Source organism: Zosterops lateralis (assembly GCF_965231275.1).
Source record: "Zosterops lateralis genome assembly, chromosome: 6".
NCBI lineage: Eukaryota > Metazoa > Chordata > Aves > Passeriformes > Zosteropidae > Zosterops > Zosterops lateralis.
This window is the reverse complement of record NC_139761.1, coordinates 12233393-12304341: the sequence shown is the minus strand read 5'-3', so window position 1 is coordinate 12304341 and position 70949 is coordinate 12233393. Positions and strand designations below refer to the sequence as shown.

The 70949-nt window shown below is 45.3% G+C and overlaps 3 protein-coding genes across 3 annotated transcripts in view; all 3 read left to right on the top strand.

The window, feature by feature from the left end:
* Positions 1 to 8340, top strand: part of HHIPL1 (HHIP like 1) — a gene marked incomplete at its 5' end in the record, with an annotated part of 20578 nt that extends 12238 nt beyond the window's left edge. The window contains 3 exon segments of the mRNA XM_083864000.1: positions 2724 to 2805; positions 4673 to 4755; positions 7400 to 8340. Coding sequence (XP_083720126.1) covers positions 2724 to 2805; positions 4673 to 4755; positions 7400 to 7917 — 683 coding nt within the window. The 3' untranslated portion in view covers positions 7918 to 8340.
* Positions 8341 to 15812: 7472 nt separating this feature from the next.
* CYP46A1 (cytochrome P450 family 46 subfamily A member 1) lies at positions 15813 to 29321 on the top strand. Its single transcript, XM_083863491.1, has 15 exons — positions 15813 to 15965; positions 17789 to 17866; positions 18362 to 18443; positions 18964 to 19037; positions 19700 to 19786; positions 20372 to 20510; positions 21100 to 21210; positions 21980 to 22136; positions 22459 to 22521; positions 23745 to 23817; positions 24262 to 24346; positions 26170 to 26280; positions 26535 to 26623; positions 27181 to 27247; positions 28069 to 29321. The coding sequence occupies exons 1-15, from the start codon at positions 15838 to 15840 to the stop codon at positions 28228 to 28230; spliced, it is 1506 nt and encodes a 501-aa protein (XP_083719617.1). The 5' UTR covers positions 15813 to 15837; the 3' UTR covers positions 28231 to 29321.
* A 5044-nt stretch (positions 29322 to 34365) lies between these two features.
* LOC310911020 (extracellular tyrosine-protein kinase PKDCC-like) lies at positions 34366 to 42877 on the top strand (the record flags this gene model as incomplete). The annotated part of the gene is made up of 7 exons (XM_083864190.1): positions 34366 to 34911; positions 35087 to 35209; positions 37330 to 37601; positions 38685 to 38764; positions 38859 to 38963; positions 40513 to 40689; positions 42058 to 42877. The coding sequence occupies 7 exons, from the start codon at positions 34366 to 34368 to the stop codon at positions 42159 to 42161; spliced, it is 1407 nt and encodes a 468-aa protein (XP_083720316.1). The 3' UTR covers positions 42162 to 42877.
* Between the last annotated feature and the right edge of the window lie 28072 nt (positions 42878 to 70949).

Here is a 70949-nt window from a genome sequence, read left to right as displayed (position 1 = left end):
CCTCGCAAATATCAAACCAAAGTTACGATGCTAATTTTGAGGTCTGTGTGCCATGCAGTGCCCGCAGTGGGAGTTGGAGAGTCAGCTGCCTTGGGACTGAGTCTGGTGTGCTGGACGTGCTGCTGCCTGCACACCTTCCCTCAGGAGAACAGGGAGCAGAGGGGGGCAGGCAGAATAAAACAAAGCTTAGGAAAAAACCCCTCATTCTTCACAGTGCTATGCCATGGGGAATGCAGGCCCTAGGAGCCTGAGAAACTGATACCCAAGGGAGAGCAAGTCTATCTTCATATCTAGTCAAGAAGGCTGCAAGCATTAATGGATACAGGGAAACAGATGTCATGAACAGCAATTATATATCTGCTCTGCCCTGGGTTGGGGTATTTGTACCTCTCAAGGTGAAGCAGAACAAAAGCCTATGTTATGTCTTGAGTGAGGCATCAGCAAAAGAGTCTTTAAGTCCATATTTTATTAATGCCAGTTGGGACTTTGCCTTCCGTAGGACTGAAGGATACAGTCTCAGTGGAGCTTTGCTGTGTTTTCGTTCATTACTGGAGACATTTTGCTTTCTAGAAGGGAGCTGCTGTGATTTGAAGAGGAGGAAATAAAGAGGCCTGGGGTGAAAGCTGGTGGTGTCTCCCGTTGTTTGTACAAGGATGTTGCAGAATATGCAGCTCCTGGTTGGGGGTGGGCAGAGGATGAGCCCCACAATGTGCACTTCTTGTGCGACCCAGCAATGCAGGAGTTGTGTTCTGCCCTTCCAGGGAGGTCTTGGCTCATGATCACAAGCACCTGCTTCCAGAATGCCCCAGCTTTTAAACATCTGGTTTTTTCCTGCAGATTATGTTGAATTTGGATGTTGCTCAAATCATATAAATGCAAATTTTATCATGTGAATGAAAATCCTCCAAGTTAAGTATTAGCTTGAAAGTTCAACTCTTTTTTTTAGAGTTCAATTCCATTTTCTTTAATGGTTAATATTCATGGAATTTAGAGCTATTTCACAGTGCTGTAGTGAGAAGGATATCTTACCCTAAAATCAAATAACTTTGTTCAAATCAGCTTTATGCCAAGTGCAATATGAAGCTGTTGATTGCAGCCCTTGCTCCTGCACATGAGGATGATCTCCCTCATCCTGTGCTTGTCAACAGAATCTGGACCAAGCAGGGGTGGAACGCTGCCACCTTTTTGCCCTACGCTATGCTTTGCTAAAGTGTGATAGAGCTGAGTGGAGATTTGGGCTGGAGTCTCTTTTCAGAGGTAGTAAATTGCCTTGTGTTTGCTTTAGAGTAATGGAAGGAAATCTGTTGATAGCACTGTAGTGAGGTTGCTTTATCTGCTGTGAACAGTTTTCTCTTGCATCTTTTTTGTGTGCTGGGAATCTCATTTTTTACAAGTTTGCTGCATAGTTTATTTTAACAGGATCTTCACAGAAGCATTTATGTTTTGGGGTTGTTGTTCTGATGAATCTTAATCTATCTGGTGCGGTGGATGTGTATATGTGGTGGGGAGATCTCTATTTTTGGCTCATTGCACAGACATTATAAAGCCACCAGCCCCATCTCTGGCCAGCAGAATGTGTCAGAGACACCCCAGGCACTGTGTCCGTGGGTCAGATGTGTGTAGCCTGTGTGCTTCATGGCCTGAGCATCCATACTTCTGCCTGATAACTTCCAGGAAAGAGGGGCAGGATGTAAAGCACACACCACAAAACTGAGTGCCAGCTGATTCCCGTTCCCATTTGGACCAAGGCTGCATCTGGCCTGTCATTAATGAAGCTCACCAGAAAAATGAAAAAATCAGCCAGGGGCAGCCAGTGGTTTCTGCCCTGGAATTATCCAGAGGGGCCCAGCCCAGGGCAGCACAGGAGAGCAGGTAGAAGGAAGGAGGCTCAGCCCCAGCTTCTACCAATTGCCCACACATTCCTTTGTTCACACTGACCTCTCTGTTCCTTCCCCTCTTCCCCCTTGTTTACCCAGAGAACACCCAAAAAAATCTGCCTTATTCACTAAGCAAATCTATATAGCCTCTTTTTCTATTTCCTCTCTCTTTTTAAAAATATTGTAAATGTATTTTTTCTCTCTGATCCTTTTTGTTGCACTGCTCAGACACTTGAGCTCTTGAAAGAGTGCCAGAAGGACTGCTTATCCCACTCTCCCCTACACAACAGGAGAAGAAGGATAGAAATGCAGTTAAGAGAAAATAAGTCAAATAAATAGTGATGGACATTGTTTGTTTGAAGGTCTAGCCTTGCTCATGTGACCTGACAGAGCTGTGATGAATCAATGCCTTTTGTGTGAGATATATCTCACTCTGTGAGTGTGCTAGAGAAAGCAAAAGCAAAATCTTGTTCTCCTGTAATTCACCCCAAAGGAGTGCTTCATCCAAATGAGCAGAAGACAGTGAACTTGGTTAATTTCCTTTCGTTTCATTTCAACAAAAGTAATTCAGGGTTTGACTGTTTTACAATAGAGAAGTCAAAGGACACAGATCATAACGAGATGACCAGGTACGTCCGGGTAGGTGAACCTACAGTGGAAATTTGTCCAAATAGTAATTTATGACAATTTGTAAAAGCTGCCACTCACTAAGAGTATTTTATGCCAATGGACTGCAGATGAGCTCTCAGACCCATGATGCAGAGTTAATGCCTTTGTGCTGTACAAGACAGAAACTCCATGGAGAATTTTCATGGGTATGTCTGTTTTGTTTTGTTTTTTTACCAGGGGAATTGTATTTTCTCTCTACTGGTGTACCAAGTGCCACAGCTCCCAATGGAGTGGTGTACAAAGTGGTGGACACCTCCAGGTATGAGATGTTCTTCTTGGCCTGGTGATGGTGCAGTGAGTCCTGGTGGGGATGGTGTGGATGTGATGGTGTGGGTGGGATGTGTGATGGTGTGGATGTGAAGAGTGATGTTGGCTGACTAATTAACTCTTCTTCCATGCTGGGCCCTTCTGGAGAGGTCAATCAAGGAATATCTGGAGCCTCCTATTGTGGGTCTGCTTTGCCCCTGCAGTCATTGGGGTCTACACTGCCTAGTGTCAAATTTTTATGGGGCCTGTTGGTGTTAGGTGTGTTTGGAGATTTCCTAAATCCTAAAGGAGTGTTTTATGAGTGGCTTGTCTTTCTTGGGCAAAGTTTCTCTAGATTCCTGCCCAAAAGGAGGAAGTTTTTCTCAAGGTGTTTATTCTGAGTTCCTCTCCATCCCTTTTTTCATCTCCCACAAGAGCCCTGTGGCCCCAAGCCACTTCAGCCAGAGCTGGAACAGTATGACCTGCAGTGCTTTCTTGGGCAAACCAGACATGAATATCAAAAAGTACATTCTTCTTAGTGTTTCAAAGAGCAATATGGTTTGGACAATAAAACAGGACCATCATTACACCTCCTGGATTCCGCATGCCTCTATCTCAGACTGGGCAAGGCGCGGAATAGCCATGTTTTATGGGAAGACTTACAGCTGTTTTTTCCATCTTCCTGTTTTTAAAGTGTTACTATTATTGGCTAAACACCAAGCTGCTTTCAGCCAGAAACAGAGGGTGAGATTTTTGTAGGGTTTTTTTTTGTTTGTTTTTTTTTTACAGATTAGATTTACAGCTTTAGCTATCTGAGGATTTTCAACCAAACCACTTGTCTAGTTTTGTGTTGAAGCCAGTCCCCAAAGTTAGAACCCCCAGATCTGTCATGTGTTTCCCCCAACTCTCCTCTGCCAGAAGCATTTTCCATTATCTAATGCAACGGAAGAGTTCCTGTAAACTATGTATTAAGAAGCTGGTGTTATGCAACTTTTGCAAAAATAAGGAAAGCAGAAGTCAGACACAAGCTGTAAGTTTAAGTTTAAAAAGAAGTTTCATTCATGTTCAGAGTACCAAAAAAAGTAATTGGAAAATTCATAAAAGCAGGGAACATCCTTGTGTCGACAGTTGAGAGAGCAGCTCTCTGCCTTCCACAGAAATGCAAAGGCAAACAATCCTAATTGCACAGGAGTTATCCCTCCAAATGCAAACATCATGCATTTTTTAATCAATTTGAAAACCTCTGAAGAAGTCTGAGGGTTACCAAGATGGCTGTCATAGGAAAAAGTGGTGATGAACTGGATGTGACTTCCCAGAAGTGAGATACATCTCTATGGTTGTGTCAAAATTGTGTCAAAATAAAGCACCATAATAAGACAAAGATTCTGGAGGAGACACTTAGAGTTCTTTTCTGAAACTAATGCATTTTTGGCAAGACATTTGTTTGGGCTTTCTGTATGAATAATAGTGTGTTATTTTGCTTCCATGAAAACAGTCTGAAACCTTGCATACACATGACCTTTGTGCCAGATGTTCAACATATACTGTCTAGTTTCATAATTTTTATTTTTAGTTTGATTCATCTCTTTCTGTAGTGTATAAACCTGCCAATGTTTTGTTTCCTTAATGGCTTCAATAGTGGCAACTGAAAACACAGACAGAAGACTCCACTGCCTTGTGAATATTTGGACTTTCATCAATGGTGATCTGTGATTCTTTAGTCACGTTTTCTACTGTAAGAGATTCGTTGCATCATTTAAACAGACTTTTTTTTTTTTTTCAATAAGAATTACGTTCTTAGAAAAACAATGGGAGGCAAAGTGTTGTGATGCCAGAGGAAAGGAACTAATTGTGCAGTGCATGTGTTCCTTTTTTTCAAGGACAGCACCACCAGGAAAATGCCAAGTTGAGCCATCGCCAGTGAAAGTCAAAAGCAAGCGCATCCCGTTTGTGCCAAAGGAGAGTGAGTGTAACTCTTGCTGTTTATTATTGGTTCATGTTAGCTGGCAGTAGATACAAACTCCAGACTTGCACTATCTCTCCACATGTGTGGAGACTAACCAGAACTTCCCTCTTCAGGGTATCCTCAAAATTAAATCTTCCCAGATGTTTTGGATCTGGAAAGTTTGTTCAAATCAGACATACAGTATTTCCCCTTTCCGGGCCATGTAAAATTTGCTTTGTAGTTTCTGACCCTGTTCATTTTCCCTTTTTCATGCTACATTGTACACATTTAATTACCACCAACTTGTTTTCCCTGTAGCTCTTCCTGTCCAGAGACCCTGTGCTCAATGGTGCTTTTTAGTGACAAGTGATTTTTTGCAGTAGCTTAAGGTAGTGGGGAGGATGTGATGGGTGAAGGGTTGGGAAGTAGCTCATTGAGCAAGATGAGAGCTGAGTCATTGTTAGTTGAAAGTCAGAAAATATGGGATGAGAAAATGCTCCCAAAAGAATCAGTGATCACGTAGTGAGGTGAACATTTGCCTTACCCAAACCCTCCAGGGCCTTTTGATTGCTTCATGCTGCATGAAGTATTGTACTGCTGAAGCTGGAGTAGTCAGGGGTGGAGCTGAATCTTCAGCAAGCCAAGTACTGTTTCTGTGAGGTGCAAAAACCTAAACACAATATTAGGATCTCAAAAGCAGACTAGGCAGTATCCTAGTTCTTTCCCCCTGTGCATTTAATTTACACATGTAAGTACCTAGGCAGCACCCTAACAGCTTCCCTTCCAACTCAGCATAGTCCATGAACTTTGTCAGAAAGCTAATGGTACTGCAGGAACTCCAAAGTCAGGATACTTTTATTTAATTTTTAATTACATTAATCACATTACATTGCATTTGAGTCACTAACAGTTCCTACAGCTTTGGCTTCAGGGCATAATGAGGGCACTCAGCACCTTGCAACACTGAGTCTTTGAAGTGGAACAAATTCTAAGGCTAATTATTGACTGCTGACATGCCTGAGTATCTCAGTATCTTCAGAGATGTTCTCCTTTTCTAGCTGTGCAGGCAGCTTCCAAATATTAGTAACTTGGCTTGTGATCAGTCATTTTTGTCTGTTTCTGCTTATGCATTATTCTCTATGTGAGTCAAACGTTCAGATTTTTAAACTATACATATAACTAATCTTTTGGGCTTGTTTACAAGGTAGTTTTTGTCATAAATTAAAACTTGGAAATGGTGGGAGAGATTCTACCAAGTGTCTCAAGAACTACACTCTCTTTTTGGTGAAAAATAAGCACAACCATTTTGGTTCAGAACCATGCAAGCAAGGATATGTAGCTGTAAATATTTATTGTTTTGGTTAGTATTTAGTCTGAATGTAACAGAATCGCCAGGGTATGTGCCTTGTTTTAGCTATGAGTGCATTTTTTTAAGTGTATTTAATAAATACTTTAATAAAGAGTATTATATAATGAAAACTTGATCCAATGAGGTGAAAAGCACTCCCAGGTGACCATTAGCTTTCATACAGTCTTACACAGTATTCAGTCAGTCACAGGGTTTTCTAGTGCTTGGCCAGACCAGTAAATGAGCTGTGCACAGGTAAAGCCTTCAAATATGTTTCTTGCCTTGAGAACCACAGCTTTCAAAAGAAGGAAATATTTTCATGTCATGAGCACAGTTCCTTTTTAAAGAGCATTATTTGGAAAAACATGGACCAGTGCAAGGGTTTGTCTTTTGGGGACAATAGATACTAAGTACAAATAAGACAGTGATATTTTTCCTCCTCTCTACTACAAAGCAAATGATGAATGAGAATGCATAAATCTGAGATATAATTCAAAGTCACGATGTCTTTGCAAATGTCTGTGACACTGTCCCAGCTCTGTTGAATGTTATTCTGTGAAATTCTGAATTGCTTCCTTCTGGCAAACTAAAACTTATTTTTAAGCTAAAAATAAAGCACATGTGAATAAGCAAGTCCAGTAACACCTGGAAATTGTGATGGCAAAGAATTTTCATCTCTTCAGAGTTCAAGGCTCTTTTATTTTCTTTTTCTTTTTTTTTTTCATAAAGAGGAACAAACCCAACCCCAAATCCTGTTTTACGTGTTGTCCTGGCAACTCCGTTCCTCTTGCACATTCCAGTTGCCAGAGAGAATTGATTCTGAATGTTCCCAATTTCAGCTCCTCTGAATAAAGCATCTGGCCCAGTGGGGAGGCCACGCTCTCCTCTGGTAGTGATCCAATCCTTAGTAATGAAGAGAAGAGAAGAGCAGAATACTGCCTGTCTGCAAAATGCTTTCGGCAGCTCTTCACCAGGATATAGTAAAGAGCTCCTCTCCTCACTGTGCAATTCCAGCACCTACCCTTTAAGGGCCAGGCTGACACTTGCCAATAAAACACTTGGAGCTTCCTTTTTGGGCGAGGCTCCGTGTTGGCGTTCATCCCTGAACTCCTCTCTGCTAACTAACAGCAGCCGACATTTCTCACTGAGGAAATACCGGCCCGCTAAGGGTGTTGTTGCTTCTCAACAGTATCAAGCAGGCAAATTCCAAGAAATCAGTTATATAAGTCAAAAATCAGAAGTTGTTTTGTATAGTTGCCTTCAAGCATTGCCCGGAGAGCGACGGACTCATGGTTTTGGTTTTTCCCCCAACAGAGTTTATCATGAGAACACCAACACCGCAGCCCCGGCTGAGGACCACCACCGAGGCCCCGAGGGGAGGCGTCCCGGGCCCGCAGAGCCCCCGCACGCCGGCAGGGGACCGAACCGGGCCGGGGACGGGCGCAGAGGAGCGCGGCCAGCGCAGGAAGAAGAAGAAGCCCCCCGGCAATGGGGCCGTGCGGCTGATGCGGCAGGGCCGGCGGGGCCGCGGCCGGGGCAGGGTGGAGATTTTCATCGACGGCGAGTGGGGCACGGTGTGCGACGACGGCTGGAGCCGGCCCGCCGCCGCCGTGGTGTGCCGCCAGCTCGGCTTCCCCTACGTGGTGCGGGCCACCAAGAAGGCAGAGTTCGGGGAAGGGACGTCCCTCCGCATCCTCCTGGACGATGTGCAGTGCTCCGGGCAGGAGGGGACGCTGCTGGAGTGCTCCCACGCCGGTGTCGGCACGCACAACTGCTCGCACGAGGAGGATGCTGGTGTGGTGTGCAGCCGGGAGGAGGTGACGGGCGGCTGACTGAGGAGCCGGGGAAGGCAGCTGGGGGACTTGGAGCGCGTCCCTTTCTTGCCCAACCCTCTAAACCAGCTGCGGTATTGAAGAGAGTGTGCCCTGCCTTGAAGATGCTGCATTTGTTCAAAGTAATCTTACGTTTTCTTCATGATTGTCCCCATGCATCTGCCTCAGAGGGTAAAAAAAAATGTAAAATGAAGCACTGAATTGAGTATTTTGTGGGCAGAGGATGCATTTCTATGGGTTTTTTTGTAGGAAGAAACCCCCAAGCATCAGCCTTTATAGATCAGAGAGGAGATGCATCCTGTTGTCTTTTCCCATTTCAAAATACAGCATTCTTCAGCTGTGCTACACAATGTTTTGCCAAGAAATAAATTCCCAAATGACCATGTTTCACTCTTGTGGAAGCATTTGCGTTGTTAGCCTTGTTTTGCCACCTGCAGCTCTGAGCTGAGGTTTCTAAGGACGTGCCTTTCTAAGTCTGTGCCTTTCTTTGCAAATTACAAAAGTGTATATATATATATATATATATATTTGTATTTTTTAAAAAAACTTTCCACTCACTAGTTTAAAGGACAATTATTTGTCTGTAATGCCTTTTATTGGTATGAACCTCTTGGCCATCAAGGATAAGCAAAATCAGATGATTTAGAAGAAATCATAGTGTACTGCATGGAAAGTATTTCTGCAGTTTACATTAGCCTAAGTGAAAAGAAAATCTGACCCCTTTTACATGAACAGGATTGAAAATCTGTCGCTTTTTAGATGAACAGGATCATTATCCAGTTTAGCTCTGAATATACTATTTACGTGTTTCTCGACTTTCCCAAACTTTATGAAGGCACATGTTTTTTCATTCAGTTTTTCACAGGTGTGAATGACTAGACAAAAGGTAATGCACTGGGGCAATAATCCTGTAATATTTACCCCCTTTTTGGAGGATATTAAAAAAAAAAAGCAAACAAAAGTAACCCTATTTTGTCTGAAATGTGTTTTTCACCTGAGTGGTGATGGGGGACACATGTTGTCTTATGAAAGCATTTGGCTGGGTATTTGTTTTCCCTGGTGTAATCAGGATAGGTTTTGTCTTGATGTTCACACAAAAACATGAGAAAGACAAAAACAAAAACCAAGCCAAAACAAAAAAAAAAACCCCAAACTAAAAAACCTTAAATTCTAAATGACCAGTGTGTCCAGAAAAGTTTACAAGCAAAACCTTTTATCTAAAGCTCTTACTGTGGATGTTTATTTTAACCCAATTTCAAATTGACAGTATCTTCTTAAGCCTAAAACATGTATAGAGTAAATTAATCTGTTTTAAATATTTTTCCTGAACTTTCTGATAAATACTCGTTAAATTGTTTTTGATATTAAATAACACCTCCAATACACAAAACCAGATGATCCAAAAAAAGTATTTTCCCCTACTTCTTATGAAGTATAAAAGGGGAACAGATGTATAAAGTCTCTTTTGAGAAGTACTACTCTCATTTTGTTTGAAAACTTACACATGCACGCACCAGACTGTTATCAGGCTTTTCCCATTGCAATGAAGTTGCAAACTCATTTGTTTCAAGTGCAGAAATTCATTTCAGGCACATCAAAACATTTAGGGAACAGGAGAGTCATTTGTAAATTCTTCTGTTAAAAGAGTTGGAACCTTTTGAGCTGGTGGGACTAGAGGGCTGGAAGAAAATGGAAGGTGGAGATACAATCTTTCTTTTTCCAAATTCCTCTTCCACTTCTTTTGGCTCCTTGTCCAAATTTCAGCTCCCTCTCTCTAGGAGATTTTAAGAAGAATCTTGGTCATAATTATACTTCAAAACTTCCGGGTAGAAAAAAAGACCTGCTCAATAAAAGTTACCCTAAAGGAATTGAGGTGATCCCAGGATGTCTGCCACAGACAAATTAGGCAGGAATTTCACCATCTTTTTCTAGCTAATAAGTATTCATTTCCTAATTTAACTATTAGTTATCTTGCACCTGCTTTAGTCCACTTGAATGTCCTGAGAACAAGCAGAGGCCATGTACATCTTGGATATTGCTGGTGGTGACTGCCAGCACCCCTGGCTGGCAGGCAGGGTGACAACAGGCTCTGGAGGCAGCAGAGGCACAGGGGAACCAGCCCCAGGGAGCAGCTGTGGGTGAGCAGGAGCTGTGCCTGCCTGTGCTGGCACAGAGCTCTGCACACCCCGTGTTTGCTGGTGAGGTGTTTGCTGATGCTGCTATGTGGGTGCTGCCAGCTCCACAGGGAAATATTTATCAGCAGAGAAAGAGACAAGACTTGTAAGTACAGTTTTGTTTTTTTTTTTTTCTTCTTATCCTTTTTCCCAGTTTACACTGAGTGGGGAAGGTGTTCAGATGGGAACAAGCCAGCTCAACACATATGGCTGCGTGTGCACGTCTGTGCCTGCCAGCTCAGTACACTGCTGTGATGCTGGGAAGGTATTTCTGACCATCATGGTCCCTTCCAAGCTTAAAATGTATCTGTTCTAAATCCTGGTATCCATCAGTCTAGTTCACTGGTATTTAAATTATGTACTATTGTACTATTTAAAGCACACAAGTACATGTGCATTTTAATACCTGCTATCTCACCTGTTGTTTAATAGGATTCTTATTGATATCATTTTTATATAGCAGGATGTCACACCAATTAAGCATTAGGCCCCATAAACTAATAGGCCCTGCTACTACATTTGAACATGACAGTACACTTCCTGGATTCCAATTCAGGATAAATCTTAAAACAGCCCACAGTGCAACCAGACTTCCATGTATTTCCATGTACTATGTGGCAGTCCCAAACTTTTGTCTAGTAGCAATATGTCACATTAATAAGTGCAGAGGTCTGTAATCAAATTGTACCTGAAGACATGACTCAAGGTCAGAAAGCTCAGTGATGGCACAGGGGGTGACATTGGCACAGGGTACAAAGATGAGCCAGGGGCCCCAGTTTCACATGCTGCCATTGTGTTTGTCTTGCCTTTATCTTCAGCCTCTCAGCAGTTAGACCTTTGTGTTGGGTTTTATGATGGCCAAGGGAGAGCAGCAGCTCTTGAACACCAGTCCTGCCCCAGGGCCCAAACCCAGCAAAACACTGCCAGGGCTGTGCCCAGCTCAGCCTGCCTCTTTCTTTCACCAGTTAGCACTGATAGCTGAGGGGGGGACAGTCCCCAGCACAAATCCATCCCTCTGTAGGAGAGCTCAGCCTGCTGCTGTTTGGGTGGGGTCAACACAGAAATTCAGAAGCAGAGAGGAGAAAAACAGTCACAACCTATCAATATCCAAGTCTGCTTTCCTCTCGGAAACATGCCACTAGTCCTCTCTAAAGGTCAGCTTGGCATGTGAGATGCATTGGCCCCCTTAGATACTTTCAGACATAAACACACATTTTTCTATATGAAAAGAGATGTAAGCATCTTTTGATAACTACTAACTGTATTCCAAATTTAAGCTTTAAGAAAGCATTGGGTTTTTTTCATTTCTAAACAACAAAATATGGAATCCATTTGATGTGTGTTCATACCTTGCTGCCTTGTACATGACTTTCCCAAGGTTCTCATGTCTGGGGCACATGTGCACATATAGAGCTGCCTTGAGCAATGCTTCAACATTGTCAGAAAAGCAGCTATGATGGAAATGGCAATCATTCCTTTACAATAATGTGGCAAATAGGGATGCTACTTTTAATTTAAAAAAAAAGTCTGTAGTGTTCAGTCAGTTGTAGAAGCATCACATCAAGTAATTTTTTTTCCTCAGGGGCATTAGCTGTTGGCAATCACTAAATCCTTAGACTGTTTCTGTTATTACTAACATCTTTCCATTTATTTGTCCACTCCATGCTAGAAATTTTTATTGACTGAGAATGATCAGGACCTCAGTATATAAGGGCAGGGGGACAACTGATTCAGAGTGAAAATTACTGCAAAGATCTGTATTTGGCAATGCTGGGTAAGTAACACCTAGCCCACTGCAGATTTTGTTTTGACTCTTTTATCCAGCATAATCTGTGGCTAGAGGTCTGGTTTTAGATCAGCTCATTTATCATTATCAACGTGTTATGAGAGCTTTCCTGTCCACATCTGCCGTGGTAAATTCTGAAAGACCAGGACGCCCAGCCCTCTGGCTATTTGCTCCTGAAGGCGTTTCCCAGCACAAGTGCTCTGCCTTCTCCTTGCTGTCCTCACAACTTAAACAGTGCTGCACCTTCAGAGAGAGAACAGAATGTTTCCAAACCTAGATAGCCATGCAAAACCAAGCAAGAGACAGCAGGTGTTCGGACCAGCCGTATGTCTCACCAGCCTCTCAAATCCACTTTGGACCTTCACCTGTTAACTGTTCGCAGTTCCCTGCTGTTCTGATCGGTTCCCAGATCTCTCCTGCTCCTCGCGTTTGCGGGAATGTGCAGGTTGGCACCATGTCCACGCGGTGGCAGTTCAGTCCCCAGCAGCAGCAAAGAGGACACGCCGGGAAACTCAGCCCAGCCCAGCCCAGCCCAGCCCAGCCCAGCCCAGCCCAGCCCAGCCCAGCCCAGCCCAGCCCAGCCTTGCTCCTTCCTCCCAGCGCAGCGTGTGACTCCCGGGCAGATCATAAACACAGGAGTGTTCGTCTTGGGATCGTGTCCTTCACTCGAGGGTATAGAAACACGTCAGAATACAAACAAAGGCTTGTATTAAAGTTTCTTGGAACACACGCAAAAGTTTTTATTGAACGTCATCTTTAAAGCATGAAGAATAAGATAAGTTCTGCAGCGTACCCAGGCTGAATATTTAGGGGAGTTATCACTCATAATTATATTTGCCTGAGAAGCCTAATTTTGAGAGTTTATCTGATTTACTCAGGGATTAGAACTGTATCACATAGCCTCTCTTTCCCATGAAAATTTATAAAATACCAAATATTTTGTCATCTCCCAGTTAGCTGCTTACAAGGTACAAACAGGAATTTTTCACAAGAATTATTCTGAGACCGATTCCAAATGAAAGAACAACTTACAGATAGTTATGATCTATTCTTGAAGTATGCTGAAAAAACATTGGTGAAACTCAAAAGATCATTGTTTCATCAGGAAGTTTATTGAATATCTTTAAAAACATGGTTTTGTCAGCTAGTTTTAGTTTTTACATATCAGCTAGCTTTAGTTTTTAAACTTTCTCTGGGTGATACTATTCTTGCAATCAGCTGCATCTTTCCTAGTGATGGATACTCACACCATGATATCATCATATGCACTGCCTGACCAATGGGAAGGAATGGTAGCTTTTTTTCTGAAAACAAGCAGTTTTAAAAACACAGCCTTAACAAGAAAAAAAAAAGTTTCAATTAAGATAAATGAAAACAATAGTTAGATAATAGTGATGGTCTTTGAGAATATGTACTCTAAACAGAGGGGAAAATAGTTAATGGTTGTAAGGCAATTATTTTGAGCCAAAGAAGGTATTACCAGTTCAAGAAAAATCAATGTTAACATTGGATGTAACAGAAAGCCAAACAAGAAAACCAAGAAAACCTGCAGATTGTTGTCTTCTAGCACAGTCAGTTTCCACTTGGAAACTGAAGTGAGCTGACACTTGGAGGTCCCTGGCAGATGACTGAGGCATTAGATGGACAAAAACAAGGGGTGCATGAGTTACATCTTCTCCCTTCTTCTGCATAGAGACATGACCATATGGGAGCTGCTGAGGGAGGGGTCCCCCATTGGAAATGGGATGAAAACTCCTGCAGTATCTCCTGTGGTGCTGCCAAACAAGGCAGAAACCCAGATGTGAAAAATACGCATGATAAAATTCCAGGTAGCTTGGTGTGCTACCTCCAGATGGTTGAGCAAAGCTTGTGCAGAGAAAGGGGTGTACAGTGGGGCTGTCCTGTGAAAGTCTGGTTGGCAGGTGCTGTGCTTGTTTTCCTTTGGGCATAGTGGGGCTGCAGGGATCCTGCTTCTGCTTCTCCTGCTGCACTCAGAGCTGTGGAAATGGTGGACCGGAGTGTCAGCCAGCCCCTAGGCAAGATAAGCAACCTTCAAAGGGATGGAGTGGGCAGAACCTGCTGGAGCATTGCTGCAGTGACTTAGCAAGGCTCTGAAAAGGAAGAATGAAGGGGAGGGTTTATAGGTGACTATGGAGGTTGTTGCAGTGATTGAAAGGCCACTGGACTAAGGGCAGGATGGGAAGAAAGGAGGATGCAGTAGATGGTTTTTATACCTTCTTGATTTTCTTGAGCAGTTTGGGGTCTTGCCCTTCCTGCCAGAAATCCCCAGAGTGCAGAAGTCTTGCTGAGGCCAGTGGTGGTTCCTGGTGCCATTCTCCATCACTTTCCCTGGCTCCTTGTGAGCCAACTTACTTACTTAGCTCCCACAACAACTTGTTTCCATGAGTGACCCCATTTACAATTTGTTGTGAAAAATGTATTCCTCCTTTACACCTGCTGCTGGATCATTACAGTGGGTACCTCCTTGTTCTTGAATTACACAAAGTAATGACTCAGTTTGTCCCTATTTATCTCCCAACCACTGGTGGTTTTCCTAACACCTGTTATAACCTCCCTCACTCATCCTTTTTCCAGTTTGAGGCTTAACCTGTTCTGTCTGTACACCTCTGCCGCGCTGGTAGAAGGAGTGCATGGTGTATTCCCACATGGTGGGTGTGCCCCAGGTTTATCCAGGTCTCTATCTACCAGTACATTCAGGCATCTTGTTTTACTCACTCCCTCATTTCTAATCCTGACAATGCTCTGCTTGCTACTCTGATCTGTACCGAGCATTAAGGTGAATTTCCTGAATAAGTATCACCACTAAATATATATAACTGGGTTGCATATATATGGATATGTATACACGCATTTTGTCTTCCCACATGCATTACTTTCCATTCATCAGAAATTAATTCCCACCATTTTATGGCTTGGTCTCTTGTGTCCTGCAATCCTTATGCAATTTATGTGAGTATTAGATTGCTTGTTTTGAATAAAATGGTATCAGCTCTCATTCTTGTGTCTGGATGAGGAACAAGCATGTTGTATAACATGGTGCCCGAAACAGGCTGCTCTAAAAACCTTCAACCAACTCATTCCTACAGGCATCAACAGTACATTTCCTTTTATATCTTCTAATTTAACGAGTTAAAAGTCAACAAAAAGCCTCCGCCTTCCTTGTCCTGGGATGCTTGGTTTGCCTAGAAGCCTTCAGAGACAAGCTTTATTTAAAACACATTTGTAAACAAACATAGGAAGGTGCAGCATCCTTCCTGACCTCCTCACGCACTTGTGCAAAGCATCATCTCCACCCAGGAAAACATATATCCATACACACACACACATACATATGTATGTATCTGTCATAGAATCATAGAATGGTTTGGGTTGGAAGGGACCATAAGGATCATCTAGTTCCACCTTCATCCCCTGCCATGGTCAGGGACACACCTTCCACTGCTCAAAGCCCCATTCAACCTGGTCTTGAACACTTCAAGGACAGGGCATGCACAACTCCTCGGGACAACCTGTCCAGTGCCTCACTATCCTCATAGTAAAGAATTTATTCCTAATACCTAATCTAGATCTACCTTCTTTAAGTTCAAAGCCATTCCCCCTTGTCATATCACTACATGCCCTTGTAACAAGTCCCTCTCCGGCTCTTGCAGCCCCTGCAATAAGTGATCCCGGGAGCTGCCTTATGCTCCGGGCTGAACAGCTCCGGCTGGCTCCGCCTGTCTGCATGGGAAAAACGCTCCAGCCCTGTGAGCACGTTCGTGTCCTGCTCTGGGCCACGCTCACACTCCTCGGCCCTCTCTGCGCGGTGCGCTGGAGCAGCAGGGCGCTCCCAGCGCTGCCCGCCCCGCCGGGCTCTTTAAGCGCCGCCGGGGCCTCTCCCGGCCCGCCCCGGCCGCCCTTTGCCCGCCCGCTGAGGGGAAGGCGCTGGCAGCCGCGGGGATGGCGGTGCTCTGGGCGGCGGGCGGGCTCCTGCTGGCCCTGGCCCTGCTGGCCTTGGTCCTGTACTGCTGCTACGTGCGCTACATCCACGCCAAGTACGACCACATCCCCGGCCCGCCGCGGGAGAGGTAAGGCCGGGCTGGGCCGGGCCGGGCAGGCTCGGTGTCTGCGCAGAGCGCTCCCTGCCAGGCTGGAGCCGCCAGAGCAGGGAATAAACCCTCCAGGCGGTGTCCGTGGGCCGGGCCGGGCCCGGTGGTGCGGGCAGGGGCAGTGTCGGGGGGTCAGGGCAGGCCGGGCACGGTGTTGGTGTGTGCCCCTTCCCCGGGAGCGCTGGCAGCGCTGAGGAGCGCACGGCCGGCCTGGCCGGGCCGGGCCTGCCCGTCCTGACCTACATCTCCCGGGTGGCCACAGCGGCACCAAGGAGCGCTTTAGAGTCGCCCACCCGAGCTGTGCCTTTGCTCATGAGCCTGAGGAGGGACCTGACAGCGGCGTCAGCCGCCGCGGGAGGGGCCGGCACCGCCCGCCGCCCCACACTGCGCCAGGGGGCACATTGACAGTAACTCCACCGGGCACTTTCCATGCTCTCCTTCGAAAGCCAGGTGTTTAGTCTCTGCCAAAAATAAATAAAAGTGTCATAAGCGATAAGGGGCAGTGAGAAGGCTGCCAGCGAGGCGGTGGCAGCACTGTCACAAGCAGTCGTGGTTCCTGCAGCAGTGTGTGAGCTCCCCACTTAACCTCCCCTGTGGGGGCACATGCCCTCTGTAACATGGCACAGGGAGAGACACCGGCACTCACACACAGCCCTACAGGGACACCCCTCTCTCCTGCCACCTCCAGGCTTCAGCCTACTTGTGTAATCAGGGTCAGATACCAAGACTAGAGAGAGGATGTTCCTGTCATACCTAGACCTGCACGTCCTTAGGTTCTTTTTGAGGTGTGAATTAACACCATAGAGTGATGGCACACCAGAGCAGCCAGGAGTGGGACCTCGTTTCCTGTAATGCAGATAGAGCAGTTTCCAGAGCTGACAAAGGAGTTGTGTTGTATTTGGGGCTTTCACATCTTTTTGGAATACAGTAACAAAGGCGGAGTCAAACAAGGGGAGGATTAAAAGTTTTCTGTAGATGTTGAGTAACTTTGTTGAGTTCTTGTTATTTTAAGTGCTTCCCAGTTCCAACAGTAATAAAATAAGAGCCTGTTTTTCCCCATAGCTTATTTATACTGAAAAGGATGATAGCATGACTGTCTCTCAGATGGAAAACAGACCTTGAGTGCGGCTTGCTTCATTTAGAGAGGAGCTTGGCCAGATCTTCCCTCAGATTTATGCAAAGCCAGTGGGAATTCACCACTCGCAGTTGAAGGAAGGAATTTATCTCTATGTTTTTAATGCAGCTGTTGTATTTGAAGAGTTAACATTTTTAATTAATTTCTTCAATTTCCATATTAGCCAGTAATTAACCTCCTCAGTATTTGAAATGACGCAGTTTTGGACAGAAGAAATGGTTCCTAATTTCCCTTAACAGGAATCCATTGACAGAAATGAAGTTACACTTACCAGGGATGACCATGTATTAAAGAGTATTTAATGCAAATGCCTCTTTTGTGTAGAGCAATGTAATAGCTGCAGTCAAGATTCAGTCAGCCAGGTAAAGAGCAAAGCAATTCATGAGGGTTCTCATCCAGGCCCAAACATCTCCTTTAATACAGCATAAGAAAAAGACCTCGTCCTTCACCTCTGGGCTGGTCTTCTGGCTGCATGCAAGCACCAGCCTATCTTTGGTCCCCAGTTTACCAGCTTGGTGAGGGCTGAGAACTGGCGCAACTCAGAGTTATTTTCATCTTCCCTTACCAGGAAAACGTGAGCAACACTCACTGAGCAACAAGGATTGCAATCTGTACAAAACCCTGTGTTGGCATCCTCATGACACTCTTTAACTTTCATATTCTGCAGCTTTTTATTTGGACACCTGCCAATCATATGGAGAATGGTGAGGAATGGAGAGTTTACACCAGATCTCTTCCTGCAGTGGTAAGTTGAGGCACATCAATGACATTGAACAGGGTAGTCCTGTAGTGTATATGGAGAAATCAAGGCCAAAAAACCCTTACAGAAGTACACAATTAGGATCATTGAGAAGACTGACAGAGGAGCTAGAGAGAGAGCATTGATCTTTCAGATCAGATTAGATATTAGAAAACACTTTTTCACTGAAAGAATGGTCAGCCATTGGAATAAGGATGGTGGTAGAGTAACTTCGTGGAAGTGTTCAAGAGATGTTTGGGCGTGGCACTTGGGGATATGGTTTAGGGGTGATTATGGTGGTGATGGGTTGATGGTTGGCTCAGGTGATCTTGAAGGTCTCTTCCAACCTTGATTATTCTCTCCTGTGATTCTCTTAATGACTTCATTGGCTGGAGACTGCAGTAGTTCCCGCTCTGGTCCTTCAAGGTTATTAGGTCTGAGCTGTTACATGTTGGTAGTTTGTACCATAATTCTCTTTTTAAAAAATGTGTCTTCTTACAGGGCAGAGAAATACGGACCTGTTGTACGAGTGAATGCCTTTCACAGAATCTCAGTATTGATTGTGAGTCCTGAAGGAGTGAAGGTACTAAAAATAAAGCCAAATCAATAGTGGGGATCAGCCCATCCCTCCATAATGGGAGAGCTGATGCCTGATGATCAGAGCATCTGTACTTGGTTCTGGCTGGGTTAGGAGGATGAGGTGCTTTGCTCTCCAGGCTGTCCTGATTTATCTTTTCCTTGATCAGTTTAATTTATTTTGTTACTTTTATTTAAACAGCACATATAGCAAATGTTTTCTATTTGTGAAAAGCAGGCTTTCTGCAAGAGCTTAATATCTAAAAAGAATGGGGCACAACAGACCAGATTTCTCTCTCTAAGTCTTTGCAATTACAACAGAGTGAGATTTCAGGACACTGGGCAAAAAAGTGCTTAGAGGCATGCAAAGCAAGCAAGGGACTGGGGAATCAGGGGACACCAGATAATTCATCTACTCTTCAGACTATTGCTGCAGAAAAAAAGAGTAAATGTGTGTGAGTGAAATTTTGTGTTTTGTCTGGAAAACGGATTGCACTAGTATTTACTGACCTGAGGTTTGATTTTAGGAGTTCTTGATGTCACCACAGCACCCAAAGGATCCAAAGGTGTATGGTACTCTCTTCAGCCTGTTCGGTGAGAGGTAGGCAAAACCTATCTGAGGCCACTGTGATCTGAAAATAAGTACAAGATTAATAATATAATGGCATAACATTTTGACTCAGACCATTTACCTTTGTGTGGGGATTATTTTCTAATTCCAGACACATGTAAGCAGCTTGTACCTATTAAACTATATGTCAAGTCAAATGTCTTCCCAGTCAGGGAGGAGGAAATGTTGGATTTTCTTTTACCTTGATCACGTATTTTTTTCCCCCTGGGGATGTTCAGTTAGTCTCAGAGCAGTCTGCTCAAGACCATCATCAAACTTCTCAGATTTTAGAGCACTCCATAAGGCATGGCAGTTTGCAACTTCAAAATTCAATTCCAAAAACATGGAATTTTTCTTTGTAAGTCTGAAGCTTTAAAAAATACAAAAAAATCCAGGTATTATATTAATTATTTGCATAACAGCTGTAATGAACCAGCATCTTATGGGACTCAGCATTCCACACCTACCTGACAAAAATATCTGTGGTTCGGTTGTTATCCACAGTGATGCAATGGTTGCATATTCAAAGGTGCTCCCCACACATGGGAAAAATAAAGGAAAGTTGATGTGAAAAACTTGTATCTGTGACTACATGGGGTTCAGCAAGCTCCCTTGCATAAGACTGTTCCTTCCCTTGTTTTCCTGTGTGCTAGGTTTCTGGGGAATGGCTTGGTAACTGTTTGCAACCATGAGCATTGGCACAAGCAGCGGAGGATAATGGATCCGGCTTTCAGCCGAAGGTGAGGCAAATATTTCTGGGATGCTCTAGCTGTTATTTTTACTGTATTGTCATTGTCATGCTTCTCCCTGCCATTATTTGATATTTGGATGAAAAAGACCCCAACATTCAGTGCCAAAATCATATTCAACTTAGAATCCAGCACTCCATTCCCATGCTAAGTATAATTTGACCAGACTTCCCATGGAGCGTTGACACATCCCTGTGAACTCAGTAATGGCAGAAAGGTCCGAAGGTTGTGTATCCTTGAGCATGATTATGGCTGCCTTATCCCATTGGAAAAGATAAGGCAGAGGGTTGGTCTGGTTTCCTTGTGCCCCTTGATGAGTTGTATGTAGGGTCCAAAGATAAAGTCCATATGACTTGATGGGCACAGGTCACCACCCTTTGCCATGACAGATGTTAATTACGTGGCAGGGCAGAGCAGGGCTGCTATAAGAAGAATGTAGCTCATTCTGTATGTTTGCTTTTTAATATATTAAGGCAAATTAATTATAAATTTTAAGAAAACTTTACAATTTCCTATGGAAAATAACAAAGGTGTCCTCTCCAGAGCCCCCATTACTCATCTTTATTGATTGTTCAGCTACCTGATTGGTCTGATGGAAACTTTTAATGAAAAAGCAGAGGAGCTGATGGAGAAGCTAGAGGAAAAGGCAGATGGAAAAACAGAGTTTAGCATGCTGTCGATGATGAACCGGGTGACTATGGATATCATTGGAAAGGTACCAGCTGTCCCTTTCTTCTTTCCTCTGCAACTGGCAGGAAGAGATGGAAGTAATGCCTACCAGCAGCAGGATGGGATCAGGAGCTGGAGGCAGGGAGAAAGACCTTTACCCAGCAGTGCCAGAAGACCTGCAGGACTAATTGTGCCACTTCCATTCAGGCCGAGCCATGGGAAAGGGCAGTTAGGGAAGGGTCTGCATAAGTTTAGATGTGGCCTGAAGGATGGGGACCCTTTGCAAAAGTCCTTTCAGCCTCATACCTCCCTCCTCTCCATGCCAAAAGGGACACAACCAGGGCTCTTTCATGGTTGCAGATTGTATTATTGCCATTGCATCTCAGCAGGAAGTCTGCCTTACACTGGCTTTTCCCTTTCTATGCAAACCAGTTTGGGAGGAATGGAGAGTAGAAGTAAATTATTAATCTGCCCAAATAAGGAGAAAACATAATGTTGATCTTGCCCTCCCCTCGCAGTCTCCTGCAAGGTAGGATCTAGCCTGAGATATTTTTAGGGGAAAAGGTGGTGCTGTGAAGCTATCCTGCTCTTTCACCCCCACCCAGCAAGTTGCCTTTTTCTCTCCTGCATCTCAGGTGGCCTTTGGCTTGGAATTAAATGCCCTGAGTGATGACCAGACGCCTTTACCCAACGCTGTGACTAAGATTATGGAGGGACTGAACAAGGCACGCAACCCCTTCATAAGGGTCTGTACTCTCCTCTCTTCAGTCCTCTTTCCTCACATTCAGCTGCTCCTGCTTGAGTTCATGGAGCTATGTAATACATGTCGGGGAAACAATCATCTGTAGATCTTTCACTCTAATGTGCATCAAGATAAAATTCATTAGTGCTTTAAAAAATCATTAAATTAACATTAATATTTAATCTTTTTTTTTTCTTTTGTTCTCCCCAGCATATGTCTCCTTCTGATATGGTTTTATGCTCTCATACCCATTAAAAATTGAGATTTTTGCCATTTGTCCAAGAAGGATGGCAGGCTTCACTCGGGGTGGAAGAAATTTGAGTGTTCTTGCTGTGAAAAAATTACATTTTCAACCTAAATTCATCTACTAGGAAATGATGGATGTAGTATGAAATATTTAAATAAGGAATTATTTCAGTGTCTCATGAAAGCTGTAGTTCAGGCTTTTAGAGCTCCTGTTTTCCTTTTTGAGACCAGGGGTGAGATTCTGCATTGCCTGCTGCAATTTCTTTCCATGGAGAAATGATGAATTTGGTCACAATGCCCAGAACATCAGCTCTGATGAGACGTGACTTCAACATTCACAGATTGAAATATTTCTTATTTCAGCCCGAACTCTTCATCCTGCGGGCATTCAGTTTGTTGCATGGAGAGCAAATGTTTTTGTGACAAGTGTCATTTAGTGGAAAACAAGGTGCTGACTTGTAAAATAACATTGACATTATTTCTTACCAGCAAAAGGAATAAAATGACAAAAGAAATTCTGTATTCAGTTCATGCCAGGGAATCAGAAGCTGGTAAAGGAGGCCAGGGAGAGTGTGAGGCTGTTGAGACGTGTGGGGAAGGAGTGCATTGACCGGAGGAGAGAAGCCATTCAGAATGGGAAAGAAGCCACAATGGATATTCTTACACAGATACTGAAAAATGATGGTAAGAGACACCTTGCTGTTCGAGTGAATTTCTCTGTGGTATGTTTTGCTGTGAAATTCAGGGAGGATTGTTTTGGGGATCTGAACTTGGATATTCCTTTAAAGTTGTTTTCACACTGAGGATAGTTAGAGTTGCTTTGCAAATTCCTTATTTCTTTGTGTTGCATCAAATATTGATCACAAGTCACCCCCGAAATGCTCACTCAGCATCCTCTCTCGATGCCACCTCAGCTAATATGTGCCAAACAGGGCAGAGCATTCTGGCTGGTCCATCTGGGGCATGGGGGCATTTTCAAATCCAGATTGTTTTTCTATCTTGACAGCTATGGAGGAGACTAGAGATGATGAAAACATTCTGGATAACTTCATCACTTTCTTTGTTGCAGGTTGGTAGTTATTTTAATTTTATGTTTGGTTATGTCATGTAGAAAGCTGTACTCATTCTTGAGCTAGGTCATGATTAACATCCTTGTTAATCGTAATTAACATCAGGATTAACATCATGACTCCATGTGATGCTGCTACAACCAGGAGTCTCTTGGTTGGAAGACAGCAGTATTACACTGGCATAGGACCAGCTAGGTGAGATCTGGAGAGAACTCTTAATTTCTCACAGGCAAATGATATATTATCCTCTTTCAATTATATCAATGCAGCAAATAATGCCAGAATAATGCCGTTGTTTTCCAGCCACTGGCTTCTCATTCTGTTTTCCAGCCTCTGTTTTTCCATTGCCCACTGGGGTGCAAGGCTATTCCTTATGGGACTCTGGCCCTTCCAGCCAGATCCCACTAAACTCCACCAAAACCATCTTTTACATATTCAGTGTGTCTTTGCACCAACTCACCCACATGATTAAATGCCATCCTTGCCTTAGTAGGAGAAGGCACTGTCAAGCAAATAAGAAAATGCATGGGCTAAGTAATTATGTGAGATAAACAACACTTTGCAGATCAAGAGGATTTAGGTTCAAAAGAAGATGAGGTCAAAATGCTGTTGTTTGGCAAGAAATGTGTTATTGCAGCAGACATCCTTGCAGAAGTCTGTTTTCTGTAATGCTTTAAAATAGTACATATGTCTATCCATGAAAAAGAGGGAAAAGTGTCCACATCTGAGTCACAAAGTGGGTAAGGTTAGAAGGGTCTTCTAGTCCAACCTCCCAGCTCAAGCAGGGTCATCCTGACAAGTAAAGAGACCTTTCAAAGAAAGATGATAAGAAGCTCTGTTTTCCCTCAGAACCAGTAAATCCTTCCTTTTTGGCAGAACTGTGTGTCCCATAATATGACAAGGCAAATCCTGGACCTCACTGGCCCTCCTGTTAGGGAGCTCATGACCAATAGGTGCTGCATACAGCCACTGCAGCTTTGGCTTGGGCAAGATGGGTCATATCTTTGCCAGCTATGTCCTTTTCTTGTCATTGTTGAAAGCTCTTTACGTAGACTTTACATACCTTTTATTATTTCCTTTGTTTTCTAGCATATTTGAAATAAAACATTTGGGTTTTGATGTTTAAAGCTTCCTATTCACAACCACCATCTAGTAGACCATCTTTGTATCATGTTATTATTTCATACTAACTTTTACACTGGGTTTTTTTTGTTATCATTAGGTCATGAAACCAGTGCCAATCAGATGACATTTACAGTAATGGCACTGGGTCAGCATCCTGAAATACTGGAAAGGTAAGTATGCTCCAATTTTTAGACTCAGCTTGATGCTAATTTCAAGATGAACTTAATTGTAAAGGCTATTAAAAAGATAGGATCAGTTCCCAATGAATTCTAGCCTCCCTTCCAAACTAAACAGTTTCCTAGTACCAATATATCCAAAATATATAAAAAAGAAAAACCTTAAGATGGATTATTTCAGTTTCACCCAGGTGATTTTTTAAAAAGCCTTTATACATATGGGTCCCAGATCCTACCTGATTCAGCTGCCCTCTATGCACATTGCCTCATCCTGATATGAGGTACAAGTTCAGGAAGCCTGGGTGGGAATTGGTTGGCATTTTGCCTGAGGATGGGTGTTTAAGTGCAGCTCAGTGTCTAGAAAGTAAACTAATGTAATTTGCTAGGCAATAGCAAGAAACAGGGATCTGCAGCTAACGAGTTTTGATTGAACTGCAGGGCTCAGGCTGAAGTGGATGAGGTTCTTGGTGCCAAGAGAGATGTTGACTATGAGGATCTTGGCAAGCTCACCTACTTATCACAGGTACTGTAGGAGTGAGGTAAGATACCAGGCAGAGCTGTTTGGTAGCACCTCTGACATGTCATGGAGGAGCCTCACACCTTTAAAATTTTAAAAACTTTGCTAATCTTTTATCCTGATAGTGTTTGTCCCCAGAGAGTCAGCAAGCAGGTAGCCTGACACATTTGCAGCAGCCCAACCTTATTGGGAAAGGTGCTCCTCAAATTTACAGATTCCTTCACTGCTTTCCTTAATTATTACCAGTCTGGGAGCTAGAGTAGAATTGCATAATCCCTATCTGTTTAAGGTGAAACAATGGCTGTAACTTTAAGAAAGGTGTGCAACTTTGAGCCCAACCTGTATGTGTGAATCCCCCACACTTTCCTAATTCACTGCTCTATTTTTGTTTGATTATTGTTAAAGCATTTCCAGGTGTGATCTCACCATATGCAATAAAGTGGGATTTGAGGATAGCCAAAAATAATGGCTTGGTTTTCTAATGTCAAATTTTCATTATTCAATTTTGAAACCCTCTTCAGTTGCTTGGGGATGGTGGGGGAAAGAGTTTGGTCCTAAAAGAGGTCTTGTGTATAGAAATGCTGCTTGGTAATGAACTGCAAAGCCAAGGTTGGCTATCAGCCAGTGTTTGTGTTGCATTTCCTTTTTTTACAAGATGGGGGACACCAGTAGCCCTCAGGAGAGCCTGAATCACAGTCCTGGCAGCTGTTCTGCATAAATTTCCCTGTGATTTTAGTAGACTGCCATGATCCTTTTTGTTTTAAACTGCCCTGCTGAGGTGAGCAACAGTGTTTTACCATTTGGCATATCCCATCCCACGAATTACTGTGCTTTGATAGCAGATAGATTTCATAGGTCTGTTTCTCATAAGAAAAAGGCAACTCTATGTGATTACAGAAATCAGCAGGCTTCCTTAGGCTTCTCCAAACACCATCACAATTATACCACTCCAATTAGGATGAGGTATCTAAGCCTTTCAGTTTTAAGACAGATCACATGAGAGGTCCTCAAAGCAGACCATTTATATAACAGCAAAAGCTTGGATCTGTACAACCAAAATCAGTCACCCTTGGTCAGAGCCAGTCCATCACTGGAGTATCAGAGACTATGGGACTCCTCTGCTGTTGTTCAGGCAATTCTGAATCCTTTTGTCCAGGTTTCTTTTTCATTAATCCACTTGTGCAGGCACACTGTTAATTGCATTTTCAGTGTGATGCTCATGTGCACTGTTAATTAGGTTTCACTTTGATGGAATAAGCCATTCTTACAGCTCACTGACACCAAAAGAAATGGTCTTGTTCCATTTTTTTTCTCAACATTCCCTATTCATTTTCCTTTGCCAGGTTGTTTTTTGTCTTTTTGGGGCTCTGACCTGGCTCAGCTCCTCAAGCAGCAGAAGCAGGACAAAGGCAGGAGCTGAGAGTGGGAAGGAGGTGGGAGCAATCACCCACCCTCATGGCAGCCAGTGCCCAGAACAGCTCATCAGGGGCAGGAGACTTCACTCTTAGGTATTCCCTTTGAGTTTGCTTCCTAATACTTTTTCACTTAGTTGTTCATCTGACTTGAGGTGTTAGATCTGTTCCAGGATCTCTTCTGGGCTTTGTGTCTTTTTCTCTGTGTTTTACCAGCTGTAAGAAAGAACCAGGCCTGAAGGAGCTGACTTATCCACATTTTGCCCACAGGAGTCCAAGGCAGATAAACCACATCCGTTTCAAAAGTCAAAATCTCGCATTTAGCTAAAGTGAAAGGCCATAGGGAGGTAATTAATTTTATTTCTGCTTCCTACAGTGTATGAACTAACTGATCTCTTGTGCTTTTTGCTGGCACAGGTTTTTAAGGAGTCACTGCGGCTGTACCCGCCCGTCTCAGGGACACTCCGCAGGCTGGAGAAGGAGCTCGTCATCAATGGCATCAAAATTCCTGCCAACACCACGGTCTTTGTGAGTCCCATCCACCATCAGCAGCTTTTAGCTGCCCCAGTTAATCCAAATGTAGCAGGCCTGTGGGTGAGAGGGCCAAAATCTTCCCTGGGCATATTTGAACTGGCTTCTCTAATATTTTGACCAAAACTGGGGTATGAATTAAGACTCCTAGTTGGGGAGTGGAAGGCATTTATGGTTTTATACCTCTGAGAGCAAAGAGGCATTTTCAGTGTGTTGCTCCTGACTAACAAAAATAAATTCTTTCTTGCCAGCTCAACACTTACGTAATGGGAAGGATGGAAAAGTTTTTCAAGGATCCACTTACTTTTGATCCAGATCGATTCAGCAAAGATGCACCTAAGTGAGCTTCTTTTTACTCCCTTGTTATTAAATATGTATTAAAAAACCATTACAGGAAGACATTTCAAGGGAAAGAAAAGTAGCATAAAACTATTTTTCCATTCCAGTATGAGTAACACTAAATCATCCAAATGTAAACAGAGAGCAATAATGCACAGCTTTTGTTCAAGAATTCTTTAGACCATGTTACCTTACAAAAAAACCCCAATATTACTGTTATTAAATATTTATATTGAGGTCAAAGCTTTGGGCCCAAACCAGGTAGAATATTTGCCTTGGTACAATGCAAGAATTTAATGTGTGACAGCCCTGGTCCCCGGGTGCTTGAAATGTCTCCATATTAGAGAGGGGAGAAGGGGCTGGGGGAGAGAAGATGCTGTTCAGCCGTGTGGGCAGGCAGCCTAAGTCTAGTCAGTGGACTGACTTGGAGACTGCTTTAAAAAGTCCGACAGGCGAGGGCATATTTAGACAATTTTCTTGCTGCTGTGATTAAATATTTGTTTGTTTCTTTACAACCAAGTTGTCAAGAGTGACAATTATGAACATTTTCATTTGCAGGCCATATTACTGCTATTTTCCATTCTCTCTGGGACCCCGATCCTGCATCGGGCAGGTGTTTGCACAGGTGAGTAGAGGCTTGGAACAACACTTGGTTAGCAAGCACTGGGCCAGCTCAGGGTGTGGTGACCATGGGTGGTGGTGGGCACCAGAGGCCACACTGATGGCCTTTGCACTGACCCTCTTCTCCTCAGAGGGAAGATCTCCCCCCATGCCCATAACAGGCATGTCTCTCAAATGCTATCACAAGAGCAGACATCCATGCAGCCAAGGTACCTGCAGGGAAGGACCAGCATGCTGCCCTCCCTCAAAACTGTCCTGGGTCAGCCTGCTTGAATCCAAACCCCTTAATGGGAATCACAGTCAGCATTCCTTTGCCAGCCAAAGTCAGGCACACAGGGGATGTACAGGGGGTCTTGGGGATCATCCTGTGGCTGCCATTGACAGAATCAAGGCAGGGGAAACATCAGCTGGAGGAGGACACAAGCCAGAACTGGCACAGAGAAGGTGAGGAGGGGGCTACATGGACAGAAGGAACAATTCCATGTGTATGAGCATGGCAGAGAGCATTTCAGAACAGCCAGGGGCCAGTGCTTTGGGCTGTGCTGTGAGTTCATCTAAGCACCAGTGCTCAGAGTGCTTTAGTTTTACAGTCTGACTTCCCAAATGGGTTTAAACAGAAAGACTGATGTTAGTGCCTGTCAGTTGTCTTCAAATCCAGGAAGTCACAGGTTTCCTGCCCAAACTCAACTGGCTGCATTAACAGAGTAACATTTAACTTCTAAATCTCTTTATTGACAAAGCAGCATAAGATAGTAGACTGACTTTAAGCAGCTGCAGTCCAAGCTGTATTTGCTGTCACTGACAGTTTGCTTTTCTTCTTAACAGATGGAGGTAAAAGTGGTGATGGCAAAGCTGCTGCAGAGGTTTGAATTCCAGCTGGTGCCGGGACAGAGTTTTAAACTCTTGGAGGCTGGAACGTTAAAGCCACTAGATGGAGTAATATGTAAATTAAAGCCAAGGAGCTCTGCAAGAGGCTGCCAGGGATGACTGCTCAGGGAGGGGAGCATGGCATGCTACTGATAGTGTTTCTTCTGATTTTTGAAGATCTTGACACTAATCAAAGGTTAGATTTAGTAGACCCCTTTAGAGGATTACTAATCTGAAATTATTTCTGACCTTCCTCATAATTTACTGAAGAAAACCTTGTGAGAGTCACTCTACTGAGCATCATCAATCTGGAAGTGTACCTGGAATTGCCAAGCTTGTTCTGTTCCTGGAGGGCTGTTTGATTCTGACCAGACTTGGAAAAGAACATCCTTTCACTGGAGTATCCCTGGAGTGCCACACAAACCTATACTCAAATCCCAGCCCTTGGTTTCCACTAAGCTTGTGTACAACACAACATGGTCTAAGTAAGCTCTTGTTTAGGGAGTTTCTTACTTACAGAATGAAATCAGAAAAGAGTAGAGCATAGATTTGGAGACGTTTGGAGATAGTCTCTCGGTCAAAGGAATTTTTCTATCCCTGCTCCAAATGAGAATAACAATTGATAGGAACAATCTGGAAAAAAAAGCAAAAAATCAGACTCTGAGGCACCTACTTTCTTCTGTTGCTATTGCCTGATATTTATTCAGTCTGTTCTACTTTTCTTTTGATATTATGCAAAGTGTAGATTCCCAGTCCACACTGTAGAAAGGGAGTCTCCTGCTTCTTCCTACCCCTCCACACAGCCTTTGCTCACTCTTCTGAGACACTCTCTCTTTATGGGGAAAGTCTTGCTGCATTTATTTTATCCTGGATCAATTTCCTCATCTTGTTTGCCACAAAGCTACAATAACACTTAGACCAGATGGTGTAGTAGGTACAGGAGGGTTGGAAATCAGTGCCTGAACTAAATGCTGCTTAAAATGGTGTTGCCACTGAAGAAATGTGTCTGCAATTTGAGCCAGAGACAGAAGGAAGGTGCTGCACCCCCTTCTTCTGCAGATGTGCCCCAACAGCTCACTGTGTGTAGGCTTGCAGCCAGGCTCTGCTAGGAAGAAAAAATATCATTTGAAAATGCTGCCTTCCAGAAATATGTGGATACCTAACAGGAGTTTGGGCCTCTTCTATCATGAAATACAGAGAATTAAAACATTTGATGCTGCCACTTTTGTGGTTTTTTCTTTCTGTATTAAAAGTGCAAGAACTATACACTGTCAGGTTCCTGTGGTGGTTTCCATAACAGGAGAGGAACACCCCAGAGCTTTCCCTGACTTTGCTCCTGTTGTGCACCATCTCATTCAGTGCAGCAGTGGGATAGCAGGCCCAGAAGGTTGATGCTGCTTTTGATAATGCAATCAATACTTCACAGTGTAGTAATATGACTTGCACCTGGGATCCCAATACCTGCATTGCAAGGGAAGTTTTAGTCCATCCATCAGTAGACCAGCTCTTCAAGATCTTGTGCTGGAAATCTGATTATATCCTCCTAGACATTAATGAAATCTCATTGGGAAGACTGAGGACTCCTCAGGACAAGTGTTCCGAGGAGCTGATGCAACAGGGAGCAGGATGTTCCATGCCAGTCAGGCTGGATGTGCTGGTGGCATAACAAATGGCTGAATCCTGAGAATATGTCAAAGGCAGGGCAGTATCTCAGTGCTGTGGGGACTGGGGGGGAAGCTGTGACAGGAATGGCATATGCTGTGAACAGCACGCAGACAGCTTGACAGACACTGGTAAATTGTGCTGTGGAAATGTGAGATGCCACCACACCAGGGCTCTGCTCAGTGCAACCAATGAATAAGTTGAGATTCATTAGTTACACAAACAGCTAACTGCCTTCTGCCACCTCTGCAATTAGGTCAGGCACCTCCAAGGAGGGTTCAAGGAGGGGTGTTAGCATGTTAAAATCCTGCAGTGAGTTCTGTCAGCCCTCACGTGCTCAAGACCAGAGCTTCCCAACTGCTTTGTGCTTACCCTCCACAAAGGATACTCCTCCTGCTCTGTCTGCAAGCCCAAATGCCATCCAGCTCTTCAGGGACTGCTGGCCCAGGCCTTTCTCTTTGTCCTACATCCAAGAGTGTCTCCTGTCAGGCTGATTGCCTCCCAGCAGATGGCAAGCACTCATTGCTGATGCACCCAGCACCCGCAGGGCTCCTCAGCCTTCAGAGCTCCTCTCTTAAGTCAGGCTGCCCTCGTACCACTGGAGGAGATGGTGGCTTGTGGAGCCACACAAATGCCCTGGAGGGTTCTTATGGTTTCATCCTGCACCTCCAGCCAGGAGGTGATCCCTCATCTGGCAACAAAACAAAAACAAAACAAAGAATGAAGCAGGTTCAGGAAAGTTGCTTCCTAGTACCCTATATGCCACGTGGGTGCTGTCATCAGCTTTGCCAAACCCTGTTGAGAAAACTCTGACCAGAAATGCTTAGGGGGACACAGCTGTACCTGCCAGGGGCTGTAAAAACACCTGGGAGCTGCAGCTGTCTTGGACACCACGGAAAAGGACAGTTTTTCTTCCTATTGGGGAAGAGAAACACATTTTAGTTCTAGGGCAATCATCATTGCACCAAGCCCTTGGCTAGGGTTCCTGGCTGGTAAGGCAAAAAAAGCAGAGCAAGGTCTGTCTGCCTAGTTCACTTGCTTGTAGGAAGGTATCATACCTGCATCTAACTTTCTTCTTATGCTTTTCCTGGCTCTTGGGCAATACAAAGAGAAAACTGGAAATGGCTGGTGGGGTGATTTTTTCCTGGTGCCACCCAGGCATGGCCACACACAGGCCAGTGTTGCATGCCTGGAGATTGGATGCAAAAAGGCTTCTCAGTTGACATGGAAGTGCAGAGCCAGGCTGCTCAGGACTTTAACCCTGCCCCAGATGTGCACACTTGCAGCTTTCACCCTGCCCCAGATGTGTACACTTGCAGCTGGACAGGAGCTGTCTGGAGACAGCCAGAAGTTCAGCTGGCAGGAGTCAAAGTAACTGCTGCCCTCAAAGGCAAGGGCACCAGTGATGACATGTATTCCCAAGAGTCTTTATTAGAGCTAAGTCTTCCTCCTGTTCTGAAGTGGCTGCTGCAGGTTTCTTTGATCCCTCTCCCAGACCTATAAACTCCTTGCCTCCCTCTTCTGGATTGATGCCCAGGACTTTCATGTATGTGCTCAGAGGGAAAACTTTCCCCCCAGGATTTCTCCCCAGGTTTTTTATGCTAACCCAAGAGCTTGATCTTATCCTTTCTAGATCAGTGTCATAGACAAGAAATAGGGAAATGCTGCTGCCTAGGTCTCTTGGGATAGAAGAGAACCAGCTAAGGAAATTGCACCCAGAGGTGTCTGTCTTTCAGAAGGCAAACAGTTCCAGTGCTGGCATGGGAAAATGGGATGCTTTCTCACCCGTTAGTCTGGAGCACAGGAGACTCCCAGTTTTTCATCTACACTTCATGTACGGACTTATACTTTCTCATTTTGAGAAAGGAGCCCAGCTAGCATTAGTGCCAAGACAATTTTTCATGAGAGGAATCTCATTCCAGCCCTTGCAGGGAGCCTGAAGAAGCTAAGAAGCATAGGATTCAATCACATTCACTGAAATTATAGCACAGCCTGAAATTTTCTGAACAGTGGACAGCCTTCTGCTCCATCTGTAGCCTATAAAGGAATGAATGTAGATAAGAAAGTGTAAGATACTGGTACTAGTGCAAGCACACAGGTTAACCATATGTGGATTTGCATTTGGGGGTGTTGTATGATGAGACCTGCAATAGGAGGCCTTCCCTGGATTTAAGCAGCCTCTGCTGCTGAGACCAACAATACAATCACAAAGCAAATATCTGTAGCATGTACCAATCTGCTCCACACAGTGCTCACATGATGTCAAAGGCAATAAAGTCAGGCAGAACCCTCCAAGGAACTAAAAGACACTCAAATGACCACATACTCCACTGCTATATCCTTGCTGCAGCACTTTGCTGTGTTTCCCATTTCAGGTGTCAGCTGTGTCAAGCAAGGCCACCTCTTGTGCCATAGTCTGCAAAAAGCCTTGCACAGCAGAGCCATGATCTGGGCAGGAATCCTTATGTGCTACTGTAAAGCAAGTAAATTATCATTGTGATTTGATAGAGTCTTCTCTAATAGGTCTTGATACTATTACAGTGCTGAGGACAGGCTGAAATTAGATAATAGTACACACAGCTGGTATCTATTCCCTTGGAAACACAGGTAAAAATGCATTTAATACCTCTCCAGTGACTATGAATATTTATTAATATGACACAGATGTATACTTGATTTGAAAATAAGAATAGTAATTAAAGAGCTATTAAGGTTAAAAAGCAACAAAGGAAATTCAGCTACTGAAAGAGCTGTTCTGGGATTAGCTTCTAGCCTATCTGTGCATGGGTAAGCACTAGAGGCCTGAGATTTTCCACTTGATTATTTTACATGACATGTAGGCAGACAGTTTGTTTTGCCTTCCCTCCTCAAACTCTGGCATCTAGAAATGACTTTAACTTCAGAGTTCAATTCTCCTGCTCTCTTACCCAAAAACTGTGTTCTGCTGAGGCACTTTACTCTCTGTCTCATTGGCTGCTCTAGTGAAACTGAACCAACAAGAAGTGAAAGGGAAACTTTCTGCAGGCTTTAGGGAAGGAAGCTGTTTAAAAGTGATTACTTATATACATTATTGTTATTAAAATGGCCTTGGGGATCACCAGTCAGGATAGCTAACTTGCTGTAATCTCTGAAAATCTCCATCCCACTGGCTGTATCATTAAAGTTGAATTTCTTAGGGATGTTTCACAAAGGTTCCTTTGCAGGGGTGACTTGTGACCGTGACCTGAGCAGTGCACACAGAGTGTGTTAGGAGTGAGTCAGGAGAGAGGTATTGGCACTGCTGTGCATGGAGGAGGGAGATGGAGCAGATGTGTCCAAGGGCAGCACAGCACTGCGGGACTGAGAGCCACTGCTTGAGCCAGGGCACGCCCTGTGCAATCTCACCCACTGTGTTCCAGTGGGTGACCTGCCAGGAGCTGCAGGCTCTCAGCAGGAACAGGGCAGCAGCATCCTCCAACCCCAACAGCTGTACCATGCATCACCTGCTCCCTTTCTGGGGAGGGTCTAGTGGCCAGTTATGCCACTATGCTGAAAACGTTAGGGCAGAAATGAAGCAGACTAGGTGGAGAGGCGGACCATTATTTTAATTTCTAACCCAGTAGCATAAACATAAATAAAAAAGCGAATCCACCCACTTGGCTGGTGTTTCAGGCTGCTCAGCGAGGAGAGTTAACGACATATTGCCTAAATTAGAAGCAGACAAACTGCATGTGCCTTTGCCCTAAGCCAATTTGACTGACTTTGTGCGCAGCAGAGCCCGGTGCAGACACATGTCCAGAAGCAGTGACAGAGCCGGGGCGGGCACCTGTCCTGCTTCTCGCACTCGCCTCTCGCACAGGAAACGCTTTCCTGTCCCGCGCAGGTACCCGTGTGTCACAGGGCAGCCCTGAGCTGTGTCACCACGCCGCCACTCCAGCTGATCTCCTCACAAACAAACGATAAATGTGTTTTCTGCCTGCATTGGCTGGTTTTGCTGGAGGACGGGTTTGGTTTGATTTTTTTCCCCCCTGGAAAAAGAATCCAATTCCGTGCTTAGGCAGCGTATTGCTGATTCAACCTAATAGGGTTTATCCTTCTAATTAGAGAAACTGCCGGTGTTTGCTCTTCGTAGAAACGTAACCTGAGAGTTTTAAGCGGCAGGGAAATGTGATATCCTAGTTCTCCCTGATTTTAACCCATCGTACATCCCTCGGTTGTAATCTGCCGTACCCTCTAGCAGGCAGACAAAATTCACGCCCGTGAAATCCGCGTGTTCTGCTATGAACAGCCGCCGCTGGAGGGTGGGTGGGTGGGTGTCTGCGGGGATGTGCCGCTGGCACCCAGCAGCTCCGGTTCGCACCCCGGGCCACCTCCTCCAGAGCCACAAGGGCTGCTCCGCCGCCGCCTCCCCTCCCTGGGCGGTCCGTGCCGCCGCTGCCCCGAGCGCCCGCGGGGCCGGGCCGGGCCGGGCCGGCGGGGTGGGGGCGCCGGGAGCCCGACACGCCCCCTCGGCGGCGCTCGGCTTCCCCGGCGCGGGCGGCAGAGCCGGGCAGAGCGGCGGGAGCGGGGCAGAGCCGGGCAGAGCGGGAGCCGGGCGGCGCAGCCCCGCTCTCCATGGCAGCGGCGGGGCGGGCGCGGCGCGGGGCTCGGCTGAGCGCGGCCGCGCTGCTGGCGCTGCCGGCCCTGGCGCTGCTGGCGCTGCTGGCGCTGCCGTCCGGCGGTGGCGGTGGCAGTGGGCGCGGTGGTGGCGGTGGCAGTGGACGCGGTGGTGGCGGTGAGGCGCTGCCGGACTCCTCGCCTCCGCTCCTGCTGCCGCCGGGCTTGCGGGAGGAGCTGCGGCAGAGGCGGCGCGACCTGCGGCGGCTGGAGGCGGTGGCGGGCGGCGGGGAGGCGGCGGCCACGGCAGGGCTGGGCTGCGGCGACCTGCACCGGGCCACGGCCGTCAGCGTGCTGGGCTGGGGCTTCACCAAGGTGGTGGCGCGGGCGGCGCTGGCGGGCGGAGGCTCCGTGGCGCTCAAGTCGGTGCACGGGGCGGGCCGGGAGGTGCGGCGGTGCGTGCAGCGGTACGGGGCTCCCGCCGGCTGCCGCCGCCTGGCCGCGTACAAGCTGCTCAAGGAGGTGACGCTGCTGCAGCGCCTGCAGCACCCCGGCATCGTCAAGGTACGGTGGGAGCGCCGGGGCGGGGGGCGGCGGGCGGCGCTGCCGCGGCGGGGCGGGGGAATTGTTGCCGGGGCTGAGCCGGTCCGGCCGTGGTGCCCACGCCGTCCCCGGGCGGCCGAGATCTGCTGGCTTTGGGCAGAGACATCGCCCCAACCAGGCTCCCACTCTCGCGCAGCTGCACGGCCAATGCTATGACAACAGCGGAGATGCTGAGCTACGGGTCACAGCCATGCTGGAGCTGGGGTCCCCGCTGGAGATGATTCAGCTCCTGCAGACCCCCTGGGAGGAAAGATTTAAAGTAAGAAAACAAAGCGAGGGAGTTTTATCAGTCGCTTTTAGACCTCAAACTGGGCAAACCGGTGAAGAGCCGGTGGTGACCGCTGGGGCAAACGGGCTTCTCCTGCCGACACTCTGTGTGATCCTGCAAATTGTCTGTAAATCGTTTCCTTTTCATTCTTTTAAAATCACATTAACACAGCCCTAGCTTGGTGTGTCTCACGGTTAGTTTCTCCACAGAGCGACGTTAAAAGAACTTCATCTGGGAGCAGATAAACATAAAATCATACTCGGTGCTGGGGCAGTGGTTAATACCTTCTGTTATACGAGAACGTTAGTTTTGCCTCTATATTGCCTATATAAATAGGCATATATGTATCCAGAAAGGCTTTGGTCAGGATGCCCCTCAGCACCCCGAGTCTGACTTGGGAAAGCCACCTCACCATGCTCCGAGTCTGTGGTTTGCTGTGTGTTACCTGTTCCAGGCAACAGGCTGAGCAAGCTGACCCTCCATGGGTTTGTGTGGTGGTTCTGATTTTGGCCCTTTAGGAATTACTGTAGTAAAATCACTACTAAACTGCTTTCCTTCTGCTGTGGGTGCTAGGATTGCAGCCTTTCTAGTGAGACCTGCTTATCTCCTAGGCATCCTGCATAGGGACCCATATGCTCCTCAGGAATATAAATGACTTGTGGCATGGCACTTGCTTTGGTTATAGCTTGTTTTACAGTTTGCCTCAAGGGCTCAGTTGGGGGTTCAGTATTACTTGTTTGGGTGCCAGGAGGAAAAAGAAAGTTGTCTTGTAAAAAAGCAAGGGTATCTTAGTGTCAGCAAGAAATGCTTTGGGCAAAATAAAAGCACAACCGAAGTCCTAAAATAAAATCCCTGTCTGCATGTGATCCTTAATGTTGAAGAGGAGCCTTGCCATCTGAGCCAGAGGGGGAGTGTGGCAACTGCTCACTCAGCTGTGGGACATGGAGCTGGGATTGTTATGATTGCTTCACTAAACAAGCTAAAATAGCATCAGAGCTTCCACAGTCATTTCTCTTGGCTTGGGGAGTTTTACTTTCTTCAATTCTGTACTGGCTTCTACATAGCTTTCCTAGCACCTCATCTTCTTAAACGTGCCAAAGTCTCCTCTAAGAAACCCATGATGCTGGATTAGCTGGGGGTAAAGTTTGCTATGGTGGCGTTAGAGATTTTAATCATCTCTTGACTGCAGAAGACACTAATTCAGAATTTACGCTGGCACTGTCTAGTCCTGCTTCCTAATTAGGGTGTCAAAACATGTGGGATTCCCCTGTGCTGAGCCACATCAGATACCAGGGATTGTTCGAGCTGTTCCAAGGGAAAAAACCCTCGTGCCTGCACAGATCTCTATCGGCAGGGTCGAGGGGTGACGTGGGCTGCCTGGCACACCCAGCTGAGGATGCACTTTGTCTGATGCCAGGGCTCCTGATACTGAATGAAAACTGCTGCAAAAAGCTACTTTAGCAAAGTGCTGGTGCGGTATAAATGCACTCCTCTAGATCTAGTTTGTTTAAAAATAATTTTCCAAGCTTTCTGCTGGGTCAGGTATTGTCTGGCCTTTCCCTGCTGCCAGAAGGTTGTCATAAAAGCTAAAAAGCTGGCAATAAATACATTGCAAGCCTTGACTAATTCTTCAGAGGCATGATTGTGTGCCCAAATTCATACTGCTGAGTGATGCAGCAAGGCATGAATCTGGTATTAATGACCATGGAGCCTCAGTCTCTATTGAGCAGCATGAGAGAAGGGAGGGGAATCTATTAATTTTATGCCAGACTGGGAAAAACCCTTCTGATTTCAGCTGGCAAATCAATATAGCTCCTGAAACATGAAGGCTGCTATTGTTTTCCTCACAGCTTTCTCCTCTAGTTCTTCTAACTGCAAATGTCTCTTTTTGTGTACACACATTTTTTAAAAATGTTGCTAAACTACTTACCAATCAAATCCTGTGGCAATGTTGATAATAAATTTTGTAGCATACATATAATTACCTTTTAAGTTCTATATGCTTTTTTCCCTTTTAATTTAATTGAATGCCCTCCCCTTTGTTCTACTTCCAATTTAATAGCTGTTTTTCATCTGTTTTTTCCCATGCATATTCATCTTCTCTTTCTCAGATTTGCCTGAGTCTTGTGAAACTGTTGTTTTACTTGGCACATTCCCCCCTGGGTTCAATAGTCCTCTTGGATTTCCAGCCAAGGCAGTTTGTTATGGTGGATGGAAACCTAAAAGTGACAGACATGGATGATGCCAGCACCGAGGAGCTGTCTTGCAAGGAAGATAATGACTGCACACTCGACTTCCCTACCAAAAGTTTCCCTCTCAAATGCTCTGTGGTTGGGAAGTGTGAAGGAATAAATGAGAAGAAGAATCTGTTCAATGCATATCGGTACGTCCAGCTACCTGGGGGAAGATCTGGGGTGGCTGAGCTCGTGGCCTGCCATGTCAGCCTCTAGCACCTTGCTCTTCTTCCATGTGGTGATTCCCTTCAGCTCTGCCAAAGGGTAGTTAAGGATCACTCTGAGGCAAGTTATTTTCCTTATAAGGCAGGAAAATAGTGTAGTTGTCTGGTGAGAATGAAGGCATCTTTCTTCTGCGGCTCCCTTCCCTCACCGCCCTCTAGAAACTTGTCCCAGAGCTTGCGCCTGTAAATTTGCTGTGTCCCAAACAAGCCCTGGTGCTTGACATCCATGGGCTGTGCTTGCTGAGAGCAGTGGCAGTGCAGGCTACCTGCAAAACCCCACCAGCTTTGAGTCCCCATTGCTGGCCAGTGCTTCCTTTCATCTCCAAACCTCCCTGTGGGCTCCTGTGGAAGAGCAATGGGCAGGTAACAGGCAAGGGGCTGAGGCTGCTGCAGCACTTTGTCTAGGCCATCAGCTGAAAATGCAGGGACTTTTGCTCACCACTGATGCTTGGAAGGTCACATCCTGGAAGCCTTGGCAGGTGGATATTTACACAGAAGGACTTAGTAAGAGAGCCTGGATTTCCAGGATTCAGTGCTAAAGGGCAAATCCCTGCATAGATTATTGCAGCCTTGCAGTTACACTTGTCTCTTGTGCACTTGTTCCCTAGAACAGGAATTTTGTGGAAGGGTTAGGAAATGAGTCATCCTGACTTTTTGTGGGCAATAAGAAGGTCAAACCTTTTCAGGGCAAGAGAAAGATGTATGAGTCTTCTTTTATACAGGTCCTTTTTTTTTGGTGGGAAATACATCGTTTAGTATAAAAAAATGGCCCAGGGGAATGAGGGCAAGCTTTATGGCATGAAGCTTTACAAGGCAGATTTCATGCAGCAAGGACCAGATCTTCAGCCCAACTCACAGGAACCATCTGAGGCACTTCTACATAACTTTATAACCAAAGCAGACTTGCTAGTTGCATATGGATAATCAAGTCACGGGAAAATGTAGACAACTTAATCACCAGGGAAATGAAGGCACGGTATTCTAATCAGCCTGTGGGATGTTTTGCAGGTATTTTTTCACCTATCTCTTGCCACACTCTGCACCACAAGCTTTGCGGCCCCTTTTGAGCGATATTCTGAATGCAACAGGTATCAGATAATATTCATAGACTTCTTCATTAGAACTCTCTAAATGGTATGTCATGGAATTGATTATCTTTGTCATCTTTTTCCTTAAATGTAGGTGATTTACGATATGGAATAAATGAAACCCTGAGAGCTTTTGAAAAGGTTTTACATCTGTACAAGTCTGGGCTCTATCTCCAGAAAAGACCTCTTCTTTTAAAAGGTAGTTGATTTTGAATGGTCTAAGTAAAGTAATTATGGGGGGAGGGCGCAATGCACTTGGTTGCTGGTCAAATTCTGGTCTCCCATACACTTGGGCAGTTTATAGTCACTAGAAAAAGCACCAAAAGTGTCTTTTTTTGAGCAGGCTTTTTTTTTTTTTTTTTTTTTTTTTTTTTTTTTTTTTTTTTTTTTTTTTTTTTTTTGTTGTTGTTGTTGTTGTTGTTGGTTTGTTTTTTTTTTTTCTGTGGGAGCTAGCATGATTGTATAGCTTTGCAAAGTAAAAGCAGTACAGATAATCTGCATTGGCATGTGTTTGCACTGCTTCTAAATACTCTTCTCATAATGAACATCAGGGATGTATTTGGGATAGCAAACTGAGTAGTTCCTGTCTTGGGATATACTTATCCTTATCCTTTGGACAAACAGGTCAGTTTTCTGGGCCGATATTCAAACTTCCCATTTCACTGTGTGGCTTCTGTCTGCTGAGCACAGGTTATTATGGGAACATAGAGTGGAGAGGTGACAGCACCGAGATGAGTGTGGGAGGGTACCTGGAGCCTTGGTGCCCTCTAAGTTCCTTTTCTCTGAAGATCATTCTGTTGGACCTGTGGATGGATAAATGTGACTTTATGAGGTGCCCTCCTCAGAAAAGGACCCATTCAGTGGTAGAGATGAGGCTGATCAAAAGGAAGTTTCAAAAATCCAGCGGTTACTCTCGCTTGCATTTTCCTGAGCATTCACATGAGGTGGTGGGTGATGGTGGCTTGCAGAAGGAAATCTCTTTACATGTGAAAGAACTATAATTTGCACTGTTATGAACAAAGATATCTGGTCATTTGCATGCAAGGACCAGCAGCTTCAACAGGAATTACTGGTATTTTCCAACACCACCTGTCTGTTGGCTTCGCACTGTGCCAAAATGATGATCATCCTAGAGGTGTGGGAAGGTGGGGAGAGACTCTTAGTAGTCAGTGAACAATAGCCTGAACAACACCTGCTCAGGCTTGTCAGATCTTTTGTCACGTCTCCTTGTCAGGAGCAGGATCTGGCCTCCCTTTCCCCCACTGGGGTTCCCCAGTTTCCTGTTTCTGGGGGTAGCATCATCATGGGTGGGTTAGTCTGTGCCCCATGTAGCTTGGTACTGGATCTGTGATGAGTTTCTGCTGTTGGGGCTGGGGTGCAGGAAAGGCTACTTTGAGGTTGCCTTCTGCAGGGAAAACATGGAGGGCCTGTGGCTTTGCACAGCAGCCTCCTCCTCTTACCCACCCCTGCAGTGGCACCCCTCTCCCTTCACCCTTGGGACCTCTGACCCCTCTCCTATGTCTGTGGGGGAATTCCTGTCCTATGCTCCACTGCAGAACCAGAAGGCAAGATTTGGGTTTCTTTCAACTTTGCAGCTCCACCCCAGTCCACCTTGGCTGGTCAGTTAAGTCTGTCACTGTTGCAATTCTTTTGAGTTTAAAACTTTCACGAGTTTTAAATGTGTAGCACAACTAGCCTCTGAAAGTGCACCTAGAGTGTTTCCCTAAACACCCTTTTTCTGTCCCCAGACTACATATCTCTAAAGGGCTTCAGAACAGTGGAAGGAGAGGACTACAAGTGCTGGCCCTCCTACAGCCACCTGGGCTGCCTGCTGTCCATCCACAGCCCCGAGGAGGCTGCTGCCATTTGTAACTCCCAGCTGCACTGTCAAAGCTTTATCATCACCCAGCACAGGACGTGGACAGGTGAGTTTGTGCACTGTGACAGGGTTCTGGCATGTGGTGCTGCTGCCTTCCTCTATAGTGCATTGAGTCCACAGGCACGTATAAAAATGCCTTCCTTATTCTCAAGCTCAGGTGGCTGTGGGCATCCAGAAATCCCCTGAGTGTTTGCAAGGAGAAAAAAGAGCAATTATGTTCTCCCTCTGCACCTTTTTTCCTCTACAAATTTTGCCCAGGACTGCCAGGTATTGTTAAACACTTACTCATTTCTTGCAGAGTAAGTGGCTTCACTTTGGTGTTAGGCTAAACAATCCCTGTGGTATGTATAGTTTGCAAAGCTGTGGGGATTTTAGAGATGAAAGAAGCTGTATAAAAGAAGGTGGTTACTATTGTTATAATTAAAAGAATCATAGCTTACAAGTTGTTATCCCCTTTATCAAAACTAAAGCCCCAAGCCAAGGGATTTCCAGAATGTCCCTGTAATTAGCTCTGATTATAGCCTCTTACAGTTAGCATGTTTTCAGAATTATTTTAAATTATCTCATTTAGCTGACACTTCAAGCGTGGGCTAAATTGTTTCTTGAAGTAAAACACTAAATGAGGTAAATGAGTGTTTTCACTCACAATGGTGCTGAAGAATCATGTTTTGTCAGCTCACATGGCATTTTTAAAAAAAACCCAAACTACCAAAAATGCAGCTTTTCTGTGGGCCTATGTGCAACTGGCATGTGGTAAACTAGTTACATAAGAGCACTTACACACATGCAACACAAATCTCTTTGAGCCACCAAGTTTCACACCAGCAGTGAATTGTGTGAGTTGTGCCTAACACAGCACATCTGGCTTCCTCACAGGGCAGCTGTTAGTGCTGTGTGTAGTGCCTGCCTGGAAGGAATCCTGCTTGAAACCACAGTGAGGATTCAGGAGAAGCATGTGGGACAGAGACCTTTTCTGCAGTGCCTTGCTAGGGGGCTGATGCCTGACATCCTGCACCATGCCTGAGGTCTTTAGTGTTTCCCTTCCTGATGTTTTCCTTCCTTCAGTTTCATGGCTCATCTTTGCAGCCAAAGATCAGAACAGATCCAGTGTGGCTGCAATGCCAAGTGCCTAACTTTGCCAGCTGGATTAATGAGAGCTGTGGGAACATGCTGGTCTTTCCTAGGGCTGCTTGATAAAGCAAAGCAAGACGTAAAAGTTTCTGGGGTTGGATGATGCATTCCTTGTGTACGCTCTGAGCATCTGGAATTTACTGGGAGTATAAAACACATCTATGGCAGGGCAGGGTGACCCTCCATTGAGTGAGCAGTGCGCTCCTTGCCTTTTGCAATAAATAGCATGGGTCAAGGTGAACCTCTCTCCTCTATTAAACTCGTGTTTTTATTTCCTTTCCAGGACGCCCACTCGCCTCATTTCAGAGTAGCTGGACTGATTTAATACCGGATACCAACGCTGTAGTCTATATTAAACGTTCGGCTTCCTCAGGGGAAAGACTTTAAGGACAATGAGATCACATAAAATGATCCTGAGAGGAACAAACCGCTGGGGAGAATTTCATCTGCTGGAAAGAATGACATATTTTATTTTGCTTTGGGATGGGATCTCCCTGCCAGCTCAGATAGGGTCAAATGCTGCTGTCTCCTTGATCAAAGCTCGAATTTCTCATTGCTGCTCAGCTAGATTCTTTTCTGTTCCCACACTGCTGTTCCACATAAATGGTCTCAGTTTTAGTCAGATGTTGCTAGACTGTGCAATACTTAGCTTTGCTGCTTTGGCCAGCTTGTCAGCCAAGAAATAGAAATAGCTGCAAGGGATCCAGCTTGGGTAGGCTTAGTTATTTCAGTCACCTCCAAAAACCTACAGATAATGCACTTTGGAGAAGGCAATGGCTCTTTCTGCAGCTACAAATGGAGTTTTCTTACTACTGCAAATGTAAAGGATTGGATGTCAGTGATGAGGCCAAGGTTGCAGGGTTGGGATCCATAACCAGAGGTTGATGATGGGGGTGGTCCTCCAAGGAGGGTCCTGATTCAGTTCCTTCCAGTGCAGGGGAGGGAAGTGGTGTATAGGTCAGCACTGGATCCAAATATCTGTGTTTGGATGTAGGATTCAGGGTTAATCCTATGTGATTTCTAATACCAGCTCCCATGTATCAACCTTGAAGGTTTTTCTCTGTTACTTTCCATGAAAGAGCAAGACATTCAAATTATTTATATGTAAGGTGTGACTTTGTATGATAAAGAATGACTTTGTATTCTAAGCATGCTGCCAAAAGTGGTGTTTTTTGGGTTTTTTTCTTTAATTGCCTAAGTCTTTACTGTAACCAAATGAAGAAATGCCAGTGTTTCTTACTTTCCACTCACCTGGCATCGTTACCCATTCCTGAGGCCAACCTATGAGTGCTCCAAGCAGTGTATGAGTGTTCCTGAGCCCCCTCAGACATTTGGGTCTTGAAGGACACTGTGGCTGTACTTGCAGGCTCCTGAGCATAGAGGAGACAGTGTGGTCCCTAGAGTCTCCTGCAACTGCCCTTTGCTAAAATTGTAGGTGTGGCCTCTGAAAAATAGTTGAGGTTAGTATAATTTCAGACTGTAAGAGATGACAGTGTACTGTGGCACTGCTGGGAGTCCCTGGAAGCAGTGGCCATCCAGTACCTCTTCTGTAGCACTGTGGGGAAAGCCTAAATCACCACTGAGCTCATGCCTCCTAGGGAAAGTCCCTGGCTTTGTACAGGAGAGCCACACTACAGCCTCTGTGTGATGCCACATTGTTTTCTGCTTATCCCACGCCGGAAATTACAGCTTTTGGGACAAGAGCAGTAACGGTGTAGCCATTTCCCATTTCCGTGTGGGACCTTGTAACAGCTGGGGCACCCCTGGGCTGAAGGCGCTGGAGCTTTTGCTTGGAGTCGTGCTGTGTTTTTGACGGTCTCTCCCCGTGTTTCCTAATGCAGGAGCACACCTTTCAGCTCGTTAATACTCAATTAACCCACAGCAATGCCTTTGCATGGTCTCTTTCTCATGCACTGTAACCCCTGCTGCTTACTCTGGGGCTGGAGGACTCAGATGGTGGTATCAATTAGTGAGAATTCCTAGTTAACACAACAAGAAGGCTCTTGTGATGACCACATTGCTGCAGGCTTTGTGACAGCGAGGCTTTTTAAATGGACTCGGACAGACCCCTCTGTCCATTACAGCGGGACCTGGAGGTTGAAGGGAAAGTCCTGCCAGGGATCTGCTATTGTTTTACATCGACCCCACTGAGCAGGGCTTCAGACATCTGCTGTGCTCTACATTTGCAAGAGGTAATGGGAGTTTATTCCGTATCTCTCAACCTCCTGAGTGAGATACACATCAGAATTACTTCCCCCAAAGCAAGGCCTTGCAAGGGCCAGCGTGGGGTCATTTCAGAGAGGAAGAAACAGAATGCAAAAGTTGAAGTGGTTCCAGTTTGTGTTAGAAAGACCTTCCCATCTTAAAAATTTCTCCTGGTAGAAAGAACATTGAGTATTTTAGTCGTGTGATGTTTCTTCAATGTGGCAGGTTTTTCTGTCAAGTACTTGTCGTAGGGTTGCTGCCAATCATGTACAGGCCCTTGGCAGATGGTGAAGTTGCAGAGAATGCCACTGTAATTTGTATAAATGCAGCTTCCAGCATCAGAAAGACCACCGATCATGTCTTGAAAGTTTTGAGCACAAAATTATTAGCAAGTGATAATAATAATAACAAGAAAGAGAAGGAAGGAAGGAAGGAAGGAAGGAAGGAAGGAAGGAAGGAAGGAAGGAAGGAAGGAAGGAAGGAAGGAAGGAAGGAAGGAAGGAAGGAAGGAAGGAAGGAAGGAAGGAAGGAAGGAAGGAAGGAAGGAAGGAAGGAAGGAAGGAAGGAAGGAAGGAAGGAAGGAAGGAAGGAAGGAAGGAAGAAAAAGAAAGAAAGAAAGAAAGAAGCTAGGCTTCAAAGACTTAAAATGCTCAATCTGCTGTTGCCACAGCAAGTGGCTTTTGTAGGACTTTTTGACCAACCTGTGTAAAGGAATAAGCACATTCTTAGAACCTGAATGTTCTTAGAATTCTAAGCACATTCTTGGAGCCTGAACCCTCATGAGCACATTCATCTGGCTGGCATAGAGGAGCAGCCAGGGCACAAGCATACCTTTGCATGACCAATGCTGTTCATGTGCTAGAGACTTAGAAGTTGCCACAAATATGCTGGTGGATGCACTGGTTCTCCTCCTACCTATGTGCAGCTTCCCATGCCACTGGTGGGCATGCCAGCTTCAGTCTGATTTGGGGTGGCATCCACTGCAGCCCAATGGTGCCCAGTGAATCCTTGGTGGTGGAAAATGTTTTCTCACCCTGCCACATCTAGAGCTGTAATTTGATATGTATTTGAGGAAACACAGTCGCTAGGAAAAGCAATTCCCACCCTGCTTTCTCCCAGCTTCTTGCTGTTATTTTCTGCTGAGAAACTTTTACCAATAGTTGTGCCAGTTTAAAAGCATGTAGGATTATTTCTCTGCTAGACTGCAGTGAGCAGCTTGTGACCCCCCAAGTTTCAGGATGCTCACATGTGGCTCAGGTGCAATTTCTGTGCCAGGTCTGTGTGAAACACCCAAGCTGTTCCCAGCCCTAAGGGGAGGCTACATGAGGAAGCATCTTCTATACAGCTTTTGGGCCTCTGTGGCTGTTTTGTAGTGCACTATCTTTATGCCCCATCTCACTCAGTCTTTATTCATTCTATCCTTTTACTAAATTATAACTGGCTCAAGAAACTTTAGACTTTCAATGCCACTGAAAATTTCAGTGCATGCCTAAAAACTGTATTTCAGTACATAAAAACTCAGATATAAACATTTATTGCCCTTAAAACTCCCAGTTGCTGGAATCAATTTGTCTCTGCTATTGCTGATCAGTATTTCAGCCACCATTGTTGAATATGTAACAGAGAAAGTGCTTGGAAGGAAACAGGAGGGGATCAATTGAAATGGAAACCATGTGTGCTGGAGGAATGATATTTACCTAAATGTGTCTATCACATCTTCCCAAAGGATGCTGCCTTTAGAAGAGAATGGATATGAAAATCTTGCCACCATAGATAGAAGTTAGGAATGTAATTTTTTTAGTCACAGACTTTAATATTCTTAATTAATTCTGTATTGTAATAACAGAGTTAAAGCCACATCCATGAAGGATAATACCATGTACTCCAAAGATATAAACCACAGTTTCATAAATAGCAACAGATGCTGCATTACTCATGTTCAGTATGTTTGCACAGACATTTACACGACCAGTGACTGCATGAAAAATTGAAAAGCAGAGTGAGGGAGACAGAGCCCAGTAATGAAAAATCAACTCCTGGTGCATCAGGCAGGGTTCAAGTACCAATGAGTGTCATACTTCTATTTTTATATGGCATATTCTGCAAACTTTGATGCTCTAAACAACACTCAGATGAAATTTCAAATTCATCTAGTCCAACCATTAACCCAGCACTGCCAGGTCCACCACTAAACCATGTCCCTAAGTGTCACATGTTTTTTTAACACTTCCAGGGACAGTGATTCCATTACTTCCCTGGGGAAGCAGCACCACATAGGGCTGGGGAGCCCTCATTTCTACACTATCAGAGGTGAAATAGCCCTGTGTGTATCAGGAGGCCACATCTGGAAGGTGTAACCACAAGATCAGCCTGCCTTTGGTTTGTAACCTCTCTTTTCATTTACCATCAATGGTTTCTAGATTAGCAAGTGCTAAATACAGTGTAGTAATAGCTTCCTGAAAAAGAACCAAATTTAAAGCTGTGCTTTAAATTCACATTGCCTTAACTACATTGTATGTCACATGGTGCATCACACCTTCCAAATCCAAGTCTAGACAAGGCTTAGGAAAATGCAAATACCGACGTTATGTTATATTTATCAAACCTCATCAAAATCAATAGAAGTCTCAAGTGGACTTTTGGCTAAGAATCTGTTGCCCTAGTTACTGTACTGGAAATGTTAAGATACAGCCTCAAAACTAAGCTAAACACCAGCAACCCCCAAAATTACAAAACAAACACCCAAATTTTCAAATTCTTGTATCTGTGAGTTATGTCTCCCACACAATGTCTTTAGCAAGTGAATTGTTTTTCTTTGCTGGGAAAAACCCTGCTGCAAATTCCCTCACTACTTCAGATGGTAGATCAGAGAATTCAAGTTTAGATTAAAAACTTGATAATGAAACCTAAGGACACAAGTTTGTTATCACAACAGGTAGCCAGAGGCATGGTTTATGAATGTCTTGGAAGCACTGGAGCACAAAGGAAAATCTCTTGGACCTCCAGTGGAAAATGTCAAGAAATATTTTGACACTGCTGCTGTGTACTGTCCAGTGCTGCTCCTCATTCACTTGGGGAGGGAGTAATTTACTCCCACTCCTAATTAATCTTGCCCTTGTTTGTTTGTTCTATTCTTTAAATACACAAGAAACAAACCATGGTCCCTCCCAGTGGAGTTAAAGCTGTGGTTTGCATTTTTCTGGGCTTGACCCTTTTGGTTTATCTAGCAAAAGTATTGTTACATAACTATATCAATTAACATTACCTCTGAAACAAAGCAATGGCACCAGTCTAAATTCACTTGTACCCCAGAGTTGTGTCAAACCCCAAAGTTTTACTGGCACAGCTAAAGAGCAGTTCAAGATGTACTCTGGAAATTGCCTAATCATTGAAATTGATTTGTTTGCTTGCTTGCTGAAATGAAAACAGCAATTAAAACCCCTTTCAAGTCCCTTTTAAATCAGCAACATATTATTTGATTCACCCAGAGAACCTTTGGTAGAAGCTGCTTTCAGCACAGAAGAATTAACTTCTCCTTAAAAAAAGCAATGGTGTTTAAGAACTGCATCTCATTAAATAGTTTTCAATTTTGTTTTAACAGGATGCTTCATCTCTGAAAATCAGTGTTATTTTAACAGCGCTTCCCCTATCTTACTAAGACAACACAGCAGCATAAGGATTAGTCTCTCATCCTCACCTTCTGTTTTTGTGCTGATAGTAGCTGTCATTGCATGCTAATGGAAAAGCCCATGTGCACATGCCAGTGATGCCTCCAGGGAGGGAGGATGGTCTGCAAAGCCTCACTGAGAAGGACCCTGCAGGATGTCACCAAGGCTGTCAAGGGAGCTGCCACCCTCAGGCAGAGGAGATGGAGATGGCATCACCCTTGTCACAGCACCCCTCAGCAGTGCCCTGACTCTTCCCCACCAAGAGATAAGGCAGTGGCTGCAGACAGTGGTCAGGCGCTGCTGAGATCTGTCCATGGGAGAAGGGTGGAGGCACCTCCTGTAGGGAGACAGCCCACCCATGGCTGTGTCTGGCAGTGTGCATGGAAACAGAGCTCCTGCACCCACAGAACCAGGGGTGGGACCAGCTCCCCATGTTTTGGTATAATTTCAGCTCATGATCTGAAGGATCACTGTCCTAGGGCTGAATCTGCTGGTGATGTGCGAAGAAAAGCAACAGCCAACGTGCACTGTAACTTCTGTTTGAAATACAGATATCAGGAATTCTTTGTTTGGAGCCATTGTTTAGCAAAGAGCTTCATTCCTGCTAGTCTGTAGATGAGCTATCTTGGGAAAGGGGAATTGTTCCCACGCCAGGAACCAAATCAAAGTTATACCTTCATCCTTAGAAGTGCAGTTTTACCTTGCCTGACCCTGCCACCCTCCGGAGGACCCCACACTGGAGAGGATGGGCTTTGCACGTTCATGCACAGGAAAAGAATAGGGAGAACAAACAAAACACCCCACCCTCTTCCACTTATGTAAGATCAGAAGGAGAGTGTAGGCTAAGCCCAGAGGACTGGATTTATGGTTTCAGAAAAACCTAGTTATTAAAATGTTATGAAAGTTTTCCTCTCCTTCAAATGCATAAATATGCAGATGAAAGGAGCCATGTGATCTGGCCAGTGGCCATGCTGCTGCAGGCTCAGTCTAATTATCAGCTGCCAGCTCTGCTGCATTTTAAGTGGTGAACATGATTAAAGATACACAGACAACTGAAGAAAGTTAGATCAGTTCTTCAGGCCTGCTTCTATTTTGTAACCACATGGCAGCTTGGCCTTGAGACTAAATCTGCCCTTAGATGCTGAGGGAGAAAAGTTCTGCTGATCAGACGGGTTTTTTCAACCACAGGCTCCACGTGCTCTTGAATTCATCATTTTCATAGCAAGATATTTGCCAAGTCAGACTGTTTCCCTTCTCAACTCTGAGCAAAAGAGGACCCCGAAGGGGGGAAAGATGCAGGTAGGACCAGGTGTGTGGGAGGGGGTCAGACACTGCAAATGTGTGGACAAAATATTCAAACTCTCCCAACCAGAGAGGTGCAAACTTGTTTCAAATGAGTTTCAAAGCCATCATTTCCTGGGGCTTCTTCTTTCTCTTGGGACTGGAAATATCATCAAGAAACCCAGATGGTCTCATGCTTTTGGGGGAGAGCCACAGTCCTGTGGGCAGGGCAAGGAACTAGGAGTTCTCTTCCAGAGCTGCCAAGTTTTTGAGTTGAGTGTCATTGCCATTGCAGCGACAGTAAGGCCAAACAGTCTGGCAGCATCTGTCCTTTTGTCATGGTATTCACCAGGGGCCAGAGCCTGCCTCTGCAAAGTGACAGACCCGTCAAATCTCACACACTGGGTGTGAATCTCACACTGTGGGGTTTTGCCTCAATGCTTCCCACAGCTATGGCTGGGTCTTATACTGCCCTCAAGCCTCACCCTGATCCCAAGGCTCAGCAAGGTGGATGCATCTGCTTGGCTCTGCCTGGGAGCTGCTGTCAAGCTGCACCATTCCTGGGGACTTGAAAAGTGGCAGGCTTCTGAGTCACTTGTTTTAGTCTTGTTTCATGGCTTTCCAGAAAGACGTGTCTTTTAAATAGACAAAGATCTGGCTGGTTTTTAGCACCACTGCAAGTGTGGCACAGCTGTCCATGTGGTCCTGGGAGTGAGCTGGTGTCTGCAAGCTGTCATGGCCCATTCCAAGAGTGGCTGGAGCTGTTGCCTGTCTGCACATCCCTTGGATGAGCACAGCAGCTCTACCCTGCCTTAATCTTCTGGGTCAGTGCAGAGCAGATTGGTGCCCATGCATCTGGCATCTCCAGATGAGGCTGTTTCTTAAGCCAGGTAAGCAATTTGTGCTGGAAGGGTTCACTTTGCTTCAAACTAGCCAAGACATCCTATTTCATGCATGTTCTACTGTTGCTTCAGCTGAGCCCCAGTTTCAGCTGGGATTTCAAGATACCTTGGATTGGCACTGATTACCTGTGCAGGTTCCCTGAAGGGACACCCTGCTCCAAGGCACCACCATGTGTATCCCAACTCCTGAGCAGCCACTGTGGTCTTCCTGTGAGCCAGCCTGGCCAAGAGCAGTTGCCTGGGTGCCACCCAGCTGTGCTCCAGGGCACTGCTGTCTCTGTGAGGAAGCTGTGGTTCTCACAGCCATGTCGCCATGGCCCTGTGTTGTGGCAGCACCAAGCTGTAGGTGCTGTCCCCAGACACCTCTGCCACAGCAGGGACATCTCACCAGTGTTTTGTGGGCAGCTGTAGCAGAGGCAGCAGGCTCAGCACTCCTTGTAATCAACAGAGAGAAAAGACCCTTTCTAGGGCAATGCATTTGACCCCTATTAGATATCTGCTCCTGCACAGGGTGAATTACATCCTCAGAGCACCTATTGATTAAAGAAGCAGGCCAGGGTGACTAGTTCAGACACAGACTTGTGAAATGAATCCTCCTCAAGGAGCCTGGTGCCAATACTTGTCTATATAAGCTAAGAGACACAGCTGGTGCACTCCCTGTGCTGCTGGAAATGTGACTCTACCCTTCTGCTGAGCCAAGGTCTTCATATGTCAGAGGCTGGGGAGAGGGGAGCCAGGCTGACTCCTTGCACCCTGATTTATGAGCTAGATGCTCACAAAGTCACTCTATCCTTTGAAAAGGAGCCACACATGAATGCATGTAGCTCCCTCTTTCCAAGGTCGGGCACTCCTCCAGTTTCTTGCTGATTTAACCATCACAAATCCAACCAATAAACCGAGGGGAGATAAAGCTGGAAGATAAAACCCATTATTATGTCTCACACCTGGGCAGCCCCAATGGCCCCCAGCCCCACTGCACAAGATTTGGGGGTTTAGCCTCCTTGTGTTATGTTTCTCAAAACATAAACCAGTCAACAAAATGCCTCTCCACTGTGCCAAAGTTATGCCTTAGGAAGTTCCACTGTAATTTTGTGTTCCCCTCAAAGGTTTTCTGTGTCACCATCAGGACTGGAGCACCGCTGATCTCAGATAACCAAGGATCCCCAAAGACACAGTTTGTGATTACAGATTTGCTAAGATGGAAATTTGCATTTTCTCTATTCTGCTCACCCTGCATTGCTTCCCAGATCACATTCTCTCTTTTAGGAATAAAGCAGTGTTGTGCTCTAACTGCTCAGTAAAGTCTATTTCAAAACATAATCTCTTTCACTCTTTGACAAAATAAACATGCCTCTTCCTGGAGATTATTCCATTGCAAAAGATAAGCAAAATGGACCAGTTATCAGTGCTAACTCTCCTATAAAGGCCATTCCATACTGATCCAATACATACAGTCATGCCACAGAAGTCTGTTTTTTCTGACACATTAATAATGCATAAACATGCTACTCTTTCTAGTCTCAGCCAGATGTCTCTGCATTATTAGCCTACTCTCACAAATATATTCTCTGGTAGAGGAAAAGAGGATTAATAACATGCAGAGAATGGCAGGAATATATATATATATATATATTTATATATAAATAATCCTCTGTTTTCTGTTCTCAGTATTTGTTTGCATTTAAACATGAGGACAGGGTGGGAAGGGATTCCTTGTCAGCCATGTCAGCTGGCTCTTCCCTCTGCTTCTTCAGGGCTGCCCCTGAGGTACAGTACAGCTGGGGCTTCTGAGACCCTCTGCCCTTGAAGTAAAATGTTATCTGTAGATTTGCATCTCAACCCTGCTACCAACTTACTGTTTATCCACACTCCAGTCATATAATAGCATACATTTTTAGTTAGGGAGCTGTTAAATGGATTGGTTCAGAGGCTGGGGGAAAAAATGTGACTACATTTACAAGCCCAATTCACATTTCCAAAACTCCATTTTTATCAGTACAGGGGAGGAAAGAACACAAATAATTAAATTGGAGAGTGAGAACAAACAGGAGCATCTGACTTCAGTCTGTCAAGCCAAAGCAGCGCCTCATTACTGCCAATAGGGTCCCACAAACTCCTTGTCTGTCTTTCCCTCTGTGGTTCTGCCAGGTACCTGCTTCCTGAAAACCAATTTCACCTATTAAAATGGCAGAAAAATTTCTGAACAAAGAAATTAAAATTAGTATGTGACATTAGTGAGAAAAACTGGCTGGGTAAGTGCCAGAGGAAGAGGGGGGTTGCTGATGGGTTAGAAAATATTGGTAAAGAAAGGCTGGAGAATGAGCAGGGGAACATAAAGGACAGGAGAACAGGCAGAGCTGTGGCAGGTGTGGCTGGAAGCACCATGGTACAGGAACATTGCCCTTGTGGTTTCGTGCTCCTCTAAAACAAATACTAATCTGTGTTTCTGGAAAAGCCTTACCACCACTTCCCTCGCACCAACCCCTGCAGCGAGGCTGCTTCACGGCCAGAGAGATCAACAGCCACTAGAGACAGAAATGAACCTGAAGCAGGTATTAGTGTTAAATCAGGGAACTCCCTGCTGTGAACATGTGGTTGCATGAGTGTGGTCTGGAGGCCAGGGAGGCAGTGAGAACGTGGGTGCCAGAACCAGGGAGCTGCACAAACCCCACTTTTCCATCCATTGTCCGTGCAGACTGAGTCTGACTCACCTTAATTAAGAAACTGCCCTCTGGCTCTCCTCCCTGGGGTTGGGCCTTCCACCCTGAGGTTCATGTGCTTACAGCTGCTTCTGAACCGTTTTTTAATGGGACACAGAATCATCACAGAATAGTTGAGGTTGGAGGGGAGCTCTGGAGGTCATCCTGTCCAACCTCCCTACAGAAGCAGGGCCACCTACGGCTAATTGCACAGGATTTAACCTAGGTGGGTTTTATTATCTCCAAAGAGAGAAATTCCACAGCCTCCCCAGACAGCCACTGTAAACACAATGTGAACAACACAAGTGCTCATCAGCTCTCTTCTACAAGGGACTTCAGGGAAGATCTCAAATCTGAACTTGTGAGATACTGCATTTCATCACCCTGCCTGGACTCCTGTGTGTCTAGTTGTCCCTTTGTATGATAGGGCAACTGAATATGCTCTGTCACATTGCTTTAAAATTAGTTTGGTTAGCACTGGCATGGTCCCCCTCTTACCTAATGAAAATACCTCCCCAAATGGAGATACGCCCTGAGAGGCACTCCCATCTCCCAGACACTGCAATGAGCCAGTGCAGGAGCTTACCTAGCAGAAAGTAATTTTTTTTTTTTTTTTTTTTTTTTTTTTTTTTTTTTTTTTGCCAGGTCAGTTTTCTGCTGGTTTAGTTTCCTGAGCTGGCTTACCCCACAGTCAGATAAGCATCATGCCAGGAACCAGGTATACAGGAGGGACTGGGACAGCACACCAGATGAAACATCTGGTTGGTGATGTTTAACTATTGTGCAACTACAGCTTGCACAGTTCATGTAAGTAGTAGTAAAGCTCTTGGCCTCAGAAACCTCAAATCTCTAAATACAATACTGCACAAAGAGATTTTGCAGACCCATTACCTTGGATTATGAAAGCACAGTGAGTAAGGCCAGGATGGCAGTAGTGCTAAGCATTTTGCATGACCCAAGGTATAAGAGTTGTGTGCATCTCCTTTGTATTGACTCCTGGTCTGATTACTGATGGCAGGAATCTGTTCTCTCACAGTAGCAGCAAAGACATCCATTCCCTTCCTCAGCTTCCCCAGCTGTGGGGGCTCTGCCAGGCTGAGGTGATGGCTCTTGGGGAAGGGGCTGTCATGCACTGCCCTTGGTGAAGCCTCAGGGAAGGTCCCATGTGCCCTTGAGGGCTTCATACCATGGTTAATGCACTGCTCCACACTGCTGAGAGCTTTCTTCTAAGAAAGGGCTGTGCTCTCCATGAGCCCTTGTCCTTGCTGTGAGAGCCAGGCAAGCAGCTTCCATGATGCTGGGGTCTCACCCCAGCCAGCAGCCAGGCCCCAGGCAGCCTCTTCCTCACTCCCCCACCAGTGGGATGGGGGAGAGAATCACAAAGGTAAAAGGAAGAAAACTTGTGAGTTGAAATAAAGACAGTTCAATTGGGGAAGCAAAAGCTGCACAAACAAGCAAAGCACAACAAGGAATTAATTCACTGCTTCCCATGGACAGGCAGGTGTTCAGCCACCTCCAGGAGAGCAAAACCCCGTCACAGGGGATGATGACTTGGGAAGACAAACACCACTCCCAATGTCCCCCCTTCCTCTTTCTTCCTCCCCCTTTATATACTGCACATGATGTCTTATGGTCTGGAATATCCCTTTGGTCATTTGGGGTCACCTGTCCCCTCCCAACCTTCCATGCACCTCCAACTTCCCGGCAGGGCAGGGCAGAAAGGAGGAAAGGCCTTGGCTCTGTGTAAGCCCTACCCAGCAACAACAAAACCATCTCTATTACCAACCCTGCGCTCAGCACAAATACAAAACAAAGCCCCATACCAGCCACTGGGAAGAAAATTAACTCTACACCAGCCAAAGCCAGTATACATGATCATAACTCTGCTTTTGGCTTGTTTCACCCCTTAGTCACCCTTGCTGGTGGCAGCTGGTGGGCAGCTTTGTCACTGTGGTGCATCTTCTGACAGCTGCTCCCAGGGCTGAGGGCAGCTGGGGCTCCCTGAGAACTGCCATGCTCAAAATCACTCTTAATGGGTTTCATTTCTTCACAAGACATTTACAGTTTGGGTCTGTGTAACACACGGTAAATTTGAAAGGGATAAAAGCATGAATGGGTATAAATCATTTTGATCACTCAGCCTTCTAGCTGAGATGAATTCTTCCCCTCATATGAGTCAGTAGAAGACAATCCACAGCCATGACTCAAGCCCACAGCTAAAAATCGTGAAGAAAGTGTTCAGCAGTTAAAACACTCAGAATTCCAGGCCTCTCTACTAATTTCTGAGAAACATAAGGGGAAAAAACACGGGAGGACTAGATCAGCAGGTGGTGCCAGGACAGCTGTGGATTAACACTGGTGGACCAGATAAGGCCTGGCTGGTATAGGAATAGCACCTCAAAAAAGTTGGAAAACTGAAAATATCACTCTGCACAAACGAAACTAATAAATGTTGTGATGCATAAACAACAAAAAAAGCACAGGGATTTAGGAGCAGCATGCCTTCTATGCCCTATTTTTTAGCCCACCTTGCAGCAATGGCACCAGATATCCTTTTAATGTTCCTGCACGTTAACAAAGGATACCCTTCCAAGAAGGCTCACTGGAATTTCCAAGCTCTCCTGCTGGCAGTGCTGGTGGAGGCAATGACCCCGAGCTGCATTGCTGCGGGCTCCCCTCCTCGCCCAGCTGGCTCAGCCCCGCGGCAGCAGAGCTGGATGGAGCTGCACAGGCTCCCTGCTCTGCTGCTGGCTGCACAAGGAAAACAGTGCCTGCTACAAAATTATTTTAAGGTGATTTAATTAAACTGATACCAATCTCTCTAATGTAAACACAAAACAAAGAAAAAAATGTATCATTGCTTTAAGTCCTGTGTAATGTAGTGAATGGATGGTAAACAGAAGGTCGAAGGGAGGGTGAGCTGCTTAAATTTGGAGGCTGCCCTTAGTGTTTGGTGTAAAGGCAGGTAAGCTGCTGCCTAGTGTGGACAGAAGGTAGGACAGCAAAAAGGCAAATTTGCAACAGTGAAATCATTCTTATTATTCCTATTGAAACTGGCAAAGTTTCAATTGTCTATGGATTTTAGTGTGAAATTAGAAAGTTTCCCAGAAAAGGTGAGAGGAGAAAAGAAGATAGTGCCTGTGCTGGTTTACTGCATTTATCCTCAACCTAGGGAGTGCAGGTGGGGCAGCACAGGAGAAAAAGCCTGTGGAGGAAGAGCTGCTGTGGGGAAAGAGATAGGGTTGAAAGGAGGCAAGAGAGGAAGAGGCAGGGCAGCACTGGTGATACTTTGGTGATACTTTGGGCTGCCTGAGGATGTGATGGGAATTGCTGTTGTAGATCCTGCCCTGGGAATGATCACACTCTGGGAAAAGCTTCTCCCCTTGGTCTCAGGTGCTGGATATTTCAGCTGTTCTCTCTCTGAGCTGCCCTGAGGCCATGGGGACTCCAGTAAAAAGTACACATATGAACTGGAAAACAGACACTCACAGGATTTCTGCTGCACTGTCTGGGATGAGGTATTGTGGGGAGCAACCACATCTTGTTCCTTAAAGACCATCTGCTGTGCTCTCCAGACAGGCACCTCTTGCCAAATGCACCATATGGAAGTTTGATTCATCTACCAGACATGCCAGGGAATGGGAGAAGCCACAGGACAGGCTTCCCTGAGATTAAGGGAAGGATAGTTTTTGTGGGCTGTGCCACTGGTGTGGAAGTCAGAAGAGCACACAGGATGGGCTGAGAAAGTTTCCCTGCCATTTATCCAAAATTAACCATCTCATGGTGCTCATTACTTCTCCAGGTACTGACACAATGCTGGTGATGGGTTGGGTAGGTCCTGAATGCCATCTCTGGTGCAGCTTCAGAGGAAGAAGACGATGCTCCAAGGGGGATGCACTGCAGGCTCCAGAACTCAACATCTCCTTCCTCCTGTTGCTGCTTGCTGTGCCAACTTGGTCCATTTCCTGGACACATTAGTAAGGCTTGAGGTGAAACCACCATGTGTTATCCCTCACCAAGCTTCATCAGATTTGGTGGACAATGTGGTGCTTCCTGTCCTCATTTTCAAGGCAGGTTTGACAGATAAATCTGCCACATTGCTATCAGCCCATGATATACCCACATGAAAACACAGAATCAAAAATTAGTTTCTGCACAGTCCAGCCAATGAGAAACAGGGGGAGTCTGGGGCAATTTCTTTAATTGCTCTAGTGAGTGAGCTGAAAATTCACTAATTTAGATGATCCTAACTTGTCCATACAGGCAGTCACCTAGCATCATCCTATGAGTCTGTAGCAGAGTTAGATATAAAACACCAAATGCCTCAAGGTATTTTTGCTGCTATTTCCCAGACTGGCTATGAAAAGTGTTTATTAACTTCAGCACAGAGCAGTGCTAGCAGTGGCTGCTCATCTCCTGACTCACAGACACCTCGAGTCCTTGGTCACATGGAGAAAACAGATCTGTCTACAAAAGATTGTACAGGTATCACAGATTTCTGGTCTTAAGCCTTATTTGTGAATTTAGGTTTTATCCCCATTGCAGGTGGGGTATTCAAAGGCCCTGATGTTGCTGGTAAACGAAAATTTGAACACCGACTGTAGTAACTGGTTATGATAGAGAAGGATCACACCATGTCCTGCAATAAAATGTAGAGAAAGCATCCTTGCTGGGGAATTCTTATACTTAAAGTCTACACTGCAGCACATCAGATGAGTCATGCAATTAAATTATTTCACTCTCTCCACCTTCCATTTAGCAATCAATGAAAGTTCTCCCTTCAGGGAAAAGCTTAATGGGGGGGAGCTCTTGGCCCATTGTTTGCCTGGGGTGCCAAAAAGAAATACATCATGATTTATATGTTAATGGGGAATTCTCTTTAGGCAATGTATTCTGCAAGGTGTTGCAATGGGGGACTGGGAGGTTGATCCATCAGAGGAAGCTAATTCATCATCAAAGTGAGTCAGGGAGCTCCCTGGTGAGAGCTGTAAATAGGGCATTGGGAGAGTGACAGATCCCTGGGTGGCATCTGTCCCCCCCCATTAGCACTCCCACTGACAGACCTGCCACTGCCAACTCCGGCCCATGCACATTATTTATAGAGCATTTCACATTCCTGGTTGGTATCCAGTCGATGTTGGTTTCAATTAGAATAAATGCTTATTGATTGAGAGGAGATGGGCCAGCTGATGAGCTCCTTGGGAAGCAGAGCACGCTTGGCTGAGGGCAGGCCGGGCTCTGTGCAGAAGCAGCAGGGCATGGGGCTCTGAAAATCTGTCAGGGAGGAGAAGTCTTCTAGATTAAATCAATTCATTGACGAGTCCATCTAATAAAGATAAGCGGCTAACTTCATTAGGGAATTAATGATGGGCCTGATTAAAAAGCCCTGTGGGAGCCCTGTTGACTTCAACAAGCTTAAGATCCAGCCCAATATTTGCCTTGAAGCCGCAGTTCCCCACCTCTGATTGAGCTACTGAACGCTGTGTTCTTACAGGCAGGCAGCGACGGGAGCAGGCACACCATGCCCTGCTTGAGCTAAGAGGCATCTAGAAATGTCCACCCAGCCAGAAAAACGACTGTATGTACCTTCAGGAGGGATTTTAAAAAAAATAAAAAATGAGGTGTTCTGAAGAAGAATCTCAGCTGGTGCATAAAAGCTCCAGAAGCACGAAATCACAGCATCCCCCGTTCCCCAGTGCGGTGCGCGCTGCCATGAGCGCGGCGGGGTCCGGACCCGCGGTGTCTGTGCCGTGTGCTCGGGCACCCGGCGCGTTTGGCTGTGCCACACCCTGCGGCTGTGACAGACACACTCGGCTCTCGCTGGGGTCACCGTGTGGGGCTGCCCGCATTTATCACAGTCACCCGCCCGTGATGTGCTGTGGGGATGGTCTCCGTCGTGCTGCGGGGAACGGAGGGTACCCGGCCGCTCCCTCCCTCCTTCCTGCAGCGCCGTGCCCCGGGCCCCTGCCCTGCCCTGGGCTCCTGCCCTGCCCCGGGCCCCTGCCCTGCCCTGGGCTCCTGCCCTGCCCCGGTCCTGCCCTGCCCCGGTCCCGCAGTGAGGAGAGCGGCGCGGTGCGTGCGGCAGCGCTCCCCTCCTGTGGCCGGCAGCGGCCGGTGCAGCCCGGCACAGGGATGATGCTGCTGCCCCGGGACAGCGGCACGGCGGGATGGGAGAGCCAGGGACAGCCACAGAGCACCGAGCAGAGACGGATGTGTGGAACAGTTACATTTTTAAACAGTTTTAAACTTTATATTGTAATTTTTTTCCCCACTTGCTTTGACGTTTTCTTGTTATCTGAAGAGTGCACGTCACTTTAGGTTCACCATCAGTCTGTACCTGGATCAGTGCTGTGATTTGTGAGGTCGGGCAGGGATCTCGAAGTGGCTGAACCATGGGCTGCAAAACCCTCTCCTGGTGTGACTTTTCCCGTCGTAGGGACAGCATGACCTTGCCAAGCACAAAATGCTCAACAGCATCAAAAGAGAAAGACTTCGACATGAGTCTCTAATACTGACGAATCCACAGGAACAGCTATTCTGTAAATGATTAATGAGTCCCTCCATTATTCATGCCTGTGTCAGGTGCTGCCAGGGAAAGTCCCACTGCAATCTGCCATTGCCTGCCTGCTGCTTCACCAGAGCTGCTGCTGCCACAGGTGCAGGTGCTCCAGGGATAAAATTTCTGGGCAGTTTCGCTTTGTAAATACCAGATGAAGCATCAATGGCGCTAAAGTACTGCTCAGATACCACTGCTTTTTAATGGTCTTTTTTGTGGTTAGTTGAATAGGTTTCGATGTTTAATAGAGTCAGGATATTCATTAGCAGCTTCTGTGGTACATCATACAGTGCACAGACTGAAGGACAAGGTGTTTCTAGTAGTTAAAACCTAACAAAAATCAAATATAACAAAAATTTCATCTACCATTTTGTCTGCAGCCACAACAATAAGGGAGGAAATTCCTTTGGAGTCCACACACGTAGGAGGAGTCAAATCATTTGAACAGGACTTCCCTTTAGCTGCAGGATTTTCTCCTCTAGCCTCAGCCTTGGGAGGTGAGGCCAGGATGCTCTGCCCAGGAGGGACATTCACAGCTCACCATCGTAGCTCTCCTACCCTGCAGCCAGAGCTCTAATTACCCACATCATTATCTCAGCCTGCCTTGCTGGAAATGTTAAGATGGAGTTTGGGGATTCGCTTGGAATGCTCCTTCCAGCATAGGACAATGTAATTATTGTTGCCATCAGAGAAGGGAATGACTAATAAGGACATTCAGAGAGCATCTCGTTCATCCTTCGCTCCGTGGCTTCAAAGACAACTTTAAAAGGCATAATTAAGCAGCTCAAGTGCTAAAACTGCCTTGGCTCTTTTAGTTAATTTCTTTCCAATATCAAGATATAAAGTGGACAATAATTTCCCAGCAGGCCAACAGCTCCACCCTTAATGAGCTAATGGATCTTACATCTGCCCACTCTCATGTTTTGCTTTTGCTGTGCAATTTTACCTGATATTCCCTTTTCCCTCCTGCTGATTCCAGTGATACTGCCCAGAGGAGGTGATTGGACAATTTTCATCTCACTCCAACCCCTCTTTGCAGAGTGGCTCCTCACAGCTACAGAAGAATGCTGGGTTTTGATGACTATCTGCTTGAGAGATTAGTTTGATTAGGCAAGAGATTTGAATGTGCTGGCATGTTCATCACTCAGCACAGGTTTATTCAGCTGTTTTGTAGAGCATGAGATGTTCTTCAAGTCTTTCTAGGCCTGTGCAGAGGGAAAAGCTGGACACAGCATTGGTGACTATGGCAATTTCTCTTGTGTTACCTTGACCAACCATTCCTGATACGATGCCATGAGCTGACACTGTTATGTTACACAGTGTTTTTTTTTAAATATTCTACTTAAAACAGTTCCACATAGAGTTGGTTTTTGAGTGTTCTATTGTGTTTTGTTGGTCTAATTGGGGTTTTTTCCCTGTAAGGATGACTAAACCATGGAGAAGCCCTATGATAGACATCCATTAGGCTCTCAGAGCATGGCCATGGTGTCCTGTCCCTTCCCAGCTCAACATCAGTGCTCATGCCATCAGTGAACACCAAGGAGCTTTCCTAGTAAAGCTATGGTGTAGGTGGTGGCAGGGAAAGGGCTACCTCTGCTCTCCCACCCCATGGTCTTCAGCATCCCTGTCTCTATTAACAGGAAAGAATGATTGCAGCTCACCCCTTCTTTGAGTGCATTTGTCCTTATGGCAGTCCCTGTAGTGTCAATGCCAGCTCTTAAAAAACATGCATAAACCTAAGACACAGCCAGGCCCCTAATTCTTGTTGAATTGTTTCCTAGCATTAATTTTAAAACATGGTACTCTTTTCTGTTAAAGCAAATATATCTGCTTTAGATTGTTTTTTCAGTAAGATGCCTTAAAATGAGTTGTAAATTGTAAATAAATCTGAAGGTTAAAAAAGAAGAAAGTTTAAATAAACCCACACATGCTTTTCTGACCTTCCTGTATTGAAGTCAGCTTCCAAAAATAGCAAAGCAGGTGTCTGGTATTCCTTTATAGCTCTGTGTGTCAAGGGTGGCTGTTAAAATTAATGGAGTAGTACCAACATAAAGGAGGGATAATGAATTTGATTGGTTTTATTGCTTCACCCAGTGCTACTGAGAGGTGCCAATCTGTTTGTAGAAGATGTTGCAAGACACTTCCAGGTGCCTAAAGAACTCAGGCAATGCAATATTGGGCAAACCTAATGAGCCTTCTAAATGATTAATTACACATCCTCTTTCCCACACTGGAGACAAATTAAGCATTTTAATACAGTAGTCAAAACTAGGTCAGATATTTTGATGTGACATGATGAAGCCGAACTTTTCTGCTCCCCAGGTGTTTGGATGGGGCTCTGAGCAACCTGGTCTAGTGGAAGGTGTCCCTGTCCTTTGTAGGAGGGGTGGAACCAGATGATATTTAAGGTCCTTTTGAACCCAGGCCATTCTGTGATTCTAGGATTCTGAGCTGCCCAAAAGAAAAACTCATTATCTGCACAGAACAATAATGCTTGGTAGCAATGACACGAACCTTTGCTGCTCTTGGTGATCTCTTATCACCTGGTTAAAAGGAACTCCTTAAAAGTGAATTTAAACAGAAACTAGTGCAGTCTTCTCCAAACAATTATCATTTATAAAATCAGGAAATAGTTTTTGTTAAAACTGCCTGTATAAGTTACTTAATTCTTTACAGAGAGTCAGATTCTATGTATGCTTTTTGCTGAAACTACTAAAAATAAGTGGCAATCTGAAAAAGCACAATAAATCTATATGTATCCTTGATTTATACTCAATCATTGCTATAATTAATGCAATATGTATTAAAGAGAGGGAATGTAGATTAGAGATGGGTATTCCTGCATCAGTTACTAAAATGTTTTTTCAGTAAATCTAGTAAGATAATAATATTGGTAGCTGTAAAAAGAGTAGGTATACTTATCAACTATTGCATGAAGAAGTTATAACCATGCTCTTAAAACTGCAGAAAATTCATGTATTTATGCCATATATATGTACATCAGTGTGTGTTACACATATAGCATATAGTTTATACTTATATACTATATACATATATATGTGTTCACACACGTCGTATACATTGTTAAAAATGGGCCCATTCTTAACATACACGATATAACTCTAAAATAGCAAAAGAAAATGTCTAATGTTCAGCTGGTTGGAAGAAAGCAACAGCAACTCCCTTATGTTCCAGGAGAGGGCAGTCAGATATGTCCACAGGGTTTACAAGCTATTTGTAAACCCAGAGCGTGTGTAAGGTAACCTAACAAATATGAACATTTATTTCTGCTTTTATGGCCTTGCTGATTGCAGTTCAGACTGATAAACGGTCCTGAACTTTCCAAACGATTAGTCTGGGATCAAAAATACAACTGATGCTACAGCCAAAGTTTTCACTGACCTCCTGAACAATGCCTCTTCAAGCAGCTGACAGACATCAGAGCATTGTATTAAAGGCAAATTTAAAAACTCTGGAGCAGGTGGTCCATGGACATTCCTCTCTAGCATGGCTTCTTCAGGAAGTCTTGTGCTTGTGGAAGAAGGATGGTGTTGCACCTTCCCTGCAGCTCAAGCATCCCCACAGCAAGTGGGTAATAGCCCAAGAGTAGCTACATCACTGGGAATCATCTGAAAGGTGCTATTAATTTCTTTTGTTGTGCTAATAGAAGGTGCAAGTCAACACAAATAATAATTGCAAACCTGTTCAGTCAAAGTGCTTTGTGCCAAGCAGACATGGTAATACCGCTGAGAGTCTTTGTGTTTTCTACTAATTAACTCGACAAGAAAGGCAATTGAAATGAAATGTTTTCAGTTGTGTTTTCCAGTGCTAATCAGCGGCTCGTTATCTTTAATCACACCGGCATTGCTGTTCTTTTCCAGCAGGTTATAGAGGGACTGCACGGGAGTGTGGTGGTGTATGACAGGGGTGGGGTGAGTGCAGCAAGGAGAGGATGAGAGGGGAGAGAAATCCCCTGCCCACGTGGATAGAGCTGAGCCCTGTCACCAGATCCACAGCCACCATCGTTGGCATCCACCAGATGAGCAGATCCAGCTGTTGTCCTGCCATTTCAGCAGCCTGTGCTGCAGCATTGTTGGCCTGAATGGTGAACATTCTTCACACAGGCCCTGCTACCACCAGTCAGATGGATCCCAGCCTTCCTTCTCCCTCATCATTCTCACAAGGCACTGATGACTCTACAGGTGACATGGCACTCACAGAGATTTTCAAATCCTCATGCATGGTTGCAAAAGGATACTTCACCCTCTAAGGGCCAGTCAAGGCAATAGCACCTGGATAGGCTGGATGTCCTTCCCAGCTCCCTCCAGGCCTGCAGTGTGCACCTTGCTTCAGGGTGTGAGCACCTCTGGTCCCTTCAGAAGCAAACACGGTGCTTAAATCACTCAATGGTGCCGAGCCTGAGAGGGCAATGGCAGTGACAGGGCTCTCTCAAGGCTTTACCCCAGTCCTAGGGGCCCCTCCAGCTGTGCACCATGCAAGGGACCTCCTTGACTCTCCAGCTGCCAGTCCAGCATCCCCAGGGTGACCAGAACCAGCACCCACTTAGCTATAAAAGTGTGAGACTGAACCCTTACAGAAGTTCTTATAGCTCGTCACTGCCTTCAGTTCATTATTTCCTTACATCTTAATTTCTCCCCAGCACAAGGTGGTTGACTGGTTAACAGAATGACAGGTCTGTTAGTTCCTGTAGCTTTTGGGTACCAGATCCAAATGGCCTTTTCTATCTTAAAATCATGTGTTTCTGTTGACTTACTGCTGTCTCCTCTAAGTTCCCCATGTCCAATATTGATGTTTCTGCCTCTATTATATGTTCTTCATCACTGACTTAATAACATGTATCACCTCACCATGGAGTTGTATTGGTGCTCATGCTTTCAGAGTTATTTTGGAAACATCAGATATGTATATAGGTCTCAAAATGTCAGTTTGATAGTTTCCCTCATTCTTGTGTGTTTCATACCTTGCAGCATTTAGTACTAACAAGATCAATGATGCTACTCAAAAGACCTATTTCTAGGGCTATCTATAGGTATGAGCTTGAAGCACTATTTTGCTGTATTAAATTATATAGTAAGATACATGTAGGCAGTGGATAACAAGATGTGGATAAATCACTCAAAAGAATTAAATCCTTCTTTGGAAGATCGAAAACCCAAAATAAACCCAGATACAATCTAGAAAGAGAGCCAGATAAAAAGCCAAGTTTTTGATATGGTTTCATAGAATCTCGTCCAATAGTTGGAACTTGCAGTGCCATCCCAAGTCTGAGATTTTATAGAATCATAGAATGATTACAGTTGGAAGGGACCTTAGTTCCAAGCCCCCTGCCATGGGCAAGGACACTTTTCACTAGGCCAGATTTCTCAGGGCCCCATCCAACCTGGCAATGTAAATATGCATCTGAGGCACTGGTAAGAAGAGATAGCAGTGTTAGCTACTGCCAGATTCCAGATGAAATAGCTCAATACAATGCAAATGCAGATGATCAGCAGGATAAAGCCTAGAGCTAGAACACCAAACATGAAATTCTGCTTTTGGATATTAAAAATCCTCAGGGGAATGTACCTGATCTGTAACCAGACTGTATTACCCACTATTGGTTATTGGCCCAATATCCTGAGAGCTGGTGGCAAATCTCCCACTGAGTTCAGTCCTTCCTTGCCCAGCTGCTGGGTGGCTGCCCAGGCCCTGGACAGGCAGAGAAGAGTCTGTGCAAACAGGCTGGGCTGAGCCTGGAAATGGCCCCTGCCATGATGGCATGTGTCCCTGCAGAGAGCTGCTGGGTAACACTGCAGCAGCCCATGGCCCCTCAGACAGAGAAACCAGGCTCAGCAGCCTCAGCTTTAACATGCCACAAAAAATGATGGGAAAAGTGAAACCTGAATTCTTTCCTGCTCAAGACCTAAGATCCATTAAGCAGTGCTTGAAAGCCCTTGGAACCCTATGGTTCAGACCACCTCAATTCTTCCTGCAGTTAATGTCAGTGCATCTCCATCCTGCTGCAGGCTAACTTACTTTGTGATGGACTCAGTACACATTGTATGAACATGTGTTACATCAGGCAGATCTTCCAGAAAGGTTACCACTTCTTGTTACTGTCCTAGGGTGACTTTATGATATTTGTATTTCCTCCCAAATGTGCCCTAAACCAAGACAGTTATCCCCTTTTTCCCCCAGTTGAATTGATTAGAAAAAAACCAGCTTATCCAATATCTGGTAAGTACATAAACCTAACTGCTAATTTGTTCCTCATATTTTTGGAGAACCTCTGCAACCTTTTCGTAAAGACAAAGGTAAATTACCATCATTGCTATGAAAAGCATGGGGTAAATGACCACCAGAAATAGTTGTCAGGGATGACAGTGCTCAAGAACTGAAAACTCTGCACATGCTGGAGCACCAGGCACAGCCAGACCACCCCTGTTTGGATGCCTGTGATGTATTTCAGGTTCCTTGGCCATACTGTTGGATGCCACATAACCCTGGGGGTCAAGTTCACTCCTGGTGCAAGTTCAGTGAAATCAAATCATCTGCCTTTGGGTTACTGGTGCTGCACCAGGGACTAATTTGGCCCTTGGTGTTTCATTTCGATCGTATTCAGTTTGAATTAGCATTGATCATTTCACACAGCAGGCAGGCTTTACAAACAGGCGTTTTCTCTTCACCTCCTGCTGTGTCTCTCCCCACATGTCTTCTTCCATCTTTGAAAAATTATTCTCTTTAGTCCTATTGTATCTGAGGGAAGTATTCATCAATGGAGAGAGAAACGTGGATTAGCCTCACATCTGCTCACCTCCCTGCTATGGAGCAGGGTGACGCTGAGGAGTTTTGCCAAGGGAAACAGGAGCAGAGAGCACTGCTGATGTAGATAGAAGTAAAAAGTCTGCCCTGAGGACAGCTTGTCAAATGAAGCCTCCTGTGCCATTAATTACAGTTCCAAGGTGCAGATGAAATATGTATGTGATAGAAGAGGTTTGCCTTTTAATGTATTATTTGAGCAATTTTTTAAAGAGACAGCATCAAGCTGAGCAGTCAGTTCATACACAGAGGGTTTTCTTTTCTTGTTGCTCACAGACTTGTGTCACTCATTCCTACAAATGAAAGAGTAGTTCTGGTTACTCCTCCAAAGATTGACTTCTTCCTGGGAAACCTACGGGAAGGGCTCTAACACTGACAGACTCTTTATGGCCACATCAGCTCTCACATCAATATCCAGAATTATGAGAGTAATCCCAAAGTAATTTTATTTCTTAGATACTTACAACTAATTAAATGGAACTGCATACAGAACAAAAAGGCATATTGTGAAGAACTATAATTAGGCTCTAGTTAGTGTTTTTGTGTTTCATAACACAAGTGTAACAAGACCTTTGATGAAAATATACCATGACTGCACTGACTATAAAAGTACTCTGAGATCTTGGCCAGGGCAGGAGCTGCAAGACAGGAGCAGTGTGAACAAGTTGTATAATTGTACAAGCTCCCACCCGAGGCAGGTTACGAGAGGGAACCCTGCTGTCTCCAGAGGGAAACTGAGGCAGGGAGAAATCTAATCTTTTATTAGTGTTAGAGAGGCGATCCCTGGCAGAGCCAGGAACTAAACTTAGCCTGCTGAATCCTGGCAGCAACAGCCCTTTCCCTGGGACAGGCTGCATTCCTCCCCTCAATACTGCAGAGTAATAAATAGCAGCAAGCAGGGAATATGGAAAGGAGAGCAGGGAGAGCTTGAGGCTCTCCTCTGAGATTGGTGATGACCTGGCAAAGCCAGGGGGGAGGATTCACAGCTGGGGAAGCTGTGCCTCCCTCCTCTGAGCAGTGCAGCAGGAGGACAGTGGACGCAGGAAGGTCAGGGAGGAAGGTGAAGATGATAAAGGTGGCTTCCAGAAACAAAGAGATGTGTTTACAGCTTCCTCCTGAGAGGGCTGAGCCCTACAGGGCATGAGGTGAAGCACTGCCCTGTGGGTCAGAGCATCTGTGGGCAGTGGGCCCTGGGAAGGCTTTAGGAACAGCCCTTGAACCCCTGCAGTGCCAGTGAACACTGGCTTGTTTCTCCCTGTTTTCTTCAGCTGCAATGACTCCTTTTTTATACCCCAGGCTCTCTGGCATCCCCAGCACATTACAACAGTCCCCATGGCCCCTCTAGCAGCCCCCACTGCAGTATTGCCTGACACTCCAGCTTCCCATTTTGGATCCTCACTTTCCTCTTGTGTCTGTGTAACCGTGTCTGTGCTGCTGGCAGGGATGGAGGTGCCACATGCAGGGCAGCTCTGGGGCTCTGTGTGTGTTGCACAGCCACCCTGGCCACGCACAGTGACTGTGGGTCACAGTGCCACCTGCCCCTTCACAGTATGGACAAGGGTGACCCTTAACTACTCCAATTTCTCCTCTTTGAAGAGTCCCAGATGCTTTCTGGAAGCTGTAGGAACTTCAATGCCCTATGAATCTCATTTTTACTTGGATCTAGGAACATGGGATGAGGATTTATTACCAAAGGCACTGTGCAAATCTCGTTTCTTGAGGAAACAGCAACGAAAAAGAGTATTTAAATGGCAAGACAGCACTGGGACAAATTCTGCCTCTAGATAGGTGGATGGGAGTCTTGGTTATTTCAATGCCAAGCACCGTTTGTCTTTCCAAGGGCTTAACTTTTATCTGGCAAAGGTGTGGCTGGCCTGGCTGTGTTACAGGGAGGAGTGGGGAAGGGAGCCATGACCTTTTAAAAATGAGCAGCCAGATTTCTGAATGCATGTGTGCTGAAAGGAAAAGCTCACTTTGCTTTCTCTCTCTTTCCCTCCCCCCACTGAAAAACTCAGCTCAAAGGAAAAAACTTCTCCGCAAATGGAAATACAATTGCCACATTGCCCTTTGCAAGAGAAACAACTCGACATTTGACCATAGGTGGAATTTCCTTAGATGTGGGTTCTGCTGCAAGCCAAATTTCTCTTAGGCTTCTGCTGCTTTCTAAATTAAAGGAAAAGAATATCAATGGTGGTTTAATTCTCAGCTCTGCAGCCTTTGAGGATCTCTGGTCTATTCCATCCAAGTTTAACATCTTGTCATTAATAAAGTTTAGTAACTTTTAAGTATAATATTGCAATAAAATGTAACTAACTATACACTGATACTGTACTTTAAGAAAGCCAGGATCCCTGATGAGTGCACATTAGCTGCTGCAGTGATGGCCTGGGGATGGCCCCTCAGCACATCTGGATCTGCTCTGCACGTAAAATGATGATTTTATGCGCCAGCCCTGTTGATTAACTGTAAACCACATTTTCAGAGGCAAGTGTTCACCTGCTACTTCTAATTCCTGTCATTTCTGTGGATTAATAAAGTGATTGATGAGGAATGGATCTGAGATAAAGCAGAAATATTGGCTTGGGTTTGTGCTGAAGGAGAGTAAAGGCACAGTATGGACAAGGCATCACTGAGAACTGCAAGAGGCAGCCCTGGGGAATGTTGAAAGGCAGAAACAACCCAGAGCAGGCTGGGACATTGGCTCATATATTGAAAGAAGCACTTGCTGCTGGACTGCTGCATATCTCAAGAGTGGTTGTAGGATATTTCAGTTGCAGAAGTGATTGCAGCTTACCAGAGAGCAGCCAGGTGGACGCCAAAAAAATCACAAAGCTGCCACAGCTCTGTGGTGATGCAGCAGCTGCAGCCAGGCTGGCAAGTGTCCAAAGGGCACTCCTGGACCAGCTGCAGCACTTTAGCACATTGAGGCAGAGGTTTTGGGTAAGTGAGAGGATGTCACACACTTAAAGCCTTATTTCCAGCAGTCCTGCAGCAGCTGTACCTGTCCAAAACCCCAAGACATCAGTGCCAGATCAGCCCATCCCACAAAAATATTTTTCCATACATTTACACTTTTAATAAGAAAGAAAAATGAAGGTTGTTACAACTTTCATGAGCATTGAGTGGAAACAGATATTTTTTCTCTTTTATTTTTTTTGTAACATTAAGCAAATTAGACTTCCATGTTTGCAGGCAGCACTCCAAACTGACTGATTTAATGAATTCTTTCCTTTGCCTCCTCTGGAACAGGGGTCAGGCTCCCCTTCCAGCATTTCACAGACTCACAGGATGACCCCAGGGAAGTCACTTAACCTCCTTCCAGGATTTCCCCATCTCCCTGCTGGCAGGGAGGATTCTGATTCCTGTCAGGAGCCTGAGTTCAGCTCCAAGGCAGTCCCTGCTCTGCATCTTAGCCCAGGCTTCCCACCCCCAAACCCTAAAGTCTGACCACACCAAGGCAGTCTTGAACCTCTTCATAATACAGCTGGAGATGCCTGTAGTGAAAAACATAAATATCAGAAAACTTAAACCAAATCTAACCCTGTTTTCAAATGAGAACGGTTTGAAAAAACTACTTATGTGCTATTTAAACAGTCACAAGCAAGCTTTCCATTTACCCCAGCAACATGCCTCACCCACAACGTGACTTAGAGCGGTTACTTAAGTGGTAATAATCTGCTTGATTCACTGTTCCCAAGGAGTCTTGTCCTCTTTTCAGATATTGCCAACAAGGTCACCACTTCCGTTAATTGTGACTGTGTTTATTATGGGACGGAGGCGGCTCCCAGTGACTGAGGATGGAAACTCCTCCCAGCTCATTCCTGCTGTCAAACACCAGTGACCAATGTTTGCAGAAAAGCAAATCAAAGTGGGCTGTAAAGGGCACCACGTTACAAACCTCTTAGACACCCTAATGAATAATTTTCCCTGCTGTTCACCTCTGATTCCATTATCAATATCTTAATCAATTCTGTCTCCTAGCATTGCAGACCTTCACTCAGTGTTCCAGGGACAGCAGTTGCTTTGCTAGAGGAAATCAGCTGGACAGATGATCAGCTGGACAATTATCAGATCAGATCTCCCTGATCTGGTGCTCTATTTCAGTTGCTGGTCATGCCCAAAAGCATAGTTTGCTCCTGTTCTAAATTTGGGATGAAAGCCTGATCTCTTTGTTACCTGTTGTGGCTCACCTTGGCCAGTGACAAATTTAACATCTTATTTTCAGCTTGGTAAAAGCATCTTTCTATGCTTGACATAGCACAGAGCAGGGAGAAAGTCTTGGAGATGAGAATGAAAATGAGATGTAATTTGTCTGAAGGTAGGACTGTGTTTGGCTGTTGTAAATATTCTGCCTTGGTTATGTGTTCTCTGGGGCTGCTTCTAGTAAAGGTAGGTGAAGGTGTGATCTCTCTCTGACTTGCAGTGGAAGCTTTCACTCCCTCAAAACAAATTTCAGAGTTCCTAGATGAGCCAATAATTCAATGTGGCTGACACCTCACCTTCCTTTACCACCAAACTGATATCCTTGATCACAGGCAGCTGCAATTAGTCCCCAGAGCAGTGATAGTACATGATGAACTCTGTGGCTTTTGCCTTCCTAAAGAATGACACTCTGCCTCTGTAATTGCCCTTGAGATTTTCCAGCTCTGAAGCCTCTGTCAGCTAACCTTGGATATACAAGCTCTCTAGGAAAGTTATTGATTCCTCTCATCCCCACCTCCTCCCTGTCCAGTTAGACTGATTTATAGGAATTTTGGTGGGAACCACTAAAATCCTGGCAGAGCTCATTAATCTGTGAATCTTTTAAAGACTTCCCTCCTTGCAGAGGCCATCTGTTTGCCTGAGTGCTATTTCTGCAGCTGCCAAATCAGGTTTGCAAGACTCTCACCTTCTCCTCAAACCCACCACATGAAACTGGAGTATTTACATTCAGGGCTCAACGCTTTTTCCTATCAGATCTGTGCAGAGGAAATGCAGCTTCACTCATCTGTGCAAGACTCAAACTCAGTAAAATAAACAGCAATAATGCCCTTAAACCCAAAAGC

Coding starts and splice junctions, on each gene's coding strand:
- CYP46A1 (XM_083863491.1), top strand. CDS start 15,838: ATGGCGGTGCTCTGGGCGGCGGGCGGGCTCCTGCTGGCCCTGGCCCTG. Junction 22,522..23,744: donor CATCACTTTCTTTGTTGCAG/GTTGGTAGTTAT, acceptor TGTTATCATTAG/GTCATGAAACCAGTGCCAAT. Junction 24,347..26,169: donor AGCTCACCTACTTATCACAG/GTACTGTAGGAG, acceptor TTGCTGGCACAG/GTTTTTAAGGAGTCACTGCG.